Raw genomic sequence first — 72,089 nt, 5'->3', positions numbered from 1 at the left:
ACAACCGTGTCCACATAACTCCGACCCAACACTTCACTTCCACCACTAATGTTGGTGCAAGCCAGATATGTCATTTATGTGGTGAGATTGGACATCTCCGGAAGGATTGTCCAATAACAGAGAATTTTGGCGCAAACGGGAAGATGCTAAGGATCACAGCCGCAGGAGAGACTACTCTGGACCCACGTTCAAATACTAGGGCGTTTCGTTATAGTAGACTTGTAAGCTGTTAAACACTAGTGAAACTCGAGTCTTGTCTTTTGCGAGACCCCGCCAGTTAAGGGGCTCTCGTGCTGCGTATACTTGCTTTTGTAGTATACATTATTCGCAGCAGTAGTCTTGTAGTAAACTTAAGTACTGAAACTCTGTTAAAAGTTGCACCCTTGTGTTTAGTTGGTAATACCTTTATGAACTAAGTCTAATGCCTTTTATTCCGAGTAGTCCGACATTTTCATATAACTTGAGCAAATCCCACCATCACAATACCAGTCTCACGCGTAAATTCTTTTCTCCGAAATCGCCTTTCTAGCGAAGCCTTCACTTCAGAATTCCGAGGTACTCATGTGGAGAGTATCTTATGCTTCGTATCCTTCCCGAAGACACCTCAACAAACCTCCTCAGAGTACCACTCGTACAGTACATCAAGTTCAACCCGAAGACCCATACGGTTGATCTATCACTGGAGAAGGTATTCGCAAGGGTGGTATATAATCAAGATTCTACAGGCTTAGAATTAATGGTTCCGCTTTAACTTCTTTTCCTTGTTCGGATGTAAGCTTAAAGAAGAATCATTTATTCGACTGCCTTTTCAGTCTTAATTATATACGACTCGTATACACGAAGCCGTGATTTATGAACCAAATATGACTTCTGATATGAACTTTAGGACGGAGACTGCCCGAAACTACGAGTGATCGTACTGCCATGTGGATAAACTTAGAATCCAATCGAATGCCTTCTCACCGATCGAGACAATAGATTCATATAGAACAGAAAACTCCCAGGATTCACCCCCGCAATGTCAAAATCGAACTTAGGATCGACTTAGTTCCAGGGGCTACCCCAGTAGCCAAACCGCCCTATCGTCTAGCACCTGAATTGAGGCAAGAACTATCCGATCAACTTAACGAACTACTCAGCAAGAGCTTTATAAGACCAAGCTTCTCACCCTGGGGAACTCCGGTCTGGTTCGTCAAAAAACAAAAGAAAGACGGATCACTTTCGAATATGCATCAAGTACAGGAAGCTCAACAAACTAACCATCGAAAATCAGTACCCTTTGCCTATCAATAGACGAATTATTTGATCGACTGAAAAAGGGCGATCTTCTTTTCAAAAGTCGATCCAAGATCCGGGTATCGCCAACTACGAGTACTAGGGGAGGATGTTCCGAAGACAGCCTTCCGAAATCGTTATGGGTACCACGAATTCGTAGTGATGCCGTTCGGATTAACAAACGTACCCGCAATATTCATAGATTTAATGGATAAGGTGTGTCGTCCTTACTAGTATCAGTTCATCATCGTCTTCATCGGTGATATACTTATCTACTCTCGTAGTAAGGAGGAGCATAGTCAACATCGTCAACAGATCTTGGAAACATTCCGATCAGAGGAGCTCTACGAGAAATTCTCTTAAACGCTAGTTTGGATTCGAAGAGTCAAGTTCCTGTGTCACATTGTTAGTGAAGAGGGAATTCAAGTAGACACTTCCAAATCCAGGGCTCAGTTGCATTTTGATGTAACGAGGTAAGATCATTACCTAAGCCTCCCATTAGTTAGAAACCCTCAAAGCTAGCTATGAAATTCACGATCTAGAGTAAAGAGGGCATCATTAGAGAATATCGTTCAGATTAGTGGACGATTAAAGCCTCTAGTGACCGACAGAAAAGTTATGCAGGGCCTTTCGAGATTCTTGCCAGAATCGGCCCTGTAGCTTACAAACTCAACCTTCCCCACGAGCTTAGTAATGTACATCCTACCTTCCACGCCTCAAACTTGAAAAAGTGCTTATCCGACGAGACTCTTGTAATTCCACTCGACGAGATCGACATCAACGAGAGCCTCAACTTCGTGGAAGAACCGGTAGAAATCATGGACTGAGAGGTCAAACGAACCAAGAAAAGCCGTATCCCAATTGTGAAGGTTCACTGGAACGCCAAGCAAGGACTAGAATTCACTTGGGAGCGCGAGGATCAGTTTAAGCTGAATACCCTCATCTTTTTACTTAGTTATTTGTAATAACTTAGTTGCTTGAACTCTAATTTTGGGACGAAATTCCCTCTAACGGGGGGATGATGTGACAACCCGAAATTTCTAACTTATACATTCTTCATTTTTATCAAAGTTAGCCTCGTGTTGCTATTTTGTTATGAAGTTTTGGGTCTATATAAGTGATTTAGGCTTAATACAATCGAGATATGAGTCGTAGGGAGGGTTAGAACGTGTGTAGCATCACAAAAATCGAGCCAAACACACCCAGCAAGGTGTGTGTGGCCGCACGCCCGAGTGTGCGGCCAACCAGCCGCACACAGCCGACCGCACACCCCTTCTTCGGCAGCACACTCGTCTGGCAGCACTCACATACCTATAAGAAAGAGTCTTAGCCTTCATTTCACCCTTTTACATCCTCTTAGTCAAGAACTCGTTTTCTCTCAAGTGGATCCCGATTTTTCACCTAGATCTTCAAGTGGTAAGTGTTTCTAGCCTTTGATTTATAGATTCCTTACTCCATATAGTGTAAATCATTGAATTCCTCCATGAAATCAGCTCATTCTAGTGAATCTTCAAGTGTTCTTCAAGAACACCAAGAACACCAAGAACACCAAGAACACCAAGAACATCTACTAAGTTCTTGGGCTCCAAACACCCCCATACGCTTCTACACTGTAAGTACCCTACTCCTACATGTGTTTAGATATATTAGAGCCTTGTTAGAAGCCCCAAAACTCGATCTGAAAGGAGTGTGCGGCCGCACCCCTTCATGTGGTCGTACACCCCTTATTTTGGTGCTTTAAGGCCTCAAACTCAAGTAGTATTTGTTGGGTTTTGAGCATTCTAACACTCATATGGTGTACATGCAACCCTATAAACCTTGGATCTATGTTTTCTCTATTATACATGCAAATAAGAACTTTCCAAGGCTTTAATCCTAACTCGCATACTATGAGGTAACTATACTACAAAGACTAGTTAGATGACATACCTTTTGGTGTAGCTTGATGTCTTCAAGCTTTATGAGCTTAGCCCCAATAGTGTGGAAGCCTCAAGTGGAATCACAAATCACCAAAACATCTTGGAAGACTTTGAGAATAAGAATACTTTAGGTTCTCTCTAGTGAAATCGGCTAGCCCTCTTAGTGTACCCACACTAGTGTCAATTTCACCAACCAAGGACATCTTTATATAGTGTGGAGACTAGGGTTAAACCCATGACCTTTCATTTCATATGATCCATGGGTTAAACACTCCATGGACTATCCATGAAAGGTTAGCCCAACCTAAATGAACTTGGCCCATTCCATATATATACAAGAGTCCATATTTAATTAGTTCATTTTGATCACTTAATTAATTCTAAATTAAGTCTTGATCAATACTAATTAAATAATATGATTCCATATTAATATATTAGAACTTATAATATATTAATATAATCATAAATATACTATTCTCAAAAGATTATCCATATAAATTGTACCGGTGAAGTGCAACCCAAATGGACCATGCCGGGTCGGGTCAAGTACATAGCAAATATAGTTACGGACTTAGACATTAGTCCAACAGTCTCCCACTTGGATAAGTCTAAAACTATTATTGAGTATGACTTTAAAACCTAACTGGCAATCGTAGCTCTTAAAGCCGTTGTCGCACTCTGATCTTGTCAACGAACTCTGACCTTTGTCAATGACTTGTCCATTAAATAATGGATCATATATTCCTCCATTCTAGATATCATATGGACTGAGACATGGATTATATTCATTCTCTCTGTCCATTTGTTGTTTCCCGATTTCCGATTTATAACGACTGACTGATTGAACAAATCAAATCAGTCCTGGATTGGCCAAGCACTAACATGTGTCATCATTAAATCATCGAGGGGCCCACATATATCGCTTTTATCCCGAAGGTAAAAGGAATGGATAAACTTCGACTCATATGGCTTGTTCTGCTACTTGTTGAATCATACACAAAGGCACGTTTTATAACATTGAGTTACCAATGCGTTTTCATGCAATCAATGTACCATCAACTCATAGTAACAACTCATATCTCTAGGTTTGAAGAATATAAGATATTATCGTCTCATGATCACTCGTGATAAAATCCATGAAGTGATTCAAATGAGCGCGGGTTGAATCCAATACTCAGAACTTATGAGCACTCATGAGTGTTGTAGCACAACTTTGTCCACCAACTTGGACCTCTACAAGCCAACCGATGATAGTCTTGATTCATATCTACTTCCAACATATGACCGACTGTGGATGGTTTTAATAACTTAGTCATTCCGAAAGAATAACCTAGCTATTATGGAAGTCAAAACATGCGAAGTGAAACACAAGAATAAATGAATCTAATATGGTATCAAAACCTATGAATATAAATAAACCACTTTTATTTATCACCATACTGATTACTCATTATTCATTGTTTCAGTTTTATCAACTTTATACTTGAACTAAAACACTAGGTGTCCCATGCTCCAAGCATGTACACTATGTTTTTCTAAACAATAGCCATGCCACACACCAAGTATGCATACTATGTTTGTCTATGATCTTTACTTTGCGAAATAGACCAGTTGAACATAACTCCAATGATTCTCATTTCACAGTCCCAATTCCTTACTGCAAATGCAAGAATTCCAAATTCATGCCATTTACTGAAATTTGTTAGATTCTAAACTTATATGCATTGATCCTCTTGTAATAATTATGCACAAATTCACAAGGACTTGGCAACAATCATTACAGAGTATTCCAAAAGAGCTCAACTCCTTGGAAACATCCTTCTTGCATTAAGTTTCCTAATCTTACAGATTAAATACTTTCTAACTTTGAAACATTTCCATATTCCATTTTGACTATCACTTCTGAACAAGAGTTGCCTCCTTACAGATTATGTCAATATGGTCCTTCCAGAATTAACACTATACTTCCAACTGTCCTTGAGCAACCAATCTTTGGTAAACCTTAGATTGTCCTCAACAATTGCTTAATCATTTTAGTCATATCCAATTCTAGACCTTTTCCCTTCTTAATGCCCCAGGCATTTGGAAAATTTTAGAAAGGATTAATATAACACATGTAATTGATCCTATATCCAAAGCATATGGGACATGATTCATGATGTCTCACATAAAGACTAAACCGGTCTTTTGCTATAATATTTCCATTTCTATTTGCCAAGTTCTCATAATTCAGATTATGAAAAGGGATGTCGTAATCATAATCGAATTTTAGAACGCAAATAATGAACCCATATATAGAATTTCCTTATGTTGAGCCATTCCAACATGAAATTCATATATATTCTTGACTAAATACGATTAAAACCTCAATCTAAGCTTTTAGATTTGAGATGAAGTATAATTTCCTCTCCTTTAATTATAGCAAAACAACTTTTTCCCAATTGAGACCTTTTTGTTTTTTATAATTAACATTCCTAACTTGCAACCTATATCATAATTATCATGCTCCCACTAACATGATGATTATTAGCATAACACTTATGCTCCCACTAGCTTTAACATGTACTCAGAAATCAGCTGAACTTCTAGGAAAAACAATACTTTATTGACTTTCTTACCAAAGTTCAGATTTCTGATACTAGATTGCCTTGATAAGACTTTATCAAAATCATACACTTCTCTTAGATAGCTCACAGGTGTGTCTAAGCAATTATGAAGAGGGATGTCGTAATCATAATGTTTAGACCTTTTGTCATTCTCACAATTGCTATCTACTCAAAATCTACTTAGTGAAAGAATTTCCTTACCATCATTTTCATGAATCGAAGAGAAACCTTATGGCACTTAGATTTTATGGTATATATGTTCTTATCCATGTGTATTTGTCAAACCATAATCACAAGACTATGTTAGTGACAAATCCTAACTCATATGGATTGAACTTGTGCAATCTTAACTTCTTGCCACCTGGCAGCTCAAGGGCCTGCCATTGCTTCCAAGTAGCTATGCAAACAATTGAGAACATGTAGAACTCAAATGTATAGCCAACTTAACTGGAATGGGCACAGTAATGTCAGCACGATAGGTTATAAACCTCTAGTTGTGTGCTAGTGATGAAATACAGGTTTTATTCTTGATTACCTCTTGAAACCCTTTCAGGATCTTTTAGACTCCCACTGTCTCCTTGACCTATATGACTTTCTTGCCATATATTCAAGAGATAGTGTGGATTCTAATCAAGACAGACACTTAACACAATTGGCCTTAGTTGGTCTTTGTTTTATCCAAAACATCACAACTTACCAATTTCAAATGTACAAGAGTAGAAAACTTTTACTCTTACATTTGACAAGTGTTTTAAACCTTCTTTAAGACATGTCACTCAAGTTACAATCTTAGAGTATAACTCTAAGAATTAGAGGATGAATTGTGATAAGGTCTCAAAATAAATAAGATGATCTTAAAACATGATACTAAAGTACTCTCCCATCTTTTCAGATTTGAGAAACTTTTATCCTTCTGCCTAATTTGATTCTTCTTATTCGTTCTGTCATACATTGAAACTTTTCCAATGTCTCAGAATTATACTTAAGCTTGTAAGTATAATCATATTTACTAAACCTTAGTAAATCATGACGAATAGTCTTATCCATCTTTTGTGGTGGACTTTGACAAGTGCACAAGAAGGTGTACTTGATCCCTTAGTCCTTCTCTTGAGTCACATATACATGTGAACACGGAACTAGTCTTAATTTTTCAAAGTTGAAAATTCTCATACATCACACTAAACACCTTGTATGATTCCAAGTTTCGGTCCAATTGAAAGTTGGGTGATGAGAATCTTTCCTTACTTGGTAAATTTAGACACTACCACAAATGAAAGAATCAAGTTCATTTTTCCAATGTTGCTAGAAACATACAAACATCAAGTTTTTCATAAATGTCATTGTAAGGAGATATAAAATAAAGTAAAACAAATTTTTATTTATTTATCAAAATGCGGAAAAACTTTTCCCTTACAATGCAAATTTAGATGAAAACAATGCTATTACATGTTTCCTAGCAATCTATCATAACTCCTAAGAGTAGCTCAAGAATCCGATCTTCAATCAAGCGATAGAAATCCATCTTCGCGATCAGATTCAGCATACTATATCTTTAAGTTTCCTTCACTTTTCCTTTGATTCTTAAAACATCAACATGTGACCCAGTCACATCATGTAATAAGAATCTCAGAATAGAAACTTAATAGAGTTTGATAGTGGACCTTACCTGAAGTAGAGTCAAACTTATTGACTTTACCAGCCTTATGATTTTTCAGGTAAATTTGGCAGCTTCACAACCAATGCCCTTTCCTTTTTCGCAATAGAACCATATGGATCCTTTGGGAATGGTACATGGGATAATCTCAGACTTAGCCTTTCTCTTTACCATTTGGTCAACCGAGTTGACTATGGCCGATCCCTTTCCATTGGGAAGAGAATGCTTTTTCTGGATTTCTAGTGTCACCATTTTCAATGTCCATAAAGTTTTCGGAAGTCGATCTTCTAATCAAATTTGCTTTACTAGCCTTCCAAATCATTGCTGATTCAGCAGCACCAAGCAAATATATAAGATCATTAAGGGTCTTGTCATAGTCTGTTTCATAGGAGTCCCAAAGGAACTCACTATGTGACTTAGAAAGTGATTAAACCACTAACTTTGTCAAGACTTTGACACCCAACTCTCCCGGCTTGTCAGTATGTGACTTCATCTCCAAGTTGTGATCACACCTAGACCTTGCCTTGCCAATAGGGCTTGAGTGACCTTGAACTTGTGGGTTAGGGAGAATAATTGGAGGAGGTGGAGGAAGTGAAGTTCCAAGAGATTTGGGAAGATCATAGATGTCTGAACTAGACATCTTTTTGGGAGATACTCAAGATAGTTGATTTAAAGTCCTTAATATAACACCCAATATGAAATATTAAGGCTAGGACCCAACAAACTATTTTATAACTTGGAAGAGGGATGCCGTAATCCAAGCTATAAAATATTTGAAGGTAGGTGAATGACGATTCACCAATTCCCACCAAGATAAACGAAATGTATAATTAGGTTTTAATTGGTTTTGAAACTCCTAGATTCTTTTGAGATTCATTGAACTTTTCAAAGGCATGTTTCAATCTCGAGTGTGCCCTTCAGGTTTTGTGACTGGGATGCCGAGGATCACAAAACAAGGTGTGAAGTAACCATGCAAATTACTTGGTACCCTTAAGTGTTTACCCCTCAATCGATGTGCCGGTTAACCACACACACTTCATCGATACTATGATAAACATTAAGTTACCCTTTGCCTACCTTGTTAAATACGAGTTAGTGTGCCGGTTAACCACACACGCTCCACTAACCGACTTAAACAAAGTGTAAAGTGTACTTTCATGGATTAGCACCTTATTCACATTTTCCTAAGTAACTAAGATTGGGTATTTATAAAAGGTTTAGTTACTTAGTTTTTATCATTAATACTTTTAATGAAGGGATAATTTATAGTCTTTGTCCTACCCGTTCGGCTAACGACCCTCCACCAGTCAAGGAAGCGGTGGGTGAGAGTGGACACCCATTAAACTGCCATTTTATAGGCAGTAACCTTATACCCCCCCTTATAGACCGGCTTCGTGAATGAGGCCTACTAACGGTATGACTGACTTGCTCTTATACATATATATATATATATTATTAACTTATAATATTATAAAGTATAAGGGTTGAATTTTAACTTTTAAAATTCTAAGGGCTAAACTTGTAATTAAAGTATTCATAAGAGAAAACTTTTCAAATTCCAAAACTTGAGGGCAAGTTTTGTAACCTTCAAAACTTTTCTATTCCATAACTTATGTGTTTAAAGTAGTTTTAATTAAAAAAAAACTCTTCAAGTTCCATAACTTGAGGACAAGTTATGGAAGACTTTAAACTAATTAAGAAAGTGACTCTTCATAAGTCATAACTTATGGAAGCTTTATGAGTTTAACTAAGGTTACACATATTTTATTTAATGAAGAGACTCTTGAACCTCCACAACTTGAGGACAAGTTATGGAGTCATAAAACCATTTAACGAGAACAAGACTCTTCATTTTGTAACCTATGACAATTTTATGAGTTTTAAGAAACTTAAATGTGACTTTTCATATAACTTGAGGACAAGTTACAAAAACAGATTTTAGAATCAACTCTTAGATTAAAATGGATTGAAAACACATAATCACTTAACCTTTCTATTAATCTAAGCAACTCATAAGAACAAGATAATTCAAATCAAACTTTTTCATGTAATTAGTCTAACAATTAAACTAATACAAAACATGAATCTATTGACAATTATCTTTGAAATTGGATTAGCATGAACATTACCACATCAAAAACAAGTTTATAAGTCCAAAAACATCTTAGGGTAATGTTCCTACTCCAATTCCAGCCAAAACAATCGAATATATGTTGTCTGGGGGTCCAACTCATCGAGTGCACGAACGAACTCGGTGACTTGGATGCATTTTGTCTTGGACTCGGCGAGTCCCTTTATGGACTCGGCGAGTCTGCTGAGCAGACAGCATAAAAACTCGATTTTTAAGCAGTTTTTGCAAGTGTAACAAGAAAACAAGCCTAGGCTCTGATACCACTGTTGGGTTTTGAGCATTCTAACACTCCTATGGTGTACATGCAACCCTATAAACCATGGATCTATGTTTTCTCTATTATACATGCAAATAAGAACTTTCCAAGGCTTTAATCCTAACTAGCATACTATGAGGTAACTATACTACAAAGACTAGTTAGATAACATACCTTTTGGTGTAGCTTGATGTCTTCAAGCTTTAAGAGCTTAGCCCCAATAGTGTGGAAGCCTCAAGTGGAATCACAAATCACCAAAACACCTTGGAAGACTTGGAGAATAAGAATACTTTAGGTTCTCTCTAGTGAAATCGGCTAGCCCTCTTAGTGTACCCACACTAGTGTCAATTTCACCAACCAAGGACATCTTTATATAGTGTGGAGACTAGGGTTAAACCCATGACCTTTCATTTCATATGATCCATAGGTTAAACACTCCATGGACTATCCATGAAAGGTTAGCCCAACCTAAATGAACTTGGCCCATTCCATATATATATAAGAGTCCATATTTAATTAGTTCATTTTGATCACTTAATTAATTCTAAATTAAGTCTTGATCAATACTAATTAAATAATATGATTCCATATTAATATATTAGAACTTATAATATATTAATATAATCATAAATATACTATTCTCAAAAGATTATCCATATAAATTGTACCGGTGAAGTGCAACCCAAATGGACCATGCCGGGTCGGGTCAAGTACATACCAAATATAGATACAGACTTAGACATTAATCCAACAGTATTCTAGCACATGATCAAGGACACTTAGGGGAAACAAGATACGAACTTAGAAACACGTTTTGGACCATTTTTGCTAGGAGTGTGCGACTGCACACACCATGGCCACACACACTTGGCCGCACACACCAAGTGTGACCGCACGCACCCTTTTAAGGGTCCAAAATAGCAACAAACTCTCAATCCGGCTAAGCAATGGCCAAAACACCTTCTTAGGATCATGACAAACTCTTGGAAAATCGATTTGGACACATTCCTATGGGAGTGTACGGCCGCACACAGGCCTGGCCGCACACTCTGGCCGCACACACATAAAAGTTGAGTTTGGTGGCCTTACACTCAAATCTAAGACCCTACACTCATTTAGGGACTTCCATAGGTGTTTGTAACACTTAATTCTAAGTGTTTTCATGTCCTTAAGGCATGTCCCTATCACCATTAGTTATTTATATACATTAATGTATTCATATATGTGTAATTATATGTTAAATAGGATTCGTTTGTGCTCGAGACTCCATTTGACACCCAACGATCCTATATCGATCTTCCATTCGAGTTACTCAAAACAGGTGAGTTCATACCCCTTAATTAACCTTTTAAATGTTTTTAAATGCTTTTATGGGGGGGAATACAAGTTGAATCATGATAGTTATCATATCAATCACATGTGATTAATAACTATCAAACTATGGAGTTACTACACTTTTAGATGTTTTACCAAGCAAACTACTTCAAAATGAATTCTCGAATGCTTTTACACGTTGAACTCTTCATCAAACTTGTTTTCTAAACTACATCTTTCCTTTGAAATTCTATTATGACTAAGTTTCAAGCAAATGTTTTCATGTACTCAAACTGTGTTCCAAATAAGGGATATCTTATACTTTAAACTGTTTATATCAAACAAACTGCTTTTTAATTGTTTTATAAATTGACATCAAGTCATCAATTCTTCTTATTAAACTTTCCTAATGTTTTACAAAACTTCTTTTAAACTTTTATATTATTAATTGCATGCCTCTATATGTATAGTTATATAAGTAATGTTTAAAGGACTTAGGACTGCTAACCCGCCTTATTTCCTGTTCCTTGTTTGGGTGTGGACTTAGGGTATCATGTTATTTGTCCGAAGGTCATCTAAATATTAGTTATGTATTATGTATACATATATAGACATAAAAGTTCTATCAGTCAGTTCAGTACCATTGGGTAGCAAAGGCATCCTTCCATTATTCATATACATATATTACTAGTAACTATTAAGGGTATAGTTAGGAGATACTATTTACTATTTCTAGTACAAGGAATTACACAAGAGTCAGTTCATTCATGAGTCTATACAAATATTTAAATACTATAAATAGAATGTGACATACTACTTCTCGATACGACACTTCATTGTGGTATCACCCTGTAACCAGAGTCTCCTGGAGGGAGAGCGGGCATTATGTGTATAGATCTATACGGGACAGACACTCCCACATCCCGAATGCTAGCTACAGTCCGAGCCGATAAGGCCCAGGGGTGACAAAATGTCACCTCACTATATATGACCTGGAGGGTCATTAATTATTCAGCGTCGATCAGCATGGTTACATACGAGTTCACATTCAAATCCTTTATTTATCCAATTAAGAATTAAAGGCCAATTTAGACTTTTCGAGGCGTATCGTTCACTCGATACCACCTGGAGTCTACACTTCATTCATTTATACTTTTCGAGGCGTGTCATTCATTCGATACCACCTGGAGTCTACACTTCATTCATTTAGACTTTTCAAGGCGTTTTGTTCATTCGATACCACCTGGAGTCTACACTTCATTCATTTAGACTTTTCGACGCATGTCGTTCATTCGATACCACCTGGAGTCTACACTTCATTCATTGAGTCTATGTTTTATTCACTTCATAGTCACCAGTGTCACTGCTGAGGTAAAATATTATTTTCCCTATTACAGTTACTTTGTGATTTTATCACTTACAGGTTTATGTATAGCTATATTTAGATAATAATAGTTATACTAGGGGAAAAACCTCCATTTTTACAGAGGCGCAAATCTTCAAAACAGTCGGGTCTTGGTAGAAGACTGCTTTTTATACTAGTAGGAAATATGGGATTTTCTAGGGTTTTTCATACTTATACCAAGTTTTCATATAACAATTTCAAGTCTTTTCTTTATAGTTTTACAAATCAATGACACTTAAATACTTATGTTCTCACCAGCTTTAAAGTTGATACTCGCTTTCAAAATAACTTGTATTCTCAGGTCACCAGTAGACAGGTACGATGACCAGGTTTTGAGAAGACGGAGCGATTAAGACAAGTCATTTATTTCCGATTTCTTATTATCATATTGTATACTATGAAAGAACTCACATGTATTAAAATTTTACTATTAATGGAATGGATGATGTTGTTGCTTGTTTACTACTTTACACTGTTGTGATACTTTACATGACGTCCTCCACCCCAGAACGTTTCCGCTGTCCTTGGTTTTGGGGTGTGACAATCTTTGAGGTCCATAATTGTTATAAATAAGTTCTATAACTTTAGTTTATAATTTAAATTGTTACTGAAATTCACACACATGCATGTGACTTTCCATTATCTGCCACCAAATATATGTGTATGCATGAGGCCTACTAATGTGTTATTTCTTTAATTGATTATTTTAATATTTTTTATTAAACTTTGAAAAAAAATAGAAATATATAATAATGTATGGGTGACAACCTGACCATCTGGTGTATAGCAAGCAGCAGTGACCATTTCATGCAAATCATTCCGATCAACAACTTGTCTATTAGGCATACTCCATATGCGAACTTTTGCATCTAAAGATCCACTAATGAAGTATCTATCGCCAACAGAATTAAACTGTATGCAAGTCACTATATATCAACATTCAACCACAATAACAAATAAAAAAAAGTTATAAACTTGTCCCTAAATACCAACAACATACACGCACATGAGTTGTTTTACTTAATAGATTCCTTACCATAATCACTGTGAGAAAAGAACTTCAAACAAGATTTGCTGGACAGTTGCCATAATCGCATAGTTTTATCCATGGAAGATGAAAGCAAATGCTGACATGGAAATATGAAAGTTAATGTTTGTGCTTGTAATTAAGAAGATGCTAAAAATGTTTTACATGTACATGATGATATTAATCAACACAAACATCCGATTTTCCTTCAAGTGATTTAACAAACTATGTGGGGGTCAAGCTTCCCACTGCAATAGCTTGAAGGAACAACCAAAAGTTGTTGCCTCCCTTTCCATTTCTCTCTAAGTTTCAACGTAATTGGGTATTCCACTGCTGCAGCCTCCACACAAAGAATATGCTTGTATTCATCATCTTCAAAATCAGGCATAGCCTTCGCCTTCTTATCCCATGGATTCCAAACCCCTATAAAATTAAGGTCACCTGTGACACCATGTCTTCAAATCATCCTCAGTGGACTTGAAGATCAAGTCAATGAAAACTCTATTTGTGGGATTAGTGGGGAAGGGAGGGGGGTCATTGTCAACACTCCATAATCTGTTTCTAGCAAATCCATGAAGTTCAAGAGAGCCTACATTTGAGAACTGCATTCATCAAGCAAGTCTGATCATGTCTATTATATATCCAAAAAATTAATTTTTTTTATTGAAATAGCCAAAAAATGACAAGGAGGCACACATGCGTGAGGGAAGCATATAGGAATTCCCATGTCAACTTATCTGTAGACATACATAGATGCATACATACATGTAACTATATGCATACATACATGTATTTCTATCTATATATGTATGTATACATATGCATGTATGTATAGTTATATGTGTGTACAATTGCAAACTAAAAAAACAAGTGGAAAACCAAACAAGATACCATCTATGTACATGTATTATGTGTGTACATGTATTATCTGGCACTAACCATGGAAGTCCAGTTAAAGGTGGGTCAACAGATGCAGGATACCATCTGATGGCTTTTAGTTCAGACCAAAACTCGTCTCCTGGCATTTCATCGAACAACTTGCCTACATAATCTTCATGAAACGCATCAGGAGTGTTTCTTGAGTAGTTATCTGCTTCATCATATGGCCCAAACTCATTAAAACTGAATTCAACTTCCTCAGTTGAAAACTTGAGTGCCAATGCATGTAAACAACCAAGTAGTCTCTTTCCAATTACAGTAACCTCTGGTTCAATTTTATCATGCAACATAGACACCGATTTAGCAGAATCAAGAAAAACCTGGATGCCTCGGGTTTGCTTTAGTCCAAGGGTAACTAGCATCTCCAAAGTTTCTGGATCCGAGAATTTGTTAGAAGGGAAGAACAAATCCTTGTGCATAAATTTTTCTAACTCGGGTATGCGAGGATCATATAGCATGTAAAAGATAGAAGATAAATCATCTTTACACTAGAAGAAAACACTAAACTGTATTATATATATATATATATATATATATATATATATATATATATATATATATATATATATCTATATATATATATATAATGGAAATGTATTTAGAATATACCTTTGTGGTTCTTGCAAAGATCCAGTATTAGTAAGGGAGTTTGGGCCATATGGTTCTTTCTTCGATTTCCTGCTTCTAATCCTAGAACTTGAACGATAGCTCTTCTTCCTCCTCCTTGACCTGGAATCATATGAATCGTCTGAATCATTAATGAGAAGAACTTGAAGATGAAAGATGGAAACAGAGGTGGAGGAGAATAAGGGAAACCAGATACAATAAAATTGAAGGCTAACGACCGCCTAAGAAGTGATCGATGCCAAAAAAAAATAGGGGGGAAACGAAAATCGCTAAAATCGCATGAGAGAATCCATAAATTTTAGGGATAATACCACCGGTTGCTTGGGGTGTTTCTTAGTAGCGGGATTTTTTATAATTCTTTTGGGATTTCATTCTGTAATTTTTGGGAGTGCAATTCGATCATTGATCGTAGAAGGGTTTTTACAGAGAATGAAGATCTAGATGAAAGGGTGAGGATGCGTATCACGGATGGTTTAAAATAGTGATGGGTCTTTTGTTATCGGTGTAGTGCGACAGGAAAGAATGGTTGGAGAAGATGGTCGGAGACACTTGGCGGTGCGAGATCGGAGGTTGGATGGTGGTGCGATGCTACTATGAAGACGAAGGCCTAGGGCTTTTTCTTGCTAATTGGAAGAGACGGGGGGTTTAATTTTTAGGATTCAATAGGCGGGTGAAATCCCGCCTTAAAAACGCGTGTTTCATTAAAATGTTATAAAGCGACACATTTAGACGACGCATATTTTATGAAAGGCGCCCTCCGCATTTCCTTTTTTTTCCTTTCTGACACTAATTTTAGGGCACACACAAATGCGTGTCCTCTATCCTTCAAATTTTGCAAAATTGACATTATTTTTTAAGGCACGCACAAATACGCGTCTTCTATCAGCGAGTGTCATTGTTTGCGTGTCATTAAATGGCTGTTTTCTAGTAGTGTCAAGGTTTATCCCATCGCACATGGGCTGAAGGATACAACCCTAGAAGATATCCAAGGATATAAATAGGGCCTTAGCGATTCATTCTTCCTTGCTCATTCGAAGGCTTGAACTTTCGCCTCTTCTTTCTCCCTCCTTCTAGACGAACTCTCCATATAGTTTCTCTTCTCCTAGTTGTTTTTTATTCTACTCTTTTGATTTCATTAGGTGTAAACCGAGAGAGGTTTTCCGGTTTGGGTCCTTTACATCCAAACAAGGTGGCATGCACGAGAACTCAAGCGTGAAGTTCTTTGACTGCAAAAGAGGTATGTGAGTCATCCTAGGTATTTATGATTTCTAGGGTAGCTGTAATTAGTATAAATCCATAGATCCATAGGTTGCATGTACACTTAGGTATATCATAGTTGATTTTTCTGCTACCTAGTTTGAAGTGTATTTGATGTATAGAAACCCTACAATACATACATATATATATATATATATATATATATATATATATATATATATATATATATATATATTGAAAAATAACCATCGTTTCTGGAATGAGCCATTCTGAAGTTCATTCTAGATTTCAATTACAAAACAGCCTTCCGGATTATATTCTGATACATTCCGAGCAATACTAAACATTTTGAAGTAAGATATGGAACACGATCATGATGACCTGGTTGTTTTACTGGTAATTCCTTTACTCGTATAGTTTTAGTTCTTTAATTTAATATTATTGTTCTTAGTCTGAAATAAGAATAACATAGTCTGGAATACAAAGAACACGTTTCAGACTTGCAATCATGTTAGCATTACATTTAGGACCAACCTAAAACTAGGTTAATAACTTATATTAGGGTAATATACATCAAAAAAGTGTATTCTAGAAAAACAAACCATTTCGAAATATTTTGAAATATGAGGAACTTGTCCGAAACACGTAGAACATTCAAAATACGAACAACATGTACATATTGTTTGTCAGGTTTCGTTCTAGAATAGGATTTAAACTTATGAAAATTTCATATTTGCAGCATGACAAGGTTTTTTGATTCATCAGTTACGCTGACTTGCAAACCCGCAATCATTGTTGATATTTGATGAGAATTAAGAACATTGATTTGGCATGCAAAATTAAAATAAACACAAAGAAAATGGTTATTTAGGTGTCGAAGAGATGTATTCGATCATGGAACGTCTTACAAAAAAAATTATAAGCTAGACCTAGACAAAAAAAATAGCTAACACTAACACTCTCAATGTTACATCTCTCAAGCACACCTCTACAAGTGGTATGAAACCCACTTTATATAGAGGTGTTTACATGTCTCTCTATATATCTCTCATGTCACAAGGCTATACTACCACATGCAAGTGGGACTACAAGAGTCAAACCAATACAAAGTCATATATGCATAACTTTGCACCCCAACATCCCCCCCCCCTTCGTCAGCGTTAGGAATGGATGACCCGCTTCAATCTTCCCAAATTGAGCAACTTCACGAACCAAGCCTTAACTGTGACACATGTAGAAATGAACTTCAAATCTTCAATTATTCAATGACCTTCCAATCTGGGTTCTAGAGTGTGAGATCGTACAAACCGAGCATCAAAAGGCAATTAAGAGTATCCAAACCTCCACAAGATTACAAAACTTTGAGCATAAAAGCACACCCCAAAAAATCTTTAACAAGTCCAAACCCATCATGAACCAGTTACTACTGAATCTCAAATCGAATCACTTCATAAACTTCATTGCTCAATGGTCACTTCGGTATTCAAGTCTGCGTAATATGAAAAATTCAATTTTCGAATTCTCATATTTAATTCTCTCCCCCTTTTTTATAATTGAAAAATGATTATAAACCCAAAAAGGAATGAGAAAGCGCTCATTTCATAATTTTTCTATCGAAAATTCCCCATAACACATGGCATAATCATTTTGCAAAAATCCAGAAAATCCAAAAAATTCCAATTTTCGAATTCGTTCACGGACCGCTTTTGACGAAATTTCACAAATTTGGGTAGACTAAGATGCGAAACTTTACCCCAATTGCGAATCTGAGCATAAAGTGATAATTTGCATTAACTGCAGGGACCTGTTTCGGAAATATTCCCATTTCTCATAATTTTCAGACCAATGTCAAAATTGGGTAAATTCTGCCAACTTGCGAAAACTGCAGGCATTCGAAATGGAAATTCATCGATTAACACCATTTTCACAGTTTTTGTCCCCATTTCGAAGGTGGGTGAAAAATGTTATTTCATTGAAAGTTGAGGGATTCGAATCAACAAGTTTTGTTCCATCTTCACTGCACTTCGAAGGTCTCATATGTGAAGGTATGTTCGCTGCGACTAGTACAATAGCAAAGGTACCTTCGCACCTCTAACTCAATTGACCCATTTTGAAGGTTGTTTGACCGTCAACCCAACCTTTGTTGCCAAGCCATAACCTTCGTTACCAAGCCTTCCCAATCAATCATTTGTACCAAACATTCGAATCGACTTCCCAATTCCAATTCTTCGGTCTCAAAGACTTCAACCATTCGATCATTTGTAAACCGAGTTCGACCAATTGGCTATTTAACAACCAAAATTGAAACTCCAAACTTCCCAATTAACACTCAAAATTTGTTATCACGCTAATATACCCAATCTTCCTTCTCAATCGATGTCGATATTATCAAGTCATAAAAAATCCTTACATAACGAAATTTCTTGACCTTCGCTATCAAATGAAACATAACATCAATATTTCGATTTCAGCCAGTCGTTCACCAAATCAAAAACTCTTCTCAAATCAATTCCTTTTATTTCCTTTATGACCTTCGATTTCCAAATCATTGATCAAGTATCGAACAAAACTCATGTCTCAGCCTTCGATGTCAAACACAAGACCATAACCAATTTCTAAATTAAAGCCCAAATCAAGCTTGCTTTTGACATCCACAATCCAAATACAACTTGTACAAATCAATTTCAACCATCAATGCAAAGAATCACCCTTGAAAATCTGAGTTTGACTTCATTTAAGTTTGACTTTTCAAAGTCAAAGATCAACAAACATGAAATTGATGATTCTAATACCAAATTTCAGTTTAAAAAGTGGTTATACCACTGTTCTTCACCATATTCAAGTGTTCTTGACCATATTCATCCAAATCAAATGATCAATTGAAGATTTCCCTTTTTTAACTTGATCCAAATCGATATGTAATGGAACAAATCAAATCTAATTGATTCACAAGTTTAGAATCACTAATAACATTGATTGATTTTCAAAATAATTTATACACGAAATCGACACACAAGATGATCAAGAATCAAGATATAATCATCCGAAATGTACAACTTATAAAGCAAAAGACGATGACGAATGACGTACAACAACGATATATATTGAATCGATTTAACAAGTAATTTGGGCTCACATTTTTAAGATATTTGATCCAAAAACACTTTATGGGCTCAAGAATGTTTATGAATAGTAACATATTAAAGAAATTACTCACTCAAATTGGGCTTCAACAAAAAATGAACAGTAACGAAAACGTAATTTCAAATCTTACATGGAATCCTTTTTGAGATTAAGATTAACAATAACAAATTGAATTCACTTTTGGCTAGATTTTGATTAAAAAGAAAAATTAAAAATTGAAAGTTGAATTAAACAAAAAAAGATTGGATTGGGTTGAGCTTGATCAATGAAAATTTTATTGGATCATAACAAATGGTTTTTAAAAAATACAAATTTGATCTAATGAGTCAAATTGATCAAAAATTCAAGAACGCAAGCACCAATGAAAGAGATTTAGAGAGATCATTGAGTGACTCACCATAAACGTTCCAATTGTGTTGAGTGTAGCCAAACTGAGAACCGTTTCTTCAAAAATCGCTTTAATCTTCGAAGACCCGCTCTGATACCAATTGATGAGAATTAAGAACATTGATTTGGCATGTGGAATTAAAATGAACACAAAGAACACGGTGATTTGGGTGTCTAAAAGATGTATTTGATCATGAAAGGTGTTACAAAAAAAAGTATAAGCTAGATCTAGACAAATAAATAGTTCACACTAACACTCTTAATGTTACATTTCTCAAGCACACCTCTACAAGTGGTATGAAACCCACTGTATATAGAGGTGTTTACATGTATCGCTCTATATATCTCTCTCACTCTCTCTTTCTATCTATCTCTCTATCTCTCATGTCACAAGGCTATACTACCACATGCAAGTGGGTCTACAAGAGTGAAACCATTAGAAACTCATACATGCATAACTTTGCACCCCAACAATATTCTTGCGGAACTCAAGACAGACCAACATGTTTGACTATGTCCGAAATACATGTTTTGGGAGGGGGTTTGATATTACAGTAGATATGGATCCTTTACTTCTACATCCAATATACATCTAGTTAAGAGGGGGGGTTTTTTGATGCATCATCTAATGACTATGTCCGAAATAATTGTTCTCTTAGCTACTCATTGTATTCAATAAGGTTGAGAATCTTATACATCTAGTTGTACCAAAAGCCAAAAAAATCTTCAAAAAATGGCATACACCTCAAATGGGTTTTATATGCTTTTAAGGTAAAATACATTATTAATAATTATCATATTTTTATAATATTTTAATACATGATTCTTTTAGATATGAATTCTTGAGAGTTTTCCTATGAACGGTGTGAGAACAAGGATCTGATTGCGTAGGGACAAGGCTCAAAAACTCAAACCGTGATTTAATGCTTAAGATCAATGTCTGCTTTTGATTAATAGTTCCAGTCAACTCTGGTAAGCCCAGTCAAGAGAAGATGAGAATAAAAAAAGTACTTCAAGTATTAAATATGGAGTAATGAGAACGATCAAGGTAAAGACAATAAATGAACAAGTAGAATGTTTGAAAGAGTTTGATTTGAGAGAAAGATGCAAGTGAAGTAAATTCAAATATATCTAGCTTTGGTGGAACAATCCATCGTTTATTCTTGTCATCAAACACTCCTTATATAGGAGAAAGGAGCACATCGTGCAAACTCAACCACATACATAGGACCGGATAAAAGAGTTACTTCTGACACTCTAGTTATCCATTTGGACTAAATAAACTAAGTCCTATGTACTGTTACATCAAACTAAAAGACAAGAATAATTAATGCATAGACGGATAGATTGATTCGAACTAATTCACTATTTTGGAACATCAGTACTTGAACATACTCTCTATTCCGGACACCAAGTTCGCTTCTGACCACTGACTGACTCCGGACAATAATCCAATTCGGAAATAAGACTGACTTCGAAACATCCAAAAGTTAGAGATTGCTAGAGGTTCACTTTCAGGTTCCAACAATATCCCCTAAGTGAACTTAGCAATCTAGTCAGCTCAGCTTGAATCTTCCTTGATGAACACGTACGCCTTGTACAACCATTCTCTGACTCCGATGTACCATTGAAGCTGACTTATGAACTTTGTCTTCATGTGCTCAGCTACTTCAGACTTTGATGCTCGAATGATGAACTTCTGAAGGGCCTTGGTGGGAACCAGGTGTTTGTCTAGGACTCGGAATAAGTCCCTCTAATTTGTTTTTCTTTGGAGATAGACAAAACCTAGCACTGGTTCATCAATGGATCCTTCTGCCAATATTTCAGCTTCAGGAAGCTTGAAGTCGATTTTGGCCAATTATTTCTTAGTTCCGAACAAATGGGCCATCTCAAATTTGCACCGGCAGAATTCAGCAACATAATCTTTAAAGAAGCTCAAAGCAGCATGGTAAGCCCCTATGCTAAGATCGTCAACTTGATGGCTTTGGATGTGAGCAGCAATGGCGAGAATCTAGTTAGGGTTGATTGCAAGGAAGTCGGCATCAATTATGGTTTTATGAGTTGGTTTGTTTTGGAAGATGTGGTACCAGAACAGCACACAGTTGAGTTCAAACTTGGTCAGGATCTTCCTTCCAAATCCGGAAATTTTGGTGATCCTTTTCCAAGACCAGACTTCTTTTTGAGGAAGTGCGTTCTTGGAATAGAAGGTCTTCAATATTTCACGTTCAGTCCGGATGATCATTTGAGGATCATCTTCTGATTTGGTGAGGAGAGAACTTGGTGTATAACTTGCTGAAGGGAGAGAGAGGCAAATCGATCTGGTCTGAATCTTGATTCGGAAGATCATAGTACATGAAGGGCACTATGTCAACATCTTTCAAGATTCCATCTCTGTAGAGATGAGATATCCCTAGCATCGGATGAGGGTTATCATCCTTGAAGGATTGGATCCGGATGCTTTCTTCAAGAGCTTGATTGATCTCTTCCTAGGACCAACCACTTCTTTTAGTCAAGTAAGGAGCAGAGTAGGAGTAGTCTGAAATAGGATTCTTGCCATTGTCTTTCTGTTTTTGGAGGGTGGAGAGGATGTGTTGCATATTTTCATCAATGACAAACTTTGGAGGAGAGGAAGGCAAAGGATTTTCCGAAATGTCATCCGGCTTCCGGAGTGGAGAGCCTTCTTCAATCGAAGTTATTTTTGGGAAAGGAATCGGAGGCAACACTGATGTTGTGGCCCGGAAGGCATCAACGGTTAATTTTCTTTTTGCATTAGCCTCTTCTATGCTTCTGTGAAGAATATCAGCTAGAGTAGATGGCCACAAGACTGCTGACCAAATTCTTTTTTCTTCCTCTATTAGCACTTTAGCAGGATATTTCCTTTGAGCTTGAAGTCATACTACTTCGTTCTTGACATACACATCTTCGGCATCACTTTCATCATCATCATCATTATTATCAATTGGAGAACCTGAAAGGATTTGTAGAGTGTCATCAGATTCATCTCGGAGTCTGAACTCCAAGATAGTTTTCCAATGTTGAGTTCTTGAACTGGGTCCTTCTCCCCTTGCAACGAAAGGCCCTGCAACCGGTGCAAGCATAGATGATTCCTTCAGGTCCGAAAACTTGTCAAACACCTTTTAAAAACTGGTGTTGAGCTGAAGAGTTAGGGCATCATAAGCTTCAGCAGTGGGAGCCTGAGTTTTTAGATGATCAAAGAGAGCTGAAAGAATTGAAAGCATCTCATCAAATGTATTGTTTGGAACATCCACGATGTCCCAACATTCCCTAAGAAGCTTCAGAAGAACTTGTTGGATGATCAGATTCATCTCATCCTTTTTCTGGATCTCCTTCTCTAACCGATGAATCTAGTTCTCATGACGAACATGAGCTTGTTTGATGAGATCGTTTGTGGCGCTGACCAAATCATCATGAACATTTAGCATCTTTGTGATTGTGTCGAGGTAGTAATCGAAAGAAGCATCATATTTTTGTTCAACTTCTTCGATAGTATGCTTGAGGTGGAGAGAAATGAGTTGATCATGTTGAGCTTCTCTTTCAGCAACAGTGGGTCCGGACTTGTTGGTTTCAGACAAGGATCGAAGGATTGCATCAAGCTTGGAATCTAGTCCGAAAACCTTTTCAACGATCTTCGTATTGAGTCCAGCCACAGAATTTTTGATGACATCAACTTTCTTCATAGTGTCAGAGATAGTGTCTCGGAGTTCCAGAAGGGAAAACAGATGAATGCAATTTCCTGCAGAAGATCCAGTGTCCGAAGTGGAAGTCCGGGACTTGTTCTTGTCATCTTCCTTGAATGCTCGATGTTCGGATGAGCCAGGAAGGGTTGTATCAGCGTTGACATTCTTGGGAGTTGATTTAGTTTCACCTTCAGGATTGAATTGGACTTGATCCTCTATATGAAATTCTTCGTCAACCGGTTCCGAAGAGGATGATGAGAGTCCGAAGTCCAAATCCAGCCTACATGAGGAAGGCTTTAAAGGAAATGGAAATGAGGAGAACATCTTGGGAGCAGCGATTGAGGCTCCTTCATCATTGAACATGAATTCATCATAATGTTCTTCATTGGGATCAGAGTGCATGGCATCATGAAGTTGAGTCTTTGGAGTTTCTCTGGAAGCAAACTCCAGATCGGGGATTTTATCAATAGGGTCCACGAAGGGCAGGTTGCTCTGAATGGCCCTATTCCTCATGGATATGAGACTTGCTTTGACCTGAGCTCTGGTGAGCTCTGGATATCTTGTCTAAGTTCTGTCAACAAAATCTTCCCATAAAGGATCGTTAACACCTGGTCTTCCTATACCCTTACCGGGTATCAGACCAGTTGTGGCACCTAAGGTTGGAGGGACAACTCCAGCGTCAGAATGCTTGGGGTCCGGAATAGGGGTTACGAACTGTGTTTGTCTAGAAGGAAATGAGATATCAAATGAGACTTGTGGGTTTGTTCCAGGGGCAAGGAACTTTTGTCAACACGGACATCACCTTGTTGGGAAGGTGAAGGTGGATTAATAGGAAACTTCCCGTGTGTGTGTGCTTGTGATATTGAAGCTCCGAAGGTTACTTAGGAAGAGTGGGTAGGTGGGGTAGTAGGATGGCCAGAGTCAGCCGGAATGTCCTTGGTTCCTTCCTTTTGAGAGGCTGAACCGACTTTGGATCTCGTTCTGGCTTTTGGCTTTGAGGAATCTAATTTTCACTTGGCGGACTTCTTTATCTTGCCTCCTGATGGAAGTGTCTGGGCCATGTACGAGATGGGCTCAACAGAGACATGGGTAGATTGCGTAGGGCTATACACAATCGAAGTCTCCAAGTGTTGTTTTAAATAAATGGACTCGAATGGAATAATGGCTAGCATATGTTCCGGTAATCGTCGTACAGGTCCGAAGGACGTTTGGTCCGGAAGGCGATAGGATTTGATAGTTTTGAAAGTAAGAAGTACCTCTTCCGGAATAGAGTAGATGGGAATTGGATTGCTTCGTTCTCTGTACAACTGTTGGATCGTCAGGGCCCAAAATCTAGGGCTTGAAATTTCATGAGGCTTGCGATTGATGGAAAACTTCCTGAAGTCCTGCCATAACACTTCAGTGAGATCCATGGCATTGTGTCTTCCCTGAGAAGATGCTATGCACGACATACAACCAATCTTTGCTTAGAGAATCTGTTCCTCCATGTTTTCCTGATAATCCCCTTACAATGAAATGCATAAGAACAGTCCATAAACCTAATACCGCTGATTTCTTGAACTTTTTGGCTTTGAACTCCTCACTGTACCCGATGTGATTCAAGAATGAATGAAACTCTTTAGTCATGGGTTCTTTGACAATGAAGTTTTTTGGGTTTTCCTTCACACCAATGGCTCTTAAGAAGGTTGATTTGTCAACGGGAACGATTCTTTCTCAAGTAATTTTTGTTTCATGAACACCATTGTAAGTTTTGATGCATTCGAATGTTGTGTGAAGTAAACGAACTAGAATAGGTGGATCTGGTATCTTGGTGAGTGGCACAACAATTGGGTGCTGAGCATTAAACTCGATCATGACGCGAATCGGTTCATCTTAATCGTTTGGATCAAGAGAAAACAGTTGAGTTGTGTCTCTTAGGAAGGGTTCTGTGGTCATTGAAGAAGATGATCATTTCGATGAATTCTTTTTGGGGGCAGACTTGACTGTTTTGGGAGCGGTTTGGGTGGACGCCATTGTTGCAGGTAAAAAGCTTGAAGAACACAAAAAACTTGAGAGAGAAAGGTTGGAATGAGAGTTTTGAGAGTGTAACGGGTAAAAGGAATTTCGATGGGCTTTTATAGGTTCAGGAAATAGATGGGTCGGGTCGAAAAAGTAATGATGAAACCCGTATTAGGAAACAGATAACATTAAATGTGTTGCCATATTTGGGACTGAGTTTACATGTTATAACTAAAGTACTATTGATTCATTGAAAAGAATGGTAACCGTCGCCATATGACAAGATGTTTGCTTTATGCAGACGTGTGAAAAAGTTGTGAGTTTCAAGGACCAAAAGATAAACATCATTAAAAGTAACCGTTAAGAAACTTTTCATCAGAAAACATTTTGGACTTCATCATGTGTTGATTTCGAAATAATATGACTCCAGAATGTTTTGAAAAATAGTTTCTTATCATGAAGAGTCTGGAGAAAAATTTCAATGATCTCAGAACATGAAAAAGGTCTGAGATGGATTTCGGAATGAATCATTTGTGTTAAAGGATCCGGAATAAGTTTTGAAAAGTTCTGGAGTGAGCTTTTTGAAATGTTCCGTAGTGAGCTTTTGAAGTGTTCCGGAATGAACTTTTGAAATGTTCCGGAGTCAAAGACATCGATCTAGGACAAAGATTTAGAATTCAATACCGTTCCGGACTTGAATTCCGGGATGATCTTATGAAGTAAGTTTCGAGGTGAGATTTATACGAATGTCACTATATTCGTTATGAACTCCATATGATAAGACGAGCTATAGAACTTAAAACTACATGAAGTTATTAGAGAAAAAGACACGTAAATTCACCCTATCTATTCCGAGAGGCAATAGTTCCGAGAAAAAAAAAATTTAGCTCCGGAACTAATTTTCTTTCTGATGTTGCCATCAGAGAGTGCAAACCACTTGAAAGAACTGAGGATCAGGCATCATCATACTCATTTTGTTCAGAAAACCATTGAATTTGGTTTCGTCTAATGTCTTAGTAAAGACATCAGCAATTTCCTCATCAGATGGAACAAAAATAAGTTCGATGATACCATTTAAAACATGATCTTTAATGAAGTGGTACCGTATGTCGATGTGCTTCCTCATAGAGTGTTGAATTGGATATCCGAGATTGCAATGGCCCTTTGAGGATCACAATAGATTGGAATTTGTTGAAACCGGTAACCATAATCCAAGAGCTTATAATTCATCCAAAGAACTTAAGATGTGCAACTAGCAGCAGCAAGGTATTCCGCTTCGACTGTTGAAAGTGAAATGCAATTATGTTTCTTAGATGACGAGCTGACCAATCGACCACCTAAAAATTGACAGCCACCAGGTGTGCTTTTTTTGTCAAATTGAAGACCGCTGATGGGATTGAAAACCAAATTGTGATTTGATGAACAAGATGCGGAAAATAAGAACAAACACAAATAAAGAAGATATGTTGTCACACCCCCAAACCGGAACGGCGGAAACGTTCGGGGGCGGAGGACGTCATGCACAGTATTACAACAATTGTACAATAGTAATCAAAGCAATAACAACCATTTCATTGATAACATATAGTTTACATTGTAGTTGATTTACATAAGTTTAACTTCCAAAAGTAAACATCAAAACTAAGACTTGGCACTATGATGCTCCGTTTTCTCGAAACCTGTATGCATACTGGACTTACTAATTTCCTGAGAATACAAGTAGTTTGAAAGAGTATCAACATTAAAGCTGGTGAGTTCATAACCAATTTTGTTGTAAAAGAGATACGTCCTTTTGTTCTTTAGAAAAGTGGAATGTTGCCTTTGAGTCTTAAGACCAAAATATATCTGTGTTTCTCATATTTTTAAAGAACGTTTAAAAATTCGAAAGATTAGTAATCAAAATATGTTCCTGGTGCGATTTCTTGATGTATACATGTTAGTAAAGTTTTAGATCGAACGGATCTACTATGTATTTACTAAGACACTATTTTCGTAAATAAATCTCCATACTTAAAATAGCATATGTAGTTTTGTATGTGCATAAAACCCCTTTTTGTGTGGTTCTTAAGTCTCTAATGTTTCCAGAAAATCCTATATTTTCTGTAAAGTGTGTTATAGCCTTTATTGAACCAAGGCCGAAATATGTAAGTATAAATACCATACTTAGTTTACAAGTGTGTAGTTTTGCTATTAAAAAAACTAGTTTGAAGATGTCCTCACTTTGCCAGTGATGACACTTAACCTGGTAGATTCTGTGTTTTCCAAAAAGATAGCTTGTAGCCTTTAATGTATTAAGACTCCATTTTTGTAAGTAAATTCCCATACTTAAAATAGTATACCTAGTTTTAATACTATAAAAGCCATTTGTGTAAACCCGGTACTTTGTAATGTACCCTTTTTGTATAAACCCGGTACTTTGTATTCGTACCCCGTTTATATGAAAAACCCGGTACTTTGTAATGTACCCTTTTTGTATAAACCCGGTACTTTGTATTCGTACCCCGTTTATATGAAAAACCCGGTACTTTGTAATGTACCATTTTTGTATAAAGCCGGTACTTTGTATTCGTACCCCGTTTATATGAAAAACTCGGTACTTTGTAATGTACCCTTTTTGTATAAACCCGGTACTTTGTATTCGTACCCCGTTTATATGAAAAACCCGGTACTTTGTAATGTACCCTTTTTGTATAAACCCGGTACTTTGTATTCTTACCCTGTTTATATGAAAAACCCGGTACTTTGTAATGTACCTTTTTTGTATAAACCCGGTACTTTGTATTCGTACCCCGTTTATATGAAAACCTTTTGTAATGAATTTGAAATGTAAAAGAAACATAAACTATACCTATTATAGTTTATCATAATGTTTGTATTGTATATGCAACCTAACTATACCTATTATAGTTTATCATGTTTGTTTGTGGTATATAATAGACTTGACTATACTTATGATAATTTATTATAATTATTTGTAGTGGTAGTACTTCTTTGTATATGATTCATACCTTTAACCTAAGGTATATAATATGTACCATCAGCTACATGTATTCAAATAATTACTACACACCTTGCTGAGCAAGTTACAAGGTGTAAATAGGATTGTAAACTATTTATAGTTTTTAACTTTTCTGTTCCTGCTATTGGAATAATTTATAGAAAAATCATCATAGATCGAAATTTAGATCCGTAAACTTTGAGGGTCTAGAAAATATGTCTATTTTTTTCATAATTTTTATCATGATTTTTAGTAACCTTTAACTTGTGTAAAAAGGTTCAACTTCACAGACTGGTCCGAAGTGGTTTCTGAAATGATAGGATGTTTTGTAAAAATCGCTATAAATTATAGAAAAATCGTATGGAGATGTGAAAGTAGTCATTTTAAGGGTATAGACCTGAATTATTTGCATATTAAACAGTTTTGAAAGATATTAAGTTTAAGATGGTCAAAACAGTCCGTGAATAGAACTCAACTTTTCTGTTGAAAGATGATGTTTGAGTTTAGTTAAGTTTTTTGTGTTTTAACTTGTATCCCCCCCCCCCTGAAAACTAAAGAAAACCGGAAAATGTAGGGGTATGAACTCACCTTATGTGATTTGTTGAAGGATGGAAGGTTGAAGATGATGAGTTTTAAGTCAGGAACACTTGATGAACACACGAAGTTTTTGGATGATCCTATGAATGATTTCCTGTTAGTATGTGTGTAGATGATTCAAGAGTGTTATGAAAACATGTAATAGAACTTGAGTTAGAAGGAAATACTTACCAAAAAGTGAATAAATAACTCAAGAACACTTCAAAAGTGTGGCTGGAAGTTGAGACAAAAAGAGGCTCTCTTGATGGTTATGAAGTGTATAAGTGTTTGATGGAGAAGAAAATGATCAAGGAAATCCCCAGGCTTTTGTTTATATGAAGGATTGCTGGAGCAAGTGGCTAGGGTGAAGGGATGTTTACCTTGATGTTTGTGATGTGGATAAGGTTGGACCAATGAGAAAGTGACACATAAGTGCAAGTGGACACACTTGATCCACTTGTAACATAAAATATCCTAAGCCCTTTTCTTTAATGCAAAATAATGATTTATAATTAATAAATCCTTGGGTTGTGATTAAAATATGATTTTAGGGAGTTTAAAATACTAAAAATATGAATTTGGTGAAAAATCCACGTCAAAATCGTCAAACACGGGCTTAAGAAGCGAAAGTGGTCGAAAACCGGACAAAAGGGGCGAAGCTGCGAGGTTCGGTCCTTAGGAACCGAGAGGGAGGTTCGGTCCGAGGGTGAGGAGGAAGCGACATGGAGCTCGGGTCCGAAGGTGAGAAGGAGCGAAATGGACCGAAGGCTCGGTTCATTTCGGTTGTGAAGAGGTTTCGATCCGAGATTAAGTTCGGTCCTGAAGGGACCTTCGGTTCCATGTAGTTCGGTCCAAATAAGGAAGCTTCAGTCTTAGCAGGGTTCGGCTCTAAGAGGTTCGCCTCTAAGAGGGTTCGGTCCTTAAGAAGGGTTTCGGTCCTAAATGGTTGTTTTTCCAGTTAACTCTCCGCTTCCAGTGGCTTTTGGCTAAGTTAAGGGTCGGGATGACCCGGATGACTATAAAAAGTAGAGAGAGATTTTGAGAGAGATTTGGGAGAGATTTGACTGTAGTCTTTGTTAGTGTTTATCCTCGCTATGCAAGGTTCGTGAACTCATTTAGGCTTTGTTTATGATTATTTTAAGTCCCCAAAATGGTCCATAATCGTGTTTTGGTGCATTTAACTCCCTTCTTAGGGTTTTACATTGCTAAACACATAAAATCCCCGAGACACTTGAATTCTTGTCATGCAAATGCACATTTTAACAGAATAACTTTTAACATAGAAGTACTAGTTAAGTTTGACCAGTTTGACTTGTTGACTTTGACTTTGACTTTGACTCGTAATTGACAGTTGTCACATATGTCGAATGATCTCTCGATTTATTTATAACATGAGGAATAAATTACACTTTCAGCATAGATTAAAGAATCTAACACTACATAAGAAACCTCACAACGTGGCGGCTACATTTTGCCTCACTCTTAACCATAATAATGAATAATACATTCCTATTTATAGGGAAAAGACAAGTCTTGGGCTTTTAACCTACACTTCATCAAGGGGGCCCATTGCCATCATCCATGGAGTGCTTTGAAACCCTACAATCTGCCCCTCAAAGTATGGAATGGATGACAATGCTTTGACTTCCAAAACAAGCATCTAGCAAATAAAAAGATCTACAACGAGGAATATATGAAGCAATCCACGAATCTTGATTCTTCAATAGTCTTCAAACACGGGCTCTAGGATATATAAACCAAGAACTGAAGTAATGTCTTTAAACTTCATTTTCGAATGTAATCCCAAAAAAAAATCTTCATGAAAACCAAACCCGCCATGAAAAACCCATTTCAGAACAAAGAAACCAAATCACTTCTTGTCTTTGAAGAGCTCCCCCTCCAAGTCACAATGATCTTCAAATAAGCTAATGATATAAGCCATCAAAAAATATCATGTAGCGACCCAAACTTTAAGATTCGTAATGCCACTTGATCGAGAAAATACAAGAAGTCGGAGATATAACAAGTCCTTAGATGAGCTCGATGAAGAACTTCTATTGTAAAGGATACTTCTCTGTAAAAGCTTTAGCAGAACTCGATGAAGAACTTCTACTGTAAAAGCTACCTTCATAATTCTACCACAAGCTTTATCAAAAATCTTCAACTTTGAAAAGTCACAAATCCAATTTAGACTGGCCATATCAAATTCTCCCCCGATTTATAATAAAAAAATGTGATTATAAAGCCTTTAAATGGTCATGAGACTGATCTTGAATGGATAAATAATTATCGTGCTCCCCCGTGACAAAATGATATACACAATAAATTATAAAATCCGAAAAAGTCGTGAAAATTTGACATTATCACGAAAAACGACTTTCCGAACCGCCAAGACTTGATGGAATCTTTAATTTTTTCTGTTCACGAAAAAATATGTACGTTAAAAAATCCAAAGCTGTTCACCAGCCCTAAAAATTGTAAACCTTTTCGAAAAATGGGTTGAAATTGTCACTTGCTGAAATTCAGGGGCTGTGTGACACCTGTCAAATTTAGGTCAAAAATAAATTGATTAATAATCGTAATTGGGATGAACAAAGTGGTAGAGATTGAAACAAGGTTTCCAAAATTATAAAGAACACTGAAATCCGAGTTATAACGAAGAAGTTATGACCAATCGAAAATCCGCGACAAAACCGGCAAAACACTATTCAGTGTAAAAAGTGAATTTTCGATAAAAGGCTTTTTAGCCTTAACAATCTAAATGAAAGTTGTAGAATATGTTAAACCGAGAACGTTCATAAAAGGAACGTAAAAATCTGACTTCGTATGAGGAAGTTATGATTTTTCTAAGTTTCGGTTTAGCAGTAGACAACAAAATATTCAAAATATAAATCGATCGATATTTAGCCGACACAACTTAAACGAGAATCGAAGGTCTCGTCAAAAGTAGTACAACGGTAAAAAGACAGACGAAAACGGACGTCGGATGAAGAAATTATGAAATTTTAACAGATTTCTTGTCCCGGTCTGTTAAAAATAATAATATTAAAAATAAAATCAAAATTAGCCGACGAAGTCTAAACGAAAGTCGTAGAGTATAGTTTTACCTACGCGTGCATATAAAGAACACCAAAAACGGAGCTCGTATGCGAAAGTTATGAATTTCTCAAGTTTTTGGCACGAAAATCAAGAAATGTTGAAAACCGGGAATTTTCGCATGGACCCTCTTCGGCCACGTCACCCTCGCATGCGAGGCTTCCACGTGTCTACTACATGGCGTCTTCTGATTGGACCACAGTCTCACGTGGCGCCTTCTGATTCGACCAAAGTCGCAGTCCACTTACCTTCGGACACCCTCGCAGGAGACACCCCTCGGACACCCCTCGGACCCTCATGGCACCTCCCCATTTGACCGAAGTTCAGTCCACTCAGAAGCCAACACGACCGAGCCTCGGACCCGTGTCCCCTTCGCATGACAGACGCGTGCCTAGCTGACTCGCCTTCGCCTCGCCACCTGTCTGATGACACATCTCCTCGGTCGAACCCTCGCACCCCTATATAAAGGGTGCGAGACTTCTCGAATTTGAGAGGTTTTTCACCCCAAAATTCACCCTTTTTCACCCCAAAATTCACCCTTTTTCACCTTTTCACCCCCTAAACTTTCTCACGATCCCCCAAGGCCCCGGTATCGCATCTAAAACCCGAAGCAAGCCCCGAAGCCCCAGAATTCTCGAGAAGCTAACCTCTTCCCAGTCGAAGTGCTGCCCGCGTAAAGCCCGGTTTTTACTCAAAAACTTGCGGTTTCTTCGAAAAAGATCATCTATAGAAACGAAACGCTGCCCAAATCACCACTTATCAAAATGAGTTCATACCCCTAATTTACCTTTTTAATCGTTTTTAAATGCTTTTTAGGGGGGGAATACAAGTTGAACACAATATAAATTGTGTTAATAACTATATGTGATAATAATCACACAATGGCTTTCCTTATGTTTTTAAGGATTACCAAATACTTCCAAAATGACTTAAAGCCATGTTAAATCTTTAAAGTCATGTAAACTCCGTTAAAATTCTTTGAAAAAGGTTTTATAAACTATTTCAAAATATAATTACCAAAATCATGTTTATATATGTATAAATATATAAATAAGATTTGAAGGGCTTAGGACTAATGAATTATCTTATTTCCTTTTCCTTGTTTGGATGTGGAATTAAGGTGGTGTTATTTGTCCGAAGGTCGTTTCCTTCTTAATTATATATATATTATACATATATGAATATAAAAGGTTACTTCATTCGGTATCATTACCTTTGTATCATGCTGAGCAAAGGTGTTCATCCATGAGAAATCATGCTAATCAAATAGAACATATAAATTATAATAGGTATAATTTATGATTCAAAACTAAATATACAAGTATGATTCACGATTGTATACTTTCCAAGGAAATTACCAACAATTCATTTATCTATACCAAGATATGTATAATACTTTTAATATAAGGATAATATATTAAAGAAGTAATAATACATCATACTGGGTTTGCATTAACAAGGGTATGATACTTAGTACCAGGGTTAGCAATCACGGGGTAATAATACATCATAAATCTCGCTAAAACAATAAATTTGTGAGACTCTTCATGGTGTACTTATCTAAGTACGACCTTAAGTCCTGACTTATTAACCAAAATCTCATGTAGGGAGGGCGTGAATTTGTGTATAGATCAATATGGGACTGACAATCCCGCACCTTTACTGTTCGCTACAGTTTGGCCGGCAGGCCTAGGGTGTCAAATATCATATCGTTTCCGACGCCTGAAGAACGTCGCAGCAGGCACATCAGTCATATCAGTATGGTTATCAGAACTCACATGGATAAAACAACGAGTAAATTACTAAGTAATATACTTCTCTTAAAACAGTAAGAAATGATAATTACATCTTGACCAAATATACCTTCTGTTAGTTTTTACTTACAGGTAAAAGGTACGTATCATGAAATCAAGTATGGCAAATATACTTGTACTTCTGGTTTTGGAACATTTAAAACCACAAAGCAGTATTATGGATAATATAATATTTTCCAGGATTAATACTAACGTTTTTACTGTAGAACGGATATAACTAAGAATACTTTTACAAATGAAACGGTTTATGGGATTAAACCACTTTTACAAATGAAACGGTTTATGAAATTAAACTACTTTTACAAAGGAAACGGTTTATGGGATTAAACCACTTTTACAAAGGAAGCGGTTTATGGGATTAAACCACTTTTACAAATGAAAGGGTTTATGGGATTAAACCACTTTTACAAATGGGAACTTAGTCATTCACTTTCTGTAAACTAGTATAACATAAAGGACCTTTAGTGGTTAATTCTATAATTCCTTAGTTTTTACATCAGAGTTATACATAAGTAATATCTGATTGACAGTGAAATGTGTGACTTCCGCCTTACTTGTTGTTCCTTGTTTGGTTGTGGGCTTAGGGAAGATACACCCATTTAACTATCCATTAGATATTGGGTTATATATAATTAGTATAAACTAAGTAATTACAGAGGGAAACTATTGAGGTTATCAGTCTATCACCTCAGGAAATATAGGATTTTCTGGAGGAACCAGTGAACTTTTCCAAAGAACTTAGAGTATACTCAATAGAACTAAAATACTTATAAACTCACCATCTTAAATGCTGATCTACTGTTTCCAAATAACTTGTATTCTCAGGAATCCAGTAGACAGGTACACTCCCGAAGCTTTTGAGAAGACTATCTAGTACTGTATTGCGACTCTTGTCTTCTACTGTACCTACTTTGGTGTTTGAATATGTATTGGTTAAACACTTATGTAAAAGTTATACTTATTAATGCAATGGTTGTTTGTACTTTGATTACTATATTGCATGTGTTGTGATACTTACCTGAAGTCCTCCGCCCCCGAACGTTTCCGCCGTTCTGGTTTGGGGGTGTGACAGGCTGGATTGGTAATTCTGCATCGATATACCCCTTTATTTGTAACAAAATCTGGAAATGGTCCAAAACTGCCAAGTCATGAAAGGTATAGGGACCAAAAGAGTCAATTCGCAGAAGTTTCAGGGACTAATAATGTAACATGTTTATCTTCTTCCCCAATTCATTGACTGCATAAACGAACATGACTGGAGTCGTGAAATCATCATAGCGAACACCGATAACAAAGCAAAGGTGAAATCTGAGCTCAAGCAACCGAATCCTAAGTTTGTTCCAAGATCATCAATTTTCCACCTGAAGCAAACCCAACCGAAGGTTCGGTTCCTTTCGTTTCTATTTCCATTTCAAGCTTCATCAGGCGAAACTCCTTTCGCTTTCGTTCCTTCCTCCGTTCGCTCCAACCATTAACAAGCGAACCCAAGTTCGTTGTTCCAGGTTCGGTCCTAATTCATCAGCATTACCCCAAGGCGAATCCACTCACAGGTTCGCTTATTGTTCTCACTCTACATTCGCTTCAAGACCTTTCGTTCCAAGTGCAACACATGAACACAGATTCCTTCCGATCATCACGATGTGAATCTAATTTCATGACAAAAGTGAAACCTTATTCAAACCAAATCACAGGTTCGCTTTCTGTTCTCCCCTCTTCCGTTCCAAGTTTTAGCAAACGAACCTAAGATCGTTCTAGGCTCGTTCCGAGTCCGTTCGACCAAAGCGAACGTTAGAGCTAGCCCAGAAAGCAATTCCAAATCCTTTCGCTCCGAAACAATCTCACAGATGTTCTTTCGATCGTTCGCAGGTAAGGTGATTTTGACTTTCGTTTGATCGTTGTTCTTCCCAATTGATTTCAAATTCCAATTTCATTCGTTCCCAGTGAGTCTGTTCGCACCAATATGTTCACAATACCAAATTTTGCCTTTTTCTTGCTTGACTATACAAAACAGTTCGTCCTTAGATCATTACAGTCAAGATTCAATCTCGATTGCGAACTTTATCATCACACCTCATTCCTTCGTTCCGATTGTTCTAAGTATCGATTGAAAGACCCGTTTCATAATTGTTTAACAAAGCAACCTGTGAGTTAAATTAACCAGCCGAGCTCAGTACATCACAAACACCAAATCCCACTTCTTCACATCGATTTCAAGATCAAATGATTCTTCTAATAAAATTCAATACAATCATCATCAGTTCTTCACCATTGAAACGAGAATAAGCAGATAGACTTAATTTAAACAACGAATCAATTGATAAAATCAAGATTGATCTCGATAACGCTATTACTCACAAGGATCGATTCCAGAACAGATGAGCAAAAGATTTAACAATCATGGATAAGGTTGCTGTTCAAGAATACTAAGAACACGATAGAGAGGCCAAACAATCACCGATGAACAGAATAGGGAGACGTGAGTCGATGATTTACAATCGTCGACAAGCCTTAATCGCAGAGAGATCGTCAATTGTTGGATTTGAGAAATGTGAATTTGAGCATAGAACAAGACGATATCGGAAACCCAAATAAAATATCAGGGCCAAAGAAAAGAGACCTGGATTATCACCAAATACACGCTTTATGAACAGTGACGGACGAACTTTTGGGCCAAAACAAAAGTAAATACGATCGGATCGAAATGCTTAAAACAAAGGAATTAATTGATTTGGGATTAAGCAAATGATCTAACCCAGTATGAACAGAAAAACGAATCAGATAAAAGAAATACCAGATGAACAGTAACATAATTCTCCATGAACAGTTGATTGAAAAAAAATCTTGATTCCATACCGCCAAAACACCAATAATCTTCAATAACTTGTGCAGAAAATCATCAAATCAAGAACCGATACTTCAAAAATCAATAGATCTTCAAAGACCCGCTCTGATACCACTTGATGGGATTGAAACCCTAATTGTGATTTGATGAACAAGATGTGGAAAATAAGAACAAACACAAATAAAGAAGATGTGTCGAATGATCACTCGATTTATTGATAACATAAGGAATAAATTCCACTTTTAGCATAGACTAAAGAATCTAACACTACATAAGAAACCTCACAACGTGGCGGCTACATTTTGCCTCACTCTTAAACCTAATAATGAATAATACATTACTATTTATACGAAAAAGACAAGTCTTGGGCTTTTAACCTACACTTCATCAAGGGGGCCCATTGCTATCATCCATGGAGTGCTTCGAAACCCTACAACCGCCATAGTTTGAATCGGAATATGCTTGAAGGAGGAAACTCTCATTTGCTGGGTACCAGATTCTGAGATTTTTTGTACCTTTGAGGTATCAGAATATTTGCTTAACGGCCAATAGATGAGACATCTTTGGATTGACTTCAAATCTGGCACATAAACATGTTGAAAACATGATGTCCGGACGACTTGCTGTAAGGTAGAGTAGTGATCCAATCATTTCTCTATACTTCTTTTCATCAACTGCTACACCTGAAGGGTCTGAAAAGATATTATGTCCGAAACCCATAGGTACCTTAGCCGTAGCATAGGTGTCCATTGAATATTTGTTGACAAGTTCTGAGATGTACTTTTCTTGGTGAATAAAGATTCCTTTGTTGGTCTGTTTAACTTGGAGACCTAGGAAGAAGCTTAGTTCATGATTCATGCTCATTTGGAATCGACTAACCATTAACTTAGCAAAGTCAGCAACCATTAATGAATCGGTAGATCCAAAAATGATGTCGTCAACATAAATTTGGACAAGCATGAGATGTTTTCTATTTGACCTTCAGAACAGAGTAGGATCGAGAATACGTCTTTGAAAACATGAACGCATGAGAAAGTCAGTGAGGGTCTCGTACCAGTCGCGAGGAGCTTGCTTGAGGCCATACACAGCTTTCCGGAGTTTGTAGCAGTAGTTCGGATATGAGAGATGACAAAACTGGGAGGTTGTTGAAGATATAATTTAGTGTCAAGTTCAACATTTAGAAAAGCACTTTTGACGTCCATCTGGTGAACGTTAAATCCTTTGTGAGAAGCATAAGCAAGAAAAAATTATGATAGCTACAAGATGGGCAACAAGAGCAAAGGTCTCATCGTAGCAAGCCCTTCGATCTGTGTGAATCCTTTAGCCACCAATCTTGCTTTATTCCGAATAATGACTCCTGCATCATCTAGTATGTTCTGAAATATCCATCTAGTACCAACAATGGGATGATTCTGAGGAGGAGGGACGAGAGTCCATACTGTTGGGTTTTGAGCATTCTAACACTCCTGAGGTGTTCATGCAACCCTAGAAACCTTGGATTTATGTTTGACTTAAATACATGCAAAATAATTTTCCAAGGTTCATAACCTATCTAGCATGGCATGGGGTACTTTTAAACATAAAAGATACTAGAAGAGTTACATACCTTTAGTAGTGAGTTGATTCCTTAGGAGTTTGAGAGCCTAGCACCAATAATGTGAATGCCTCAAATGGAAATCACAAAACACCACAAACTTGGAAAACTTTATGAGAGAGTATAATAGCTTCTAGAAATCGGCCACTCTTATGCACACAAACATAGTGTCATTTCAAGCACCACAAGCCTCTTTATATAGTGTAGATGATGAGGGTTATGAACCATGTAAACCCTAATAACCCATGTCTTTTCCTTTTCCAAGGATCCATGGGTTAAAAGCTCCATGGATCATTCATGGACTCCCATGCAAGCTTAGCCCATTTCCTAATGAGTATCAGCCCACACTATATAAATATAATAGCCCAATATTTAATTAGTCACCTTTTGATCACTAAATTAATTCATAATTAATTTAAGATCAATACTAATTAAATAATATGATTTCATATTAATATATTATAACTTATAATATATTAATAAGTCATAAACATACTATTCTCATAATATTATCCATATAAATAGTTCGGGTGAAGTGAAACCCAAATGGACCATGCCGGATCGGGTCAAATATATACCAAATAAGTTATGGACTTAGACACCTTATCCTACAGTCTCCCACTTGGATAAGTCTGATAACTGTATTTGCCTATATAGCTTCAGGAACCAACCGACAATCGTAGCTCTCGAAAACTCTGTTGAACTATGAAGCGCCATTTTAGATAAGTGATCATATAATCCTCTGCTCTCATGATATCAGTCGGACAAATACATGGAACAATGTCTTACTTATTGTCCAGCAGTTTGTTTCCCGATTTCCGATTTGTTTGACAAAGAACTTAATCGAACACATCAATTTAGTTCTGACCGGGCCTGGTACATAGGTCAAAACAAAATCATCGAGGGGCCCAGATATCACTTCTAATCAAAGAAGGAACAGATAAACTTCGACTCATATGCTTGTTCTACTACTTTTTGAATTGCACACAAAGGCACGTTTTATAACATCAAGTTACTGATGCGTTTTCGTTCAATCAATGCACAACCAACTCATAGGCAACAACTCACATCTCTAGGTTTGAAGACTTATATGATATTACCGTCTCACAATCACTCGAGATAAATTCCATGAAGTGATACAAGTGAGCGTGGGTTTATTCCAATACTCATAACTTATGAGCACTCATGAATGTTGTAGCAACCATTGCTATGCCTAAAAACTTTTAGTCATCTACAAACCCAATTCATGACAGTCTTGATTCATACCTACTTCCGACATATGACCGACTGTGGAGAATTTTGTATAAATTTATTATTCTGGAACTCAAAACATGCAAAGCTGAAACAATAGTAAATAATTGACAATGATAGGAACACCTTACTCATAAATAAATCACAACTTTTATTCATCATCAAACGTTGATTACATTTTACAAGTTTCAGTAACAACTATCTAATCCATAAAACTAATATCGTCCCTCAGCCCGATGCGCCTCGCATGCTGCAAATGCCTAACCCTCGTCAGTCCTTTCGTAAGGGGGTCCGCAGGGTTCTCATCCGACGATACCCTCTTTGCCACGAGGAGTCCTTCTTCTATCTTGTGTCTTATGAAGTGATATTTTCTGTCAATGTGTCGGGATCTGCCATGATCTCTTGGTTCCTTGGCTAAGGAAACCGCACTATTGCTGTCACAGAAAATCTCCATAGGCTCCTTAATAGCTGGTACAACTCCAAGGTCTCCGATGAAGTTCTTCATCCATATCGCCTCCTTTTCCGCTTCACTCGCTGCTATGTACACTGATTCACAAGTCGAATCAGCTACCGTCTCCTGCTTGGAACTCTTCCAAGTAATTGCCCCTCCATTTAGGGTAAAGACCCAGCCAGAATCAGAGCGGAAGTTATCCATATCAGTCTGAAAGCTAGCATCACTATACCCTACTACTCTCAAGTCATCACTCCCACCAAGGGTAAGGATCCAATCCTTAGTCCTCCACATGTACTTGAGAATATTCTCTACCGCAGTCCAATGAGCCTTGCCAGGGTTCCCCTGATATCTGCTGACGATGCTCAAAGCGAAGGCCACATCAGGGCGGGTACAAGTCATAGCATACATGATTGAGCCAACCGCGAAAGCATAAGGTAATCGACTCATCTCCGCTATCTTAACCTCTGTACTCGGGCTCTGAGCCTTGGTTAGTTTGGCATTGCTTTGGATCGGTAATTCTCCTTTCTTTGAATTTTGCATGTTGAACCTTTTCAACACCTTATCCATGTAGGTACTCTGACTAAGTCCAATTAGTCTTTTACTCCTTTCTCTTAATATCCTTATCCCTAGGATATAGGCAGCTTCCCCAAGGTCCTTCATAGCAAAGCACTTCCCAAGCCAGGACTTAACCTCCTGCAAGGTTGGGATCTCATTTCCTATGAGTAGTATGTCATCTACATAGAGTACCAAAAAACTAACTATACTCCCACTAGCTCTGACATATACGCAGGACTCATCTTCACTTCTCGAGAAGCCAAACTCTTTGACCTTCTCATCGAAACAAAGATTCCAGCTTCGAGATGCTTGTTTCAATCGATAAATGGATTTCTCAAGGTTGCACACTCTATTAGGGTACTCTGCACTGACAAAACCCTCTGGCTGATTCATGTAAACATCCTCAGCCAACTTTCCGTTAAGGAAAGCGGTTTTGACATTCATTTGCCATATTTCATAATCATGAAATGCAGCAATGGATACCATAACCCTAATAGACTTAATCTTTGCTACTGGTGAAAAAGTTTCATCATAATCAATACCCTGAGTCTGAGTAAAACCCTTCGCGACCAGTCGCGCTTTATAAGTGTGCACCTGCCCATCCATGTCGGTCTTATTCTTGAACATCCATTTGCACCTAACTGTCTTACGGCCTGGTACATTGTCAACCAAGTTCCAAACTTGATTGTCATACATTGACTGTATCTCGCTGTCCATAGCCCACTTCCATTTAACAAAATCCGGGCCTGCCATTGCTTCCTTTACACTGTTAGGTTCATCCAGATTTACCAGTGTACTATCACTGATAAATGTATCACCCTCGGTAGTAATATGAAATCGATAATAAAACTCAGGTGTGTTCCTAACCCTTGTGGAACGCCTCGGAGGTACAGACTCGTCAGGCAGATCAGCAGGAGTTTCCTCCTCAGGTTGATTGCTAGTGTCTGAGGTTCCTTCACCAACTGACTCTTGAATTTCTTCAAGGTCAATTTGCCTCCCACTGTCTCCTTGGCTTATAAATTCTCTCTCTCGAAATACCCCTCTCCTCGCCACAAAGACCACATTCTCACTGGGTCTGTAGAAGAGGTAACCAAAGGATTTATGCGGATAGCCGATGAAAATACACCTTTCACTTCGAGGTTCGAGCTTATCATGAGTCTCGCGCCTCACCAAGGCCTCGCAACCCCAATTCTTGACGTGGTCCAAATTGGGAACTTTCCCAGTCCACATCTCATGAGGTGTTTTGGCAACCTTCTTTGTGGGGACTAGATTAAGGATGTGGGCGGCAGTCTCTAAGGCATACCCCCAAAAAGAGATTGGTAGCGAAGCTCGACTCATCATAGAGCAAACCATGTCCAACAAAGTTCGATTACGCCTCTCAGCCACACCATTCAGCTGTGGTGTCCTGGGAGGTGTCAATTGTGAGACAATCCCACACTCCTTAAGATAGTTGAGGAACTCAGTGCTAAGATACTCACCACCTCGATCGGATCGAAACATCTTAATGCTCCTGCCCAATTGATTTTCTACTTCCTGTTTAAACTCTTTAAACCTTTCAAAAGTCTCTGGGTTATGTTTGATTAAGTAGACATAACCATATCTACTAAAATCATCAATAAAAGTCACATAATAGTGATTAGCATCCCTTGTGGCGGTTTTGAATGGTCCACGTACATCGGTATGTATAGTTTCCAATAAACCCTCACCCCTCGCACAAGTACCAGTGAAGGGTGATTTTGTCATTTTTCCAAGTAGACAAGATTCACAACTATCATCCGACTTAAGGTCGAACGACTCCAAGACTCCATCTTTTTGGAGCTGGCCTATACGTTTCTTGCTTACATGTCGAAGACGACAATGCCACAAAGATGTTGTATCCATGCTTGTAGAAGAATCAATACACAACACATTATTTCCTAAATTATCTACAACCGACACAGCTTCATACACACCATCACAAGGTAATGCTTTAAAATAAAGAACATTATTAAAGAAAGCATTTATTTCACCACATTCATTATCAAAAGAAAAGGTAAACCCTTGTTTGTACAAAGCATGAAAGGAAATAATATTTCTCGCCATTTCTGACAAGTACACACATTTATTCAAATCTAACTTTAACCCACTATTTAGCAACAAAGTATAAACTCCAATCTTGGAAACAGGTGAAGCCTTCCTATTCCCCATGATCAGGTTTATCTTCCTGTGCTCCACATCCTCACTTCTTCTTAGGCCCTGCAAATCAGAACATATGTGAATACCACATCCTGTATCAAGCACCCAAGAGTTAGAATATGGTGAGTTATTAGAAAATATAGTGTAAATACCTGCATGGGATGGTTTCACTTTCCCATCCTTGACATCCTGCAAGTACTTAGGGCAGTTTCGCTTCCAGTGCCCCTTATTCTGACAGTAGAAGTAATCAGCATCCTTAGGGATGGCAGAAGGAGTGATAGAACCACTTTTGGTTCCAGATGAGGAGCCTTCAAGAGACTTTCCCTTGGTACCCTTCGAAGGGTGCTTCCTCTTCTTCCCTTTGCCTTGCCCGATAGCCAAAACAGGGGTTGCTGTAGGAGTAGGAGTAGCAACCGACTTACTTTTAAGACCACTTTCGACGGTCTTCAGAAGTCCTTGAAGCTTACTGAGTGTGACTTCCTCCTTGTTCATGTGGTATGTAATACAAAATTGATCATAACACGAGGGTAAGGAGTGAAAAATGATATCAATTGCCAACTCCTCTGGGAAGTTCACATTCAGTTTTAGTAAACGGTCCACATACCTTTGAATTTTCTGCATGTGGCCCGTGATTCGTTTGCTATCCTTCATATGGGTTGTTATCATGGAGGAGATTATTTCATACCGCTCTTGACGAGCACTCTGATGGTACCTTTCCATCAGATCCTGATGCATCTCAAAAGGGTAATAGTCCTCATAGGAATTTTGGAGTTCGGTTGTCATCGTGGCCATCATGATGCATGGCACTTTGGTGGCATCTCTGTCATGTGTCCTGTATTTAGCGATCTCCTCAGGAGTAGCAGTGGTCTCATCGAGTTCCTTAAGCTCCTTATCGAGGACATATTCCTTGTCCTCGTAAAGAGTAACGATCCTGATGTTTCGGATCCAATCCATGAAGTTGGAACCATCAAAGATGACTCTCCCACAAAGGTTCATGAGAGAGAAGGAGCCAGTAGGGTTAGAGCCCGAAGCATTGTTGTTGGAAGACATTTGAAAAGAAGAAAACAAGTTTAGATTAGATATATAGAGTCCTTAATAAGACACCCAAATGTAATATAAAGGCTAGGACCCAACACAATATATTATAACTTAGAAGAGGGATGCCGTAATTTAAGCTATAACATATTTTAAGGTAGGTGAATGACGATTCACCAATTTCCACCATGAAAAAACGAAATGAATAATTAGGTTTAATTGGTTTTCAATTTCCTATATTCTTTTGAGACTCATTGAACTTTTCAATGGCATGTTTCAATCTCGATTATGCCCTTCGGGTTTTGTGACTGGGATGTCGAGGATCAGAAAACAAGGTGTGAATAACCATGCAAATTCACTTGGTACCCTTAATATTATCACCTAATCAATGTGTCGGTTAACCACACGCGCTCCACCGATCTATGATAAACATTAAGTCACCCTTCGTGATCCTTACTAGTCCAAGTTAGTGTGCCGGTTAACCACTCACGCTCCACCAACGACTTGGTAAGGTACAAAGTGTGAATTTCATGGGTTAGCACCATTTTCACATTTTCCTAAAGTAACTAAGATTGGGAATTTATAAAAACATTTAGTTACTTTATAATAATCATTATACTTTTAATGAGAATTTAAAGTCATTGTCCTACCCGTTCGGCTAACGACCCTCCACCGATCAAGGAAGCGGTGGGTGAGAATGGACACCCATTAAGCTGCCATTTTATAGGCAACAACCTTATACCCCCCTTATAGACCGACTTTGTGAATGAGGCCTACTAACGGTAAAACGACTTAATCTTATACATATATATAATTATTAACCATTAATGTTATAAATAGTATAAGGGTTGAATTTTAACTTTCAAAACTCTAAGGGTTGGAATTAAAGAATATTAAAGTGTGTGCAACTTTACAAATTCCAAAACTTGAGGACAAGTTTTGAAACTATTCAAAACTTTTCATTTCATAACTTATGAATTAAAGGTTCATAAAAATGAAGACTCTTCATTTTCATGTAACTTATGTGTTTTAAATGTGCATAAAAGAAAGTGACCTTTGGAAATCCATAACTTGAGGACAAATTATGGACTTCATTAAAACACATAATTGATCAAGAATTAATTAATAAACAATTTAGCAAATAATTCCTATGATCTAACAATAATTCATAAGAACATGAATATCATATCAAAATTTCAAGAACATATGAACACATATAAACATGGAATTTTGATATTGGCCATTGTAAATGGATTAGCACAAACATTACACCATTTAAAACAAGTTTTAAAACACTAAAACAGTTTAGGGTAATGTTTCTAGTTCATTCTAGTAGCAAAAGTCGAAAATATGCACTCTGCCTAGCCAACTTGTCGAGTGCATGAACTGACTCGCCGAGTTGGTTGAAGTTTCGCTGGGACTCGTCGAGTCACTCCATGGACTCGACGAGTCCCCTGCAGACAGCAAATACTTCGACTTTTCCAGCTATTTTGCATCAAGTATCAACAAACAAGCCTAGTCTCTGATACCACTGTTGGGTTTAGAGCATTCTAACACTCCTGAGGTGTTCATGCAACCCTAGAAACCTTGGATCTATGTTTGATTTAAATACATGCAAAATAATTTTCCAAGGTTCATAACCTATCTAGCATGGCATGGGGTACTTTTAAACATAAAAGATACTAGAAGAGTTACATACCTTTAGTAGTGAGTTGATTCCTTAAGAGTTTGAGAGCCTAGCACCAATAATGTGAATGCCTCAAATGGAAATCACAAAACACCACAAACTTGGAAAACTTTATGAGAGAGTATAATAGCTTCTAGAAATCGGCCACTCTTATACACACACACATAGTGTCATTTCAAGCACCACAAGCCTCTTTATATAGTGTAGATGATTAGGGTTATGAACCATGTAAACCCTAATAACCCATGTCTTTTCCTTTTCCAAGGATCCATGGGTTAAAAGCTCCTTGGATCATCCATGGACTCCTATGCAAGCTTAGCCCATTTCCTAATGACTATTAGCCCACACTATATAAATATAATAGCCCAATATTTAATTAGTCACCTTTTGATCACTAAATTAATTCATAATTAATTTAAGATCAATACTAATTAAATTATATGATTTCATATTAATATATTATAACTTATAATATATTAATAAGTAATAAACATACTATTCTCATAATATTATCCATATAAATAGTTCGGGTGAAGTGCAACCCAAATGGACCATGCCGGGTCGGGTCAAGTATATACCAAATAAGTTATGGACTTAGACACCTTATCCAACACATACTTCATTTCTATCTAATTCTGCCAATTCGTCCTGCGTGGCTGTAATCCAACCAGCATGTTCTAGTGCTTTTTTGATGGATTTGGGTTCAACGATTGAGATAAATGCCGAGAAATGAAATTCATTTTGAACACTTGTGGCAGAACGATTTTTTACACCAGCATTTGGATTTCCAATAACTTGGTTCGGAGGATGATCCTTAGTCCAACCATGCAGTCTTGGAAGCTCTTGTGCAGCAGATGATCCTATATCAACAATGGAGTTGTGTTGCTCCCCCAGAATAGTTTGAACATGTGTATGATGCTCCCCCTGAACTTCTGAACTGGATAGGTTGACATCATCATCAGGTGGGAAATCGAAGAAATTTGCATCATCATCATTGTTGATAGGATTAGAGTCAAATTCAACAGCTGCATCTTGGAATCCATCCATATTTGATTCAAGGGAAGGTTGACCAGTCTCCCCCTCAACCTGAGAAGGTTGAAACGGTTCAGAATCAAATGGAGGAAAATCGGGTGTCGTACCAGAAACATTTCGGGAGACCGGAACTTCAGTTGATGAGGTTTGTCTTGTTCGAGATTCCGAATCAAGAGCTATTTCTGAGGGTCTGAACAAGGTTTCAAAGTCAACTTCATAGATTGTTTGCGGGTTCGGACATCCTGACGCTGGAGAATCAGAGTCCATGATGTGAGTTGTAACATGGGTTGGGCCAGAATTCCGAATGAAATTGCCATCAAAGGTAATGTGAAAGCTTTCTTCTAGAACACGAGTTCACCGATTAAGAACTCGATAAGCCTTTGATTTAGTGGAGTATCAAAGAAAGATGGTTTCATCAGCTTTGGGTTGGAACTTGCTAAGCTGATCACGGTTATTCTTGATGAAGCATCTACATCCAAAAACATGAAGAAAAGAGATACTTGGCTTCCTATCGTTCATCATACGGTGTCTTATTGAGGCGTCGATTGATGATACTCCTATTCTAAGTAAAGCATGCAATAGAAACAGCTTCAGCCCAAAGATAGAGTGGAAGATTTGCAATGTTAAGCATGGATCGAGCAGCTTCCACAAGTGTTCTGTTACGACGTTAGGCTACACTGTTTTGTTGTAGAGTGTATGGAGCAAAAAATTTGTGGTCAATAAACTTCTTGGTGAGGAAGTTCTAAATTGTGGAATTTGTGAATTCCGAACCATTGTCACTTCGGATTCGCCTTACTGGGACTTTGATGAGAACTTCAATTCCTTTGATAAACTTGATGAGTTCGGAGGTTGTTTCTGACTTGAGCCTTAGGAAGAAGATCCATGTGAACCTAGTAAAGTCATCCACAATCACAAGAATGTATTTTTTGTGATGTAAACTCTCTACTGTTGAGGGTCCACACAGATCAATGTGTAGAAGTTCTAACGACTCCGAGATTAATTTTTCAATGATGATGGGATGACCCTTATTTTATTGCTTTCCACACTCACATGCAGCACATAAATGATCATTTTTGAACTTGTGGAGTGGCAAACCTCTGACCATCTCACCGGAAACAAGATCACTCATATATCTAAAGTTGAGATGAGTAAACCTCCTATGCCATAACCAACTGACGTCGGGAACAGCTTTTGAGAGTAAGTAGAGCTGGGGATTTCCGATGATCATGTTTATGTCAAGAGGATACATGTTCTTGTTGCGATTTGAATTGATTAAACATTCCTTCCGGTCTTCGGACATGACATAGATGTGTTTCTTGCAGAATTCAACTCGTCGATTCGCATCAATAAGTTGATCCACACTTATCAAATTATGTTTCAAATCAGCTATGTATGCCACGTTTGAAATGGAGAAGTTTCCATTTGTAAGGATGCCATAACCTCATATTTGAGAGTTGGAGTTGTTACCATACGTCATATAGCCAACATTTGGTGAAAGTTTGAGATCTTGTAGAAAGTCCTTATGCCCGTCATGTGCATGGAGCAAGCACTCTCAATATACCATATTGTTTCTTGCTCCAAAGCACAGAGTGCCTACAAAATTAGTGAGTTGTGGAGTTTTTAGGCTCCGAGTTAGGTTTTGGGACAAAGGCACGACTCTTAGGCTTCGGTTGTGACTTTTGAGCAATAGGTGTTTTGGAGGGTTTGTTCCGAGATTCCTTAGGAAACCAACAGAAGGCCATGGTTCTTTCATCTATCCAATAATCATACTCAATGACACGAGAATTCAGAACAACTTTTCTTCGACACTCAACTTTCTGGGCAGTGGGAACCACTGTGTCTCTCGGAGTTGCAGTTTCATCATTGTGATTTTTAACTTTCCATACAAGATTTTGTTTTGAAGATTTTTGAGAGAGAGTTTTCTTAGCAACTTGTTTTTTGGTTGATGGTACATTTGGTTTTGAAAACTGTTGAGGGTTGAAAATTATACCATCAGATTTGGCTATGAAAATAGATGAAACAGTCGGATGAGAGTTGGTTCGGACAGATTTAGTGCTTACAATGGGCTTTTCCTGGGTAGGACTGGCCACTTTCTTATGTTCTACCGGACTGGGAGGATTAGATGGCCTTTTAAGAATCTTATTGGGTGCGAAGGAGTTGTGACTCTTTGTTGGTGGGTTGACAGTCCGAGATACACTCTTTTTGGAGTTCTCAAGGAATTTAGAATTTTGTCTCGATTGAACTTCCTTTTTGTGAGCATTCAGGGCTTCTTCCTTAGGATCAATAATATCTTTCCTATTCAACATGGGTTTCCTTTTGGATCGAAGTGAAGATTTAGAGGTTTGTCCTACAGAAGGATTGTTGAACACTGGCTTAATTGGAACAAGATTTGATTTGGAAATCACTTGGGGTTCAGAATCACATGAAATTGAATCATCAACATCACTATCTAAAGATGCCCAGACACACTTAGAGAATTCAGGTCTAGTTGTCTCCAGAAAAAATACTTCAACAACACAGTTGTTAGGAGGATTGTGGTTCTAATTTTGAACGACAGGGTTTGAATTACTAGAGTGGGATTCCGAGGTCCGATTCAGGTCCAGGTTTTTCAGAGGAAGAATATGCGTGGAATCGGGACACTTGACAACTATAGGCTGAAACTCAGGAATTAATGATGCAAATTGGTCAGACGTCTCAGGAAGGACTGACAAAGGTGATACAGGGGTGTCCAAATGTTTGATGTTCGGAACGTCGCCCATGAAAGTTAGGTTTTGTAACTCCTTCAAGGGACGAGTAATAGGTTTCGGAAACTCACTTCCAAGACCAGGAGCTTTTGACCAAGGATGATGAAAATTGTGATTCATTTGCTTCAACAATGTCTATGGAATTATGCAAAGCATCTATTTTAGCATTGAGACATTTGTTGTCAGAAATTAAAACATTTCTTTCAGAATAAGTGATTTCATATTTGTTTTTAAGAATGATACATTCATCTTGTGACATTACAACCTCTCGTTCTAAAGACCCTATTTTAAACTCTTATCCTCAAACGTAATCTAAGATGACTTAATTCACTTTCCTTCTTCTCATTGGCTTCTAGGGCTGACTCATAGGCTTTATAAATGATGTTCATATCTGATTGGATTTGGGTTAGATATGGTTCACAAAGAGATAAGTCAAAATTATTATTAGTAATCATAGATTTTACCTGTTGAACGATGCTTCTACCGGGTGGATCGTTGGTAGCCATGTAGCAGTGATTTGGTTCTGCATCTTCATAGTCATTTTCAGATCCAGACGACCAGTAGCCTTCATCACATTCAATTGTATGTATATCCATAAAGCACATGTTCCTTCCAGTGTTCACATCATCATCATCTCCAGAAGACCAATATCCTTCCACATCCCTTGATACAGTTGTAACAAAAGCCTTTTTCATGTTCTGCCATTTCTTGAGCCCGACGTGCATAGTAAGAAGAATCCTTAATCTTGGGGTTTTTGTGGAGCTTCAGCTAAGCAGTCTTTAGCAAAGTGATTTGCATGACCATATTTGTGACATGCGACTCTAGGTTTGTCAGACTTTGGACTTGGTGAGCTTTCCGAAGTATGATTTGGTGTAGGAAGGTTAAGTTTGTAAGCAGGTGTGTTTTCTGAAGGTTTTTTTGAATGGTTGAGGGTTATCTTGGCGAGGAGCCTGGAAATGGTTATTTTGGTGAGGAGCCTGGAAACGATTGTTATATGGCTTCTTGAAAGGACGATTGTAATTCATGGAAAGCAGCGTAAATTCTTGTTGGAAACAGAGTTCGGTGTCCATTTCTTCAGGGTTAAGGTCACCCATTCATTAATAGTTAGTGTTTGTGGGAGCAGGAATGGTTGGAGGTGAGGGTTGAACAGGGGGGATATACGGAACAGCAGCCGTGAAGGGGTCCGAAATGGCCAGGTTTGGAGTTTGTGGATCATAGGAACTAACTAGAGCTAGAGGACCTCCAGTGAGTTCACGTAGGGTTTGTGCAACATTTGATTTAGGACCTTGAAGCTCATTGAAAAGTTGATAGAGCTTTAGATTTTTCAAGGATCCATTACCCTGAACACATGATTTCACATTTCCCCATCCCTTTCTGAGGCTGTTAATGAACTTGAGGTTTTACTCAAGTGGGGTTCGGACTATCCCATGAGCTGCCATGTTGTTGACGACGATTCAGTATCTGTTTGAGGCCGAGGCAACAGATTCAGCAGGTGTTGTAGTGAAAGTGTCGAACTCATTGAGAACTGAGGTTAGATGCTTATCCTCCATGTTCTCTGACCCTTCGAACAAATCTTGAAGTGTGTCCCAAATCTCTTTTGCGGATTTTCACAGTTTGATGTGCTCAAAGAGAGAATGTGGAACACCAAACACCATTTCAGAAAAGGAAACTTGATCTGCATGCAACTTTTCAAGATCATCGGCGAGTGAGAGAATTGACGTTGTTGATCCTGTCCCAAGAGAGTTGCAGCAACATCTCTAACAATTGTTCGAACTGGAACATGGGGACCTTCTTTAACGGATATCCAGATAGATTCACCTTTTTATTTTCCAAGTAAAAATATTTCCATTCTGACTTTCCAGTGATCATACTCTTCAACAACTAGCAGTGGGGCACGTGTAGGGCAACCCACACTAATTGCTATTTGCATTGAGTACAATTGTTGAGAATTAGAAGCGGCCATTGAAGTTAAGATATCTTGAGAAAAAGTGGTATATAGAAGAACTTTTATCCTGAACACAAAAATTTTCGAAATACCAAGGTAATCTCGAGTCAACTATAATCTGTTCTTATGGATTCAAAGGACAACTACTTAAGATCTAATACCAATTGTGAGAACAAGGATCTGATTGCGCATCGACAAGGCTCAAAAACTCAAACCTTGAGTTAATGCTTAAGATCAATGTCTGCTTCTGAAGACTGAAGATAATAATCAACAAAGTACTTCAAGTATTAAATATGGAGTAATGAGAATGATCAAGGTAAAGACAATAAATGAATAAGTAGAATGTTTGAAAGAGTTTGATTTGAGAGAAATATGCAAGTGAAGTAAATTCAAATATATCTATCTTTGGTGGAACAATTTGTCCTTTATTCTTGTCATTAAACACTCCTTATATAGGAGAAAGGAGTACATCGTACAAACTCAAACACATACATAGGACCAGTAACATCATGTTTATTAAATAAATAAATAGATAAAATTTAAAAGAGTAGTAGCCCTAAAGCCGGAATAATTTAGCAAGGCGTTGGTCTTCGGGAGTTAAAAAGTCATAATTGGAAGTTTGGGGGTTAAAATGTAACTTCCAGATTAATTTGTAAAGATTTTGGAAAAATTGGGTGAAAGATGGGCCATAACTGGGCCTTGATGATTATGAGATGTATGACTATTGGATTGCCAAGTGTTTGGACCAGAATTAATGGTTGGGCCTTAAGGTAAGACCATGTAGGGGTTTGGGCCTAATTTCGAAAATTGGGCCATATGTTGGGTTTTGGTTCATTATTAGACTTTTGGGCCTTTGGATTGGGCCTTGGGCTTGAATCAAGCGAAGTTAGGGGTAAAGTAGTATTTTACCCCAAGAATGGACTTATGTATATGTGTTGGGACCCAATTATTAATTGGGTGTTATTTTGATGTTGAAAGATTCGGGAATCTATCATCCAGCAGTTAGGGTTTTGTTCGCGGGGCTTCAGCAGTGTGAGGTGAGTTTTCCTTCAGTAGGAATGGGTCTAAGGCACCAAGGCCGGCCCGTATATGCGATATGTTAGTAGTCGAGTATGGGTGGGGCTCGTATCTCATTATTATCAGCGTATAGATATCAGTCAGTTTGTTGGATTGCTATACTTGTTGTTTGTGTGATACTTGTATGTGTTTGTTTATTTATGTGAGTGTGGGCGGGGCCCGTATCTCATTATTATTCGAGTGTGGGCGGGGCCCGAATCTCATAGTTGCATAGTGTGGGCGGGGCCCGAATCTCATAGTATTATTTGAGTATAGATATGTGACTACTTCATAGTAGTAGATATACTTGTCTTCTGTGTGATACTTATTTGCATGTTAGTATTAGAGTGTGGGCGGGGCCCGAATCTCTTATACAGCGTAGTATGGGCGGGGCCTGATCTCCTAGTGTAACATCCTTATTTATCGATATAAGTTTAAAGCTTCTAGATTCATGTTTCGAGGGCGACTCGACGAGTTGGAAGGCCTAACTCGTCGAGTAGAGACCAAATCACCTGTGTGGGTTTTAGATCCTACTCGACGAGTTGGAAGACCCAACTCGACGAGTAGGAGCTGGAGAGGGAAAACCCTAATTTTAGGGTTTACACCCTATTTAAAGGTCCTTAACTTTCCTCCTCAGCCTCCGTTGTCACCTTTACGTCTAGAGAAACCCTAATAGCTAGCTATCCTCCATTCTTGAGTGTCTGAGACCAAAAGAGAGTGTATTGGAGCATTTCTTGAGGAGTTAAGAGCTTGGAACAAGTAAGAGCTTGTAGATTCATCCTTTCCAGTGTTGTGGTAGCAAGATTGAGGTATGAAGTTACCACCTTTACATTGCATTCCATAGATCTCCCTTTTTGAAAAAGAAATGGTCATTTCTAGGCAAGACGGGGTCACATCCGGGTTTGAGCTTGTCACAAGGGCATAGTTTCAGATCTTGACTTCCCAAGGCCTTATGGACATAAAGCCTCAAGCTTTATTAAGCTTTAGCCCTCCTTCATGTCCAAAACCTTCTCTTAATGTTAGTTATGAGTGTTTTAGCTCCATAGAACCTTGCATGCATATAAAGTCAGCTACTTTACGTGAAAACAACGCCCTAGGAGCTTAGATCTACTGTTTGGAGCTTTGGAGCAGCTTAACATTATCTGATTCAGTGATGGACTGAAGGGATTTCATGAGTTGCATGGTCAACTCGACGACTCGGTTGAAGAATTACCCATATTGGCTTTGCATGGACTCGGCGAGTCAGTAAGAAGACTCGACGAGTCAGTTAGGGTTCTTCCCGACATTTGGACACGCATGGACTCGACGAGTTGGTTGGAAACTCGGCGAGTCAATTAGGGTTTTTATGGTTTTCTGAGTTTAGGAAGAACTCAACGAGTCAGTAGTTGGACTCGACGAGTTGGGTCAACATGGACTGTTGACCTTGACCTTTAACTTAGACTTTGACCATGGTTGACCATGTTTGACTTGTGAGGGTATTTGGTAAATTGGGTATTTATGGAAATGGATCAATGCTGGTTATAGGTGTTGGTGTTTGGGTGTGTATTTCGGGAGCTTGATTTCGTGGTTCAGTTCGGCATTGCAGGGTGAGTTATCCTCATTATACCCAAGGGTCTAAGGCACCAAGGTTGGCCCTTTGAATTGTTATTCAGATTTGTTGCTATTATGATAGGTTAGATCGATATCCTTGTAGATAGGATGGTTATGCTTAGTGACATGTAGTTGGTCTGACTGTCTATATGTTGGTAGGAGATTACCTGTTATATGTGCACATGATTGATTGGTAGTAGAGGGTATCCCATCCCGAGGATGATAGGACCCTAGTATGTTGTCTCTATAAACTGTTATATGATTATTTAATATAGGTGCACATGTTCACTTGGTTATGGGCATTCCAACCCGATGGTTGTGGGCTGAGAGCATTCCATCCTAAGGATGATTGGGCTCGTAGTGTATTGGCATTCCAACCCGATGGTTGTGGGCCGAGAGTATTCCATCTCGAGGATCACTGGAATGATAGTATGTGGGCATTCCAACCCGATGGTTGAGGGCCTGGGGGTATTCTAACCCGATGGTTGATTGGACCAATAGTATATTAGCATTCCAACCCGATGGTTGAGGGCCTGGGGGTATTCCAACCCAATGGTTGATTGGACCCATAGTATATTGGCATTCCAACCCGATAGTTGAGGGCCTGGGGGTATTCCAACCTGATGGTTGATTGGACCCATAGTATGTTGACATTCCAACCCGGTGGTTGAGGGCCTGGGATATTCCAACCCGATGGTTCATTGGACCCATAGTATGGTGTTTGTTATTGTATGTGTATTGTTGTGTATATGGGTATTTCGGGGGTAACTCACTAAGACTTCGGGCTTACATTTATCGATTATTGTTTCAGGTACAGCGGATGAACGCTTGGAAGGAGAAGGCGTGACCGTACACTTCCTCGATCTATGATTATGATTTCTGGGAACTCTGATGTTTAAACTATTTTGAGAACAAATTGTAATAACTGAATGGTTTTAAATGCTTTAAGAAGTTCAAATTTGGCATGATTTTTATTGGTGTTACAAGTTGGTATCAGAGCCTTGGTTTGAGTGAATTGGAGGAAACACTCGCGTGTCTCCAGTCTCAAAGTGAGGACAATATTTTAAAATGATTTTCATAAAATGTACGATCAGCCGGAGCTCGGGGTTACACCCCAAAATACCTTACGGATTATTTGATTTATGTAATATGTTAGAACAGCATGCTAGTACTAGGATAGGGATCTTCAGGAATTGCATGATAGAATTGCTTGATTATATCATGCCTGATAGCCTAGGATTTTCCTTATATGAAGTTGACATCATTACTGTAGTTGCTTATTGTATGCATCATGGCCGTACATAATTAAGATCTTATAGTTTGAGAATGTTTGGTTTGGCCTTATTTCCTGTTCTTGTCTGATTAAGGGCTTAGGGTAGGATCAGGTATTCGAAAGTCTATAAGATCCAGCATTATGTATGGCTATCATACACGAGTGCTGCAGGGTTGGTGGAAGTTTCATGGATGGGTAGGTTGTTTGGGATGAGTCCGCCGGTTATGAGATATTTAGCCTTCCTCTAGGAGTGAGGATTGAGCGCATGCCATGCTTATGTATAGTTTTAGGGCATTGTGATGATACTTGGGACAAATATGGGTAGGTGTGGAAGGTAGTATGGGCCCGTACTACTGAAAGCACAGGACCCATACGCGTAGCAAGGAAGTCACAAACCCTAGGGTTTTGGTTCGGAGTTGGTTCCCGAATTACTAGGTGGAATATCTAATATCTTTTCGGTATGTTTTTAGCATGGTGGTTGCATGACGATTCGTGACTGGATTCGGGTCAGGATCAGGAGAAGGCGGACAGAAGGCGCCAACAGCGCCCGAGACTATTGGCCAGATGAGGCCAGATGAGATGGATGACAGGATCTGGGAGATCCTGCATGATGAGGTTGATGCTATGTTCCGGGCTCAGTTACCGGAGATGTTTGGGTCTATCAAGACCGCTATGGTGGAGTATTTCGATGATCGCTATGCAGCCCTCACAGAGGCGGTTGCCGCAACAGCCACAGCAGCTGCATCGGTGGCAGGGTTGGGAGCCGGACGGGATTTTCAGTATCGGGACTTCGACAACACGAAACCCCCTACTGTTGATGGGACTCAGGACCCCATCAAATCCATGAGGTGGCTGTCTGATGTGTAGGGGTGTTTCTTCACATGTGCACGCCCTGCTGACCAGAAGGTCAGGTGTGGTCTGAACCTGCTGAGGTCCGGAGCAAAGGACTGGTGGAGATTGATGACTGGCTCATATTCGGATGAGCTGCGAGCTGCGGTTACTTGGGATTGATTTTGGTATATGTTCCGTACCCGCTACGTCCCGCGGGTTGAGCGGGAGAGACTGGCGCAGGAGTTATTGGATCTCCGACAGGATTCGGAGTCAGTGACAGAGATCACCCGCATGTTTAATGATAGGGTGATGTTTTCCCTGGAGTTTGCATCCGAGCAGGCTCAGATGACTCGTTATCTGAGTATGCCCAAGATGGACATCAGACAGTTCGCGTCCACGTAGATATGTGATACCTTACTAGATTTACAGGAGGCCGCCAGGCGGCGTGAGTTGGAGATTGAGCTTTAGCTGAGAGAGCAAAGACAGGCCCCGGTGCAGTCACTGCCTGCGTCGAAACGGTTTAGGGCTGCTGATTATAGATAGGAGAGTCAGAGGGGTCGCACTTGTGGGAAGTGCGGCAAGGTGCATGATGGGGTTTGTCGATCTTCTTCAGGATGCCACGAGTATGGCAAGTAGGGTCACATCGCAAGGGATTGTAGGCAGTTGAATCCAAGGGCTGGTGTCAGGATTTGTTACCATTGTGATCACGGGGCCATATGAAGGCCCAGTGTCCCCTACTAGCTGCCAGGCCGGCACAGGCTTGAGCACCGGCTACACTAAGGATTACTAGCGGGAGTTAGGGTAGAGCAGAGCCTCCGAAGGCTCAGGGACGTGCCTTCCAGCTTACAGCCGAGGAGGCCATGACTGTACCTGATCTGGCGACCGGTATGTCTTTCTTCCTATCTACTTATTTGTGATTGTATTATGAGCGTACGTTTCTTTCTGCATAAGTTATTAGGACATAGGAGGTGTTAGGTGGAATTTATTGTCAAGGGATTGTAGATGATTAGGATCCAGAGGTACATTTGAGGATAAGGAGTTAGGATAGAGAATCGCCAGTCTAGGACGTGCAATTATAACTCAAGAATTCAGAGGTCATCAGCGGGAATTCAGATTCTCTTGAAGTTCGGTTACTTCGTATCGGGAGGATTGTCTTGCGTGGGTTAACCCCTCTAAGGTTAAGTATGATAATACTCGATTGGGATGGTTAAGTCGCATATCAGCTTCACCACCAGTGGGTAGTGGTTAGTACTCTAAGTGGGGGAGAATCGGGAATTCTCGGATGGGACGTCAGCAATTGAAGATGTTGTCTGTTGTGGTTCGGATAACGGTTTCCAGAGTGGTTGGGTTGAGGCAGTCCAAACATGCTAAAGACTTTGTATGGACTTTGTTAGTTATAGGATCGGGTACTTAGTGTATGTTATGCGGTAGCAATCAGTAGGTCTTTTTTTGGTAGTGAGTATGATGTTTAGTGATAATAACCCATGGAACTGTATGTTATGCGCTTGCTGGTTATCACCTATAGAATGTCCATGGGGATTGTTGGTGGTTGTGAAGGAGAGCTTGGAAACTCTTAGGGTAGCAACTTGTTCTATAAGCGGATAGTGTATGTTGAGGTTTCAGTACTGTGGCACTTGTTCATGTTGTAAAGAACATTGATTAGGCCTTCTTGGGCAATGGAGGAGGTGAGTATCTCCAGAATGGAGTGTTGGGCAACTGAAGTGACGACAGTAGTGTCGATAGATTATCAGGACATTCCAGTCACGAGCTGAGGGCCTGAGAGGGAATACCAGACTCATGCTGTGGGCTCAGGAGCAATCCATACCTACGCTGAGGACTATGTGAGGGTATTCCAATCATAGGTTGTGGGCATAGAGATTGTGATGGTTATGTCTCTGGTTGGAGCGCATTCGGAATGGATGTATTGTTGAGATTCGGGTGGGTTGTACTCGGTTCTGACGAATCAGAGGATTGTGGATGAGACGCAAGGATAGATCATTGGATGTCAAGTTATGAGTAGACCCGAGTTATGTTCATAGAGGTATTCCAATCTAGGGTATTCATCCTGAGGATGATCGGACCCTATGATTCATTGGGCCTCACATGTTTGGTATTCCAACCCAAGGGTTGATTCGGCCAAACATGTGTGTGATACGAGGGTATTCCATCCTAGGGATGACTGGACCCATCGTAGGCATGCCTGGTATTCTAGCCTGAGGCTGATTGGGCTAGGTATGAGTGTTCGTACTTGTTAGCTGGTTGTTCATGTGAGTTGTTTTGGGAGTTGAAGGACGCAATATCCTGTCAGCATAAGAGGATTCGCTTCAAGAAGGAAGGGGGATGATGGGTCCCCGATATTTTGGATCATCAGGATTTTTCCGGGGTTGACAAGGTAACATATAGGATAGACCCTCCGGAAGGGTTCGGTAGGTTTCACATCACTTTTCGCATCTCCTAGCTACAAAAAGATGCATAATGGATGAGAATACGATTGTATCGCTGAGTGATATTCAGGACTGAGAGCACTTGAGCTATGTAGGGAGACCAGTGACAACATCGGAAAGGATCCGAGTAGACTTGGGAGCCACAGTCCAAGATGCTGGAGCATTATCCTGAATTGTTCGCCGCAGCAGGCTTCAAGGACAAAGCCTAGTTTAAGTGGGGGAGAGTTGTAACATCCTGATTTCCCGATATAAGTTTAAAGCTTCTAGAGTCATGTTTCAAGGGCGACTCGATGAATTGGAAGGCCCAACTCGTCGAGTACAAACCAAATCAGGCGCGTGGGTTTTAGACCCTACTCGACGAGTTGGAGGACCCAACTTGACGAGTAGGAGCTGGAGAGTGAAAACCATAATTTTAGGGTTTTCACGCTATTTAAAGGTCCTTAACTTTCCCTCCTCAGCCTCCCTTGTCACCTTCACATCCAGAGAAAACCTAATAGCTAGCTATCCTCCATTCTTGAGTGTGTGAGACCAAAAGAGAGTGTATTGGAGCATTTCTTGAGGAGTTAAGAGCTTGGAATAGGAAGAGCTTGTAGATTCAGCCTTTCCAGTGTTGTGGCAGCAAGATTGAAGAATAAAGCTACCACCTTTACATTGCATTCCTTAGATCTCCCTTTTTGCAAAGGAAATGGTCATTTCTAGGGCAAGATGGGGTCACATCCGGGTTTGAGCTTGTCACAAGGGCATAGTCTCAGATCTTGACTTTCCAAGGCCTTATGGACATAAAGCCTCAAGCTTTACGAATGTTGGGTCAAAAATATGGTTTATACTTTGCTTTTCTAGGAAAATGTATTTTTGTGTCTTGGACCGTAAACAGCTTGGTGTTGACGGTCGTATACGTGTTTACGGTTGTGTTTACGGCTGTAAACAGGTTTACGGCCGTAAACCCATTTACGGACCATGTTCACCAAGCCCATGTTTCTTATGTATAAATATAGGTGTAAGGGGTGAGGAGTAGAGTGATGAACACTAGAGGAGCTTAAGTGTGTGCATTTGAAGGTGTTCTAGAGAGAGAAAAGAGAGTGTGTGTTAGTGTGTGTGAATCTTGTATCCGGATCTTCATTCATATCAATACATACAAGATTCATATTATTCTTCTTCTCCTTCTCTTCTATTTGATTTGACATCATCCGTTTGATTGGGATTCCCCACCATCAAACGGATCTGATTGATACTCAAGCATTTTGGGGACTTACAATTGGTATCAATCTACGATTAAATTTCTTCGGGAACAAATTGATTTATTAAAAAGAGAAGTTGAGGACCTGAGATATGAAGGATATCAACTTAGGAAAGGACAAAAACCCCTTAAGGCCCAGTTAGAGACAAAAATAAAAGATTTTAAAAGAATTCAGACAGAATACAGTGAAAAATGTGAGCTTTATGATTATGTTAAGAGACAAAATGATGAGTTAATTACCAAGATTGATACATTGAAAAGACAATTTGAAACTGCAAAATTTTGATTTTAGAAAATTTGATGGATCAAGCGAGGTAGTTGCCAACATGATTGATCACTGCATGTAGTTCAAACGAAACCAACAAAAGGGCTTAGGATATGATAGTGTACCTCCTCCTTATAATCATACATATCAGTATCAACCCCTATCCAAGGATGAGATTGCCAACGAACCATTTATGGTTTATGGAAAGCCGTCTGGTTTCGTTTCAGGCGGACTTATTAATATTGAAAATACTAACGTTTCTACTTCCCTGCAGATCAATCCTTAGATCAGTCAAAGCACAAAGTTGAAGGATCTGTTTCTGATAACAAAATTGAGCCTGAACCTGATGTTTCTGTTTCCAATGAAAAACCTTCTGTTTCTGATATTAAAGTTGATGATACATCTTGTGATGCTTTTGATGCTTTTGCATCGGATCATGTTGAGTTAAATGTTTTTGACATATTTAATTATTTGTTTGAAAATACTAATGTTCCTGTTTCTAGCACATCTACTTCATGTGCAGGTAAAGTAGCAGAGGATGAGAACAAGGAGAACACCACTGAACAAACCAACATCTCCTTGAGCTCTGAATCTGTTGCTTCGAACTCAGCTGCTTCTGATCAACCTGATGTTGAGAAAGACAGGCCACCAAATCAAGTGAAACAACCGACGGCTTGTTGCAAGTGTGCATGTGGGAAAAATAAGAGACAAGGCAAGGATACGCCACCAGGGGCAGGAAGAAACAACTTCACAGTGAAGAAAAAGACATGTTTTCACTGTGGAACACCTGGACACATTGCCAGAAATTGTCCTAATCGCGCATACGTTCCCTACTATGCACAAGGCTGGCAGAACGCGCCAAGAGGGAGATACTTCAAAAGAAACCCCTCAAGGTCACGTTCAGACCATGATGACTGGAACGCGCAGAAGGCCAAGAATCCAACTCCCAAGGGCAAAAAGGGAATGTCGGCCAAGAAGCCAAATCCAAGAGATGCTCCCGTGAAGCCAAAATCAAAGTCATCTCAACGGCCGACATCAAGATCAAAAGCAAGTACTGAGCCACCCATCAAATCGAAAAAGAAATAGGTTAAACCCAACTACAAATGGGTTCCAAAGGCTCACTCTACCAAATCAATTAATGACTCTAATATTTCTTCATCTTCTGTATGTGATAAACAGGATATGTCATGGGAGAGAGTACCGTGCAAGGATGACAAAGGTCAACCCAGTTTCAAAATGGACTGGGTTCCAAAGACCAACTGATCCCGCTCTGTGTCGGAGCAGCTATGGAGGCATATCATCAGACTTCGGTTTGTTGGTAGTGGCTGTTCCAGGCACATGATAGGGGACATCTCTCAACTGTACAACATTCAGATCTTTGTTTGAGAGTATGTGTCCTTTGTGGGAAAGGAAGAAAGGAAGAGATCACAAACGGCGTTTGTGCTTAATGACATGAAGAATTTTTGGATCTGTTCTGAGATTACGCATGCAGTTCTCAGACCTTCTGGATGCAAATTCAATCGGTGACTTACGGTTTGAGTTTTCTTCTCTATACTCCTGAGTTTTTCTTAAGCTGATTTGCTTTAAAGACTAATTTTTGTTTTAGGATAGTTTAAATTTGCGCAATTACTTTCGTTTCTCTCTTATACACAAATTTAGGGGGAGAAATAAAAACAAAACAAAAATTAGAAAAGTTTAAAAAAAAAATCCAAAAACATTAGAAAATCAGAAAATCAAAAATATGGTGTTAATGAAATGTGCTTGAGGGAGATGTTTTAGGAAGTGATATTATCAAGTGATAACAGGCAATCTGAATCTGTGTAAGGGACAGAATCTGAATTGTCTAGGTTCTGTGTTCGATGCGCTGGTAGGCACGAAAGATTAAAATGGACTTGACTAGGCATTAATGAACTTAAGGAATCTAGAGACTTGAAAAATCTTGACCTAGATAGATCCATTTAGCCTGACAATACGACGCTCAGATAGGTTGAGCAGGGAGATATACATGATAATCCACCGGTCACATTAAAGTTATCCGTATCTAGAACTGTGGTTTAACTCTTCCTCGATGTACGGACTTTGTCCTTAATTCCGGTATTGATGGGGCGACTGGGGAATTCCGATAAAGTAGGTCTGTAGAAAATTATTTTCTTGCTTTCCTTCTGTTAGTCATATGTTGCCTCCTCTGCGTGATTGAAATACATCCGACCTGGACTGCAACATATGCAACTCTATTTCTATGCATCTTCTATCTATGCAATTCTTCCTGCCTGTTAGCCATATGTTGTCTCCTTTGCGTGATTAACCATCCGACCTAGTACACAGCATATGCACCATTCTACTTCTCAATCCCTCTAAATCTGGTTAGTCATATGTTTCACCCTCTGCGTGATTGGAAGAGATCCGACCTGGGTGTATAGCATATGCATTCTAAATCTATCTTCTCTCTTAATAATTGTCTGCTCACCCGATGTAAGGAGTATTCTGGAAGTCCTTGATTACTGGAGCATATCAGGAAGCGGGAAACATGTTCTGATATAACTAAAACTGAACACTTGCAGATTGTCTGTAAATCTCACTGCTCAATTTAGGTGGACAACAATATCTTTGGTCGTCGTCAGCTGAATGGTCCTTAAGGAATATTATCTAGGAACTTAGGATCACATTGTCTTGTCACTTATAGTATGTCCTAATTTTGTCACAATCTCTCGTGTTTAAGTGGACCACAATACCGGCGATTGACCAGATCTATTCATGAAGGGAGAAGTACTGATAAACGGATAAAGGCTGTTTAAAAACTTTGATCCCAAATCACTCTTAAAGTTAGATATCATTTTATTTTTGTTAAATTTGTTCATAGTTTTCTTCTAATTTAAATATTAGGGGAGAATTAAAAATTTTAAAATCCAAACAAAAATCAGAAAATTAAAAAAAAAAATCCAAAAATAGTGTTATTTCTGTTTTATTTCTTTTTCAGAAAATATGAAAAATCCAAAAAATATTGTGTGCTAAATTTTCTTTTAGTTTTGTTTTGTCTTGAAAAGTGAATTCAGGTGAAGATGAAACTCATGGAGTTTGTGTTGAAGATTTTCTGAGCCAAGGCTTCATCCGTGAGCATCGAACAATTCTCATTCGAAGGAGCAAGAAATGAAGATTATTCTTCCAACATTCAATCTTTCAACCCCAGAAGCAAGGTGAAGCTGAAATTGAAGATTATGTGACGGATTGCATTGAAGCCTCCTCAATCAATCTGCTGCTATCTTAAACCTGCTGAAGTGATCCAGAAGATTTGTTCTCTCTGATGTTCTCTCTGAAGATTCTCAAACTGAAAGCGCTATCTTTCAAGAATCAGTACGTCAAGCCTCCTCACCCAATGTGCGTTCAATGTCAAATCTTGAAGAAATGCCCAAGTGCTCAAGATGAAGTCATTCATTGAAGATAAATGCTGAAGCCAACCTTACAATGAAGATGAACAAGAAAGCCAGCTACTTTTTAGGGGGAGCTTGTTGGGTCATTTAAGAAAATAAAAGAAAGCTATAAACCAAGGGGGAGATTGTTGGGTCAAAAATATGGTTTATACTTTGCTTTTCTAGGAAAATGTATTTTTGTGTCTTGGACCGTAAACAGCTTGGTGTTTACGGTCGTATACGTGTTTACGGTTGTGTTTACGGCCGTAAACAGGTTTACGGCCGTAAACCCATTTACGGCCCATGTTCACCAAGCCCATGTTTCTTATGTATAAATATAGGTGTAAGGGGTGAGTAGTAGAGTGATGAACACTAGAGGAGCTTAAGTGTGTGCATTTGAAGGTGTTCTAGAGAGAGAAAAGAGAGTGTGTGTTAGTGTGTGTGAATCTTGTATCCGGATCTTCATTCATATCAATACATACAATATTCATATTATTCTTCTTCTCCTTCTCTTCTATTTGATCTGACATCATCCGTTTGATTGGGATTCCGCACCATCAAACGGATCTGATTGATACTCAAGCATTTTAGGGACTTACAACGAAGCTTTAGCCCTCCTTCATGTCGAAAACCTTCTCTTAATGTTAGTTATGAGTGTTTTAGCTTCATAGAACCTTGCATGCACGTAAAGTTAGCAACTTTACGTCATAACAACACCCTAGGAGCTTAGATCTACTGTTTGGAGCTTTGGAGAAGCTTAAAATCATCTGATTGAGTGATGGATTGAAGGGACTCGACGAATTTCATGGTCAACTCGACGATTCGGTTAAAGAATTGCCCGTATTGGCTTTGCATGGACTCGACGAGTCAGTTAGGGTTATTCCCGACATTTGGACACGCATGGACTCGACGAGTTGGTTGGAAATTCGGCGAGTCAATTAGGGTTTTTATGAGTTTAGGAGGAACTCGAGTCAGTTGTTGGACTTGACGAGTTGGGCCAACATGGAATGTTGACTTTGACCTTTGACTTGGACTTTGACCAGGGTTGACCATGTTTGACTTTTGAGGGTATTTGGTAAATTGGGTATTTATGGAAATGGATCATTGTTGGTTATAGGTGTTGGTGTTTGAGACTGTATATCAGGAGCTTGATTTCGTGGTTCAGTTCGACATTGCAGGGTGAGTTATCCTCATTATACCCAAGGGTCTAAGGCACCAAGGCCGGCACTTTGAATTGTCATTCGGATTTGTTGTTATTATGATAGTTTAGATCGATATCCTGGTAGATAGGATGGTTATGCTTAGTGACATGTAGTTTGTCTGACTGTCTGTATGCTGGTAGGAGATTACCTGTTATATGTGCACAAGATTGATTGGTAGTAGAGGGTATCCCATCCCGGGGATGATAGGACCCTAGTATGTTGTCTCTATAGATTGTTATATGATTATCTGATATAGGTGCACATGTTCGTTTGGTTATGGGCATTCCAACCCGATGGTTGTGGGCCGAGAGCATTCCATCCAGAGGATGATTGGGCTCGTAGTATATTGGCATTCCAATCCGATGGTTGTGGTCCGAGAGTATTCTATCCTGAGGATGACTGGACTCATAGTATGTGGGCATTCCAACCCGATGGTTAAGGGCATGGGGGTATTCTAACCCGATGGTTGATTGGACCCATAGTATATTGGCATTCCAACCCGATGGTTGAGGGCATGGGGGTATTCCAACCCAATGGTTGATTGGACTCATAGTTATTGGCATTCTAACCCGATGGTTGAGGGCCTGGGGGTATTCCCACCCGATGGTTGATTGGACCCATAGTATGTTGGCATTCCAACCTAGTGGTTGAGGGCCTGGGGTATTCCAACCTGATGGTTGATTGGACCCATAGTATGTTGTTTGTTATTGTATGTGTATTGTTGTGTGTGTGGGTATTTTGGGGGTAACTCACTAAGCTTTCGAGCTTACATTTATCGATTATTGTTTCAGGTACAGCGGTTGACCGCTTGGAAGGCAAAGGTGTGACCGTACACTTCCTCGATCGATGATTATGATTTCTGGGAACTCTGATGTTTAAACTATTTTGAGAAGAAGTTTTAATAACTGAATGGTTTTAAATGTTTCAAAAAGTTCAAATTTGGCATGATTTTTATGGGTGTTACACCTAGACAATGGAGTGTGGGCGGGGCCCGAATCTCCTAGACAGTGGAGTGTGGCGGGGCCCAAATCTCCTAGACAGCGGAGTGTGGGTGGGGCCCGAATCTCCTAGACAGCAGAGTGTGCGCAGGGTCCGAATCTCCTAGACAGGGGAGTGTGGGCGGGGCCCGAATCTCCATGAGAGTGGGCGGGGACCGTATCTCCTAGTTGCATGTTATATGTATGGTATGTGGTATTTTGGGGAGACTCACTAAGCTTCGTGCTTACAGTTTTCATTTTTGGTTTTAGGTACTTCGGTTTTCAAAAGAGGAGCTCAGGATGATTGCAGTGCACACACCATTTGTTCAGTCTGGAATGTTTATACTCTGATATATTTGAAAGATGTTATTATATTTTTGAGATACACAATTTATGATTTTTATATTTTGAATGAAATATGGTTTTATAAATGATTTAAAACGAAATTTTTAGATTGTAATTTTGGGACGTTTCAAGTTGGTATCAGAGCCTTTGTTTGAGGGATTCGGGCGCACTCTCGGGTGTGTCTGAACTTAAACTAAGGACTTGGTATGAAATTTTTTCAAATGAAAATCATTTTTAAAAATAATTTTGAAAAGAAAAAGAGCTTTGAAAAGAGAAAAGACTTTTGAAAAGGAGAAAAGGGTGTGGTGCATGCAATCAGCCGAGCTCAAGTAAGTACTCCCAAATTACCCATACAAGTTTATGTTATGAGATGTGTATCAGCTTGATGATAACTGCATGCTAGATTAGGACTAAGGATCTAGGAAGGATGCCTTATGTGCCTGTTTTATGTGTATCAGCTTTAAGAGAACTGCATGCTAGATTAGGACCAAGCATCTAGGAAGGATGCCTGATGTGCCTGTTATATGTGTATCAGCTTTATAAGAACTACATGCTAGATTAGGACTAAGGATCTAGGAAGGATGCCTTATGTGCCTGTTATGTGTATCTCAGCTTTATGAACCGCATGCTAGTACAGATTAGTCAGTGATGGCCTGAATGTGATATGCTTGATTATGTTCACTCGATGCTCGAATGCTGCTTGCTTGTGCTTTTAGGAGTTCTAGTTGTCTCTAAATAACTAGTAAATGAATATGTTAAGTTACATATTGCGAGGACTACATAATTTCAGAAGGTCGGTTTTAGCCTTATTTCGCAGCTCTATTTTGAGTCTAACCGTTGTAGGGTAGAAGCTCTCATTCGAAAAATTATCTAGTCTTAGTGATATGTAATGGTATTTGCGATCTAGTTAGGGGGAGATAGCAGGGACTTCTTATGCAGCTGATGGCGGGGAGTGGGATAGTGATTACCCTAGGGAAAGCCTAGGATGAGAGTAGTGCTGGGAGCAGTAGTAGTAGTAAGGGACTTGGTGGAGTTAAGGCAGTTCTTGATAAAAGTACGGATAGATGTGGAAGGTAGTATTGGCCCGTACTCCTGAAAGTAGAGGATCCGTACTCGAATCAAGGAAGGTTGAGATGAACCCAGGAAACTTGTAGTGTGCGAGATCCCTCGAGTTATGATGAGTATTCTGATGATTGAGATGGTATATTTCCAAGTATGGTGACGCTATGTAGTAGGCCAGATGGTAGTTCTGGTGCCGACGAGGGATCAGGCTCGGACTCTAGAGCCGGACAGCTTGATGGTAAGATGAGGGAGTTCATTCCATCTGTGAGTACGCATGGTATCACTTATCAGACTCTTGTGATCTTCGGCATGATCAAGGAGGGCATTTTAGAGATTTATGATGAGAGGCTGAGTGCATTCTTCACTGAGATAGCAGCCATGATAGGGACGTGTATGTTGATGTTTTGGGAAGTTCAGAGATTGTGAAGCTCCAAATTATCATGGGGCTAGGGACCCCATTGCTACCAGAAAATGGTTGGTAGATGTCGCCAATGCTTTTCGTACCAACCGTTGCCCGAGAGGGACAAGGTTCGATTTATTTCCTGCCTCCTGAAGGACAGGGAACGTGATTGATGGGAAGAGTTTGGTATTGAGTTAAGTGACGATGCGGTCGATGCTATGTTATGGGATGACTTTTCGACCAGATTCTGGGCAGAGTTTGCCCAGGCAAGTGAGGCGCGACAGTTGGCGCAAGAGTTGTTGGATCTTTGCCAGACTACGGAGACTGTGGTAGAGATCACCGCCAAGTCTCGGGAGAGAGCTTAGTTGGTACCGCATAATGCAGCAGATGAGGAAATGAAGAAGGTAATGTATCATGACATACTGTAGAAGGATGTCAGGGAGATCGTAAGTATCTCGGGGTGCGAGAGCCTGAATGATATGACTTCTAGAGCCCGAGAACGGGATAATGACTTGGAGCACATTTGGAAGAGGGAACCAGATCAGTTGCATATATTGAAGGGTCTCGGGAGGAGACCCAAGATTTAGGATCAACTTTAGAGAGGTCAGCAGGTCCAGGTTCGGTGCAACACTTGCGAGAAACTGCACGGTGGAGCCTTTCGTTCCAAGGGTTTGAGTAAGTGTAACTCTGGGTTATCCTCTGTTTGTGTTTGAATTATATTTTTGAGAGATGCCATATGCCAATTGCATACCGAGAATTATTAGTGGGTATCGGAAGGTTATTTCCCTAATTGTGGATTCGAGAAGTATTCATCGGGTTCTTGGAGGTTGTGTGATCTTTTGGATTGGTTAGTATTGAAACACTAGCAATGGTAAGCGTGGTTTCCAGCAGATTGGTCATGGGATGGTAAGAAGGATTTAGAATCCTTCCAATATTGTGTGCTGTAAGATGTTAGTTGAATCAAAGTGGGGGAGAATTGTCCACGGATTCAGAAGCAGGAGCAGTTTCGAAACTGGGATAAGTTTCGCATCCTTATCAGAAAGGAAGACAGCCCAAGCAAGTATATGGATTGAGGATAGTGTGAGTTGGAAGTTCGAAAAACTTGCCAATAATGAGATCACGTTCTCGGAATGTTTGCTAGCAAGCCTTAGGGAATCAGGTTGGGGATTCCAGGCAGGACATGAGATCAGTTTGGGATGATAGGTCGTGTGTATGTGCGACGTTGGATGTGTTCAGATTAGTAATAATCAATTGAGATAGTATGGAAAGTTTTGTAAGGCTGCGGGGTAGCCGTAGCATTCACTAGCAGCGAGATAGCGTTAGAGTGTTGTAAGTCTGCGGGTGTAGCTGTTGTATTCACTAGCAGCCAGATAGTGTTAGAGTGTTGTAAGTCTGCGGGTATAGCCGTAGCATTCACTAGAAGCCAAATAGTATGAGAAAGTGTTGTAAGTCTGTGGGTGTAGCCGTAGCATTCACTAGCAGTCAGATAGTGTTAGAGTGTTTTAAGTATGCAGGTGTAGCCGTAGCATTCACTTGCAGCCAGATAGTACTACAGTGTTGTAAGTCTGTGGGTGTAGCCGTAGCATTTACAAGGTTGGCAGATAGTGCTAGAGTGTTGTGAGACTGCGGGTGTAGCTGTAGCATTCATTAGGTTGGTAGATAGCATGGGAGTGTTGTTAGATCGTAGAAGGAACAGTGGTACCCACCAGTTCGGGTGCAGTAGTGAGGGCGTGGCAAATCCACAGATTGGTTTATGGATTTCCCCAGATGAATTAGACCTGTTTGAGCTAGTGATAAGACTGTAGGAACATCACTACAGTCAGGGGATCAAGGAAGCGATAGACCGTTTAAGGTCGTTTGTGATATAAGGCTACACTTGGTCATGTAGCAATCACTTTTAGCCTTGGATTTGGTAACGTCAGGACTCGACGTATGGACCCGATCGGTTAGATCAGGAGGTCGTTATAGCCATAGTGGCAAGATAACTAAAGGCAACTATTGACAGACAACGATTTCGTTCGGAAATCGTATGGAGCGACCACGTGGGAGTCCTTTTGGCTCTGCAACCGGGCCGGAACACGATATTTCAGATGACTGGGGAACGAATTGAGACCAGGGAGGTCTCGGTAGATTTTGGAAGGCAGCCAGGGTGCATCATACTGTTTCAAGTAGTTCAGTGTTTCAGGCAGTTCAGTGCTCCGGACAGTCCCAATGTCTCAACCAGTAATGGTATTTTAGGATTTTATGTATGGATAGAGTCACAGATGGCTTGGGTTATGCTAAATCACTCGCATCGGGATTATCTGAGCCTTGGTCATAAGTGATCTGCAGGGATAATTGGGTCTGTAAATATGTTTTCTAGTGGGAACATCGAGTTATCAGTAGTTGAGTAGTCAGTTGAGAGATAAGTGGATTGGATTCGGCTATAATGATTCAATATGGGCAGTCTGTCAGGGAGTCATACCATATCGAGATTTCGGATTCCAGATTGGGTAGTGTGATCATAATGCCAGGAATTTGTGCATCCTCGGGTTTTAAGAACCCTGGGAGGGATGGTTTTGGTTGCCTTGGGAAGGCTAGGTTATGCTCGGGATTATCGTCATGGTGTTCAAGTTGTCTGGTGTGTAAGGTATGGTAATGAATGATTTTGAGGACGAAATCTAATTTAAGTGGGGGAGAGTTGTAACATCCTGTTTATTAAATAAATATATAGATAAAATTTAAAAGAGTAGTAGCCCTAAAGGTGGAATAATTTAGCAAGGCGTTGGTCTTCAGGAGTTAAAAAGTCATAATTGGAAGTTTGGGGGTTAAAATGTAACTTTTAGGTTAATTTGTAAAGATTTTGGAAAAATTGGGCCATAAATGGGCCATAACTGGGCCTTGATGATTATGAGATATTGGACCATTGGATTGCCAAATGTTTGGACCAGAATAAATGGTTGGGCCTTAAGGTAAGACCATGTAGGGGTTTGGGCCCAATTTGGAAAATTGGGCCATATGTTGGGCTTTGGTTCATTATTAGACTTTTGGGCCTTTGGATTGGGCCTTGGGCTTGAATCAAGATAAGTTAGGGGTAAATTAGTCTTTTACCCCAAGCATGGACTTATGAATATGTGTTGGGACCCAATTACTAATTGGGAGTTATTTTGATGTTGACAGATTCGGGAATCTGTCATCCAGCAGCTAGGGTTTTGTCAGTGGGGCTTCAACAGTGTGAGGTGCGTTTTCCTTCAGTAGGAACGTGTCTAAGGCACCAAGGCCAGCCTGTATATGTGATATGTTAGTAGCCGAGTGTGGGCGGGGCCCGTATCTCATTATTATCAGAGTATAGATATCAGTCAGTTTGCTGGATTGTTATACTTGTTGTCTATGTGATACTTGTATGTGTTTGTTTATGTATGTGAGTGTGGGCGGGGCCCGTATGTCATTATTATTCGAGTGTGCACGGGGCCCGAATCACATAGTAGCCGAGTGTGGGCGGGGGCCGAATCTCGTAGTATTATTTAAGTATAGATATGTGATTGCTTCATAGGTGTAGATATACTTGTTGTCTGTGTGATACTTGTATGCATGTTAGTAGTGGATTGTGGGGGGGGGGGGGAATCTCCTAGACAACAGAGTGTGGGAGGGGCCCGAATCTCCTAGACAGCAGAGTCTGGGAGGGGCCCAAATCTCCTAGATAGTGGAGTGTGGGCGGGGCCCGAATCTCCTAGACAGTGGAGTATGGGCGGGGCCCAAATCTCCTAGACAGCGGAGTGTGGGCGGGGCCCGAATCTCCTAGACAGCAGAGTGTGGGCGGGGCCCGAATCTCCATGAGAGTGGGCGGGGCCCGTATCTCCTAGTTGCATGTTATGTGTATGGTATGAGGTAGTTTGGGGAGACTCACTAAGTTTCGTGCTTACAATTTTCAGTTTTGGTTTCAAGTACTTCGGTTTTCAAAAGAAGAGCTCGGGATGATTGCAGTGCACACACCACTTGTTCAGCCTGGGATGTTTATACTCTGATATATTTGACAGATGTTATGATATTTTTAAGATACACGATTTATGATTTTTATATGTTGAATGAATTATGGTTTTATAAATGATTTAAAATGAAATTTTTAGACTGTAATTTTGGGACGTTATAGGACCGAACAAAAGAGTTACTTCTGACACTCTGATAATCCATTTTGACTAAATAAATTTAGTCCTATGTACTGTTACATCAAACTAAAAGAAATGAATAATTAATGCATAGACAGATAGATTGATTCGGACTAATTCACCATTTCGAAACATCAGCACTTGAACATACTCTCTATTCCGGACACCAACTTCACTTATGACTACTGACTGACTTCGGACCATAATCCACTTCGGAACTAAGACTGGCTTCGGAACATCCAAAGGTTAGAGATTGCTAGAGGTTCACTTTCAGGTTCCAACAAACAGTTTGTTTGGTACCCGACAAACGAATGTGATCCTTCAGGTTGTTGGTTGGTCGATACTAAAGACGATGTATGCAGACCAGTGCAAGTTGTTTCTAATCATTAACGATATATGATTATTGTTTCTAATCATTAACGATTTATGATTACTTATATAATTTATAATTTTCATCTA

The sequence above is a fragment of the Lactuca virosa genome, chromosome 3 (genome assembly GCF_052849685.1).
Source record: "Lactuca virosa cultivar CGN04683 chromosome 3, Lactuca_virosa_CGN04683_v6, whole genome shotgun sequence".
Taxonomy (NCBI): Eukaryota; Viridiplantae; Streptophyta; class Magnoliopsida; order Asterales; family Asteraceae; genus Lactuca; species Lactuca virosa.
The sequence above is the reverse complement of the archived record's forward strand: the minus strand, read 5'-3'. Positions refer to the sequence as shown.